Source organism: Nicotiana sylvestris, chromosome 5, assembly GCF_000393655.2.
Source record: "Nicotiana sylvestris chromosome 5, ASM39365v2, whole genome shotgun sequence".
In the NCBI taxonomy this organism is placed as follows: Eukaryota; Viridiplantae; Streptophyta; class Magnoliopsida; order Solanales; family Solanaceae; genus Nicotiana; species Nicotiana sylvestris.
Window position 1 is genome coordinate 138,889,611 of NC_091061.1, and position 72,089 is coordinate 138,961,699.

The following is a 72,089-nucleotide window of genomic DNA, read 5'->3' on the forward strand; positions in this document are numbered from 1 at the left end:
GTTTTCTACCGGTATTCGGTTGTTGTGTGCAGCTGTTGTGATTAGAAGTTATCGTTACAAGTGTTTGAGTTGTGTGGTATATCATGTAGTTGCACCTGAGGTTGTAGGTATGGGTTATTACAGCTGGTTCGGGCTTATTTAGAGTATAGATGTGAGATTCTGATCTTATAGATAGGTTCAGAAGTAGAAAATTGGTTCTAAGGTTATGGGCTAGGGTGAATTGTGAAATTTCAGTTATGTTGTGTTATCGGACCTATATGGGATAGGGTGACGTGGGATCACCACCGGGTATGTGCATGGTAAGGTTACTCAACGATTGATGGTTTTCGAAACAACTCTGGGCACGTTCGAGGACGAACGTATGTTTAAATGGGGGAGGATGTAACGACTCGACCGGTCATTTTGTGCTTTTGCACTTCGCTCGCCAGTTCTCAGGCATGACTAGCCTCGTATGATGTGTTATGACTTATGTAAATAATCGGTTTTGGTTTTTAGGGTAATCGGAATGAATTTGGAAGAATAATTCTCAGTTTGAAGCTTAAAATTTGAAAGGTTTGACCAAGTTTTGACTTGTTAGGTGATTTGGAATTTTTATGATTTGGTTAGATCCATTAGGTGATTTGGGACTTAGGAGCGTGATCGAAATGCATTTTGGAAGTCCGTGGAAGGTTTAGGCTTGAATTGGCGAAATTGAGATTTTGGCATTTTTCGGTTGATAGGTAAAATTTTGATATAGGGGTCAGAATGGAATTACGAAAGTTGCAGTAGCTCCGTTGTATCATTTGTGATGTGTGTGCAAAATTTTAGGTCATTCGAACGTGGTTTGGTTGGGTTTTTGATCAAAAGCGTAATTTGGAAGTTCTTGAAATTCTTAAGCTTGAATCCGATGTGATCTTGGTGTTTTGATGTTGTTTTGAGTGTTCCAAAGGTTGGAACAAGTTTTAATGAGGTTATGGGATATGTTGGCATGTTTGGTTGAGGTCCCGAAGGCATCGAGTGAGTTTTGGATGGTTAAACGGATCAATTTTGGACTTTTGACTTGACGGTTTTTGCTGGTTTTGTGTTGCAGACAATTTGTTCTTCGCGTTCGCGGTCAGGGACCCGTGTTCGCGAAAGGGTATTTTTCTGAGGCGAAATTTTTTGTCTTCGCATTCGCGTTTTGTGTGTCGCGTTCGCGATGTTGGGAAGTTTGATTCTCCGCATTCGTATGGCATGTGTCGCGTTCGTATAGAGTAAGTGGGAGCAGATGGGGTCCCAGTCTTTTTATGCTATGCGTTCACGTAAGGAGGCCGCGTTCATAATGGTTTGGAAAGCGGACGTTTCGCGTTCGCAAGCTGGAGGTCGCGTTCGCGTAAGGGGAAATTTTGGTCAATGGATTTTTTGTGCTTCGCGAACGCGAGGCTTTGACCGCGTTCGCGAAGAAGGTTTTTGATGCCTGGACAGAATAATTAAATAGCCATTGTCTGCGATTTTGGGGCTAACTTTTACCATTTTTAGGCGATTTTGGAGCTTTTTGAGAGGATTTGAAGAGGGATTCAAGATATAACACCTAGAGGTAAGATTTTTGAACTCAATACTCGATCCTATGTTGATTTTTACTTGTTTAATCATGAAATATGTGGAAATTAAAGTCTAAAATTGGAAAATTAGGGCTTGACTTTGGAGAGTGTAAATTAGGAATTTGAAGGGGCAATTGAGGTCCGATTTTGATGTTCTTGGTATGAATAGACTCGTGAGAGGATGAGGATTCTATTGATGTGACTTTTATCGGATTCCGAGACGTGGTCCTGGGGGCCGGGTTTGAGCAATTTCGGGGTTTTTAATGTAAATTGGATATTTTCGAGTGGGCTTTGTTCCCTTAGCATATTTTAATGATTATGTACTGATTGCGGCTAGATTTGGAGCATCCGGAGGTCGATTCGTGAGGGCAAAGGCATCGTGGGCTAGAGTTTGGACTGGACCGAGGTGAGTAATGATTGTAAATGATGTTCTGAGGGTATGAAACCCCGGATTGGATATCGTTGTGCTATATTGAGGTGACGCACATGCTAGATGACGAGTGTGGAGTCGTGCACTGTTGGGGATTGTGACGTAATATATCCCGAATGACTGTTTTACTGCGTATTTGATTGAAAACTATTTGCTATCATCATATTTTGGGCTAAATGCTATATTTGGGCCTCGTGCCAACTATTTGAACCTTTCGGGGATTTTTATTGATATTTCCTCACTGTTTTGACTTTAAACTTGTACTTAATTAGGCTATATTCTATTGTTTTCAAAACTCAGCCATGTTTACTCTATTTTGACATCTTAAATAATATTTAGGGCTGAGCATCATGTTTTACTGTTGCCCGAGTGTCTTATGTGATTTTGACTGAGTAAGGCCGAGAGCCTGTGTTGTGAGGATACTTTTGGGTCGGGTTGCACGCCACAGCGGTGATACACTGATTATGATTATGAGGCCGATGGCCTGAGTATTGTACGCCACGAGGTGGATTGTTGATATGAGGCCGAGAACCTAGTGATGATGCCACGAGATGGCTTGATATTGCGCTTGGGCCGTAAGGGGCCCCTCTAGGAGTCTACACACCTCCAGTGAACGCGGGTACCCATTGTGATGTGAGATATAGCCCGTGGGGCTGGTATTGTTCTAAGATATTGCCCGAGGGGCGGATTTATTGACATTGTGCCCGAGGGGCGAACCCTTATATGTTTATCTTTCTTATTTTCCTATCATCTACTTGTTTAATTGTGTAGTTGTGCCCGAGGGGCAGATTTTCTGTACTTATATGTTCGAATTGCTTTGCATTCAATTGCTTAACTGTTAAAAAGTCATTTTTAAAGAAGTTTAAACTGAGTTAAGGTCCTTTAAGAGATTTCACAGCTTCATTGCTTTCTTACTAGTTTTGTACTACTCTATACAGCATATTGATATATTTTTTATGATTTCCTATCACTCAGTCTTTAGTTATGATTGTTACTCACTGAGTCGGAGTACTCACTTTACTCCCTGCACCTTGTATGTAGATTCATGTATTTCTGAACCCGGTAGCCTGTACTGGTTGATCGGAAGCAGAGTCATCAGAGTTTAGCAAGGTAGCTGCAGGCATTCGCAGGACTGCTTTTCTCCTTCTTGATTTCATTAGACTGTATTTAATATAGTCTATACTATTCCGTTGTATTTAGACCCTAGTAGATGCTCGTGACTTGTGACACCCCGATGTCGGGCTGTATTTATTTCTGCACTTGTTTTATTTCAGTAAATATATACTTGTTGGGGATTTATCCTTATAAATGACTTAAATTGAATTATTAAATTATTAAAATTGAATTTGGGAATTTTGTCGGCTGGCCTTGTCTTCATGAGAAGCGCCATCATGGCCGGGTCCGGGTTGGGGTCGTGACAATAAGAAGAGAAGTAATGAAGCATTATGAGCAAGATGTGATACACGGATGAAAATGGTAGGTCAAAAAAATGATGATAGTATTACAGAGTTTATAGTCAAGTGAAGGAAAAGACAAATGATGACAGGCCTTGAGACAATAAAAGAATATAGGCCATAAAGTCATACCCTCATTTCGAGAAATAAGTTCGCAGCACTAACGTGATTAACAGAAGGAAAAATTAGACACCAGATTAATAGAAATTAATATGGACTGGTGAACAAGATAAACTAAATATGAATTAGGGGCTGAGTGATTTGATAATAGTCAGCGTCATTAGAATTTCAGATCGCGTTCCGACAATAATAGGACGGACAACAGAAGAAGATTCATGAGAAATTCAGAGAATGGTAATTCAGGAAGATGCTTCCCTAAAGCAAGCAAGGTGAGCAAAGTTTAGCTTAAGGAACTGTATATCCCAGTTATACTAAGTTTCACCCTCGTGAGTAAGGAATTTTGTTATCCTTGGTACGGAAGGATTACCGCAAGGTGAGTAAGGGTCATCGATGATGTGAAAGGATACCATAGATGAAGAGTTAAAATATCTATAGGTAGATCGTCATAGCTCCAAGGCTTAGTACACCCCTAAAGGGGGGAATATGCAGTGATATGGCATTAAATCAGAATTAAGTGGTTCTAGTGACTATGGAATGGTAAAGGAAGAATGCGATAAATGAAAGAGGAATGAGATGGCACTTATCCAAATCTTACAGATATGCTACGATTCAAGAATATTGTGCAGGCACGACGTCAAGGAGAGAAAGTAAAGGTTCCTGCCCGAGCTGTTACTAATAAATAAGGAGCCAGTGCGAGATGTAAGTTAAGACAAAGGAAATAACCCAAGAAAGATTACGAGGAATATTGACATGAGAATGGGCCAACGAGTAGTTAGCAATTGGTCAGGAAGATCCCAGTTATGGCTAAATAGGAGGTTACAGACGAGTCATCAGATCGCGTAAGATAAATATAGTAGAACCCAACATGGATAATTCAACCTCGAAGAATATCATTATAATACTTGAGATATATTCAAATAAGAGTCGGGGTGGGTAAAGGTACTGTATGGGTATTACGGGGATAAAAGAAAGTGCCACTAGGAAAGCAGTCAAAATATCAGTTCAGAAACCACCATACAAGCACAAGGCATGGAAGTAAGCAACTACGGATGGTTATAGGCAAGTAAGGAGATCAAAAAGATCTGTAATAAGCTCACAGCTTTACGAGAGTCAAGGATTCTCCCTAAGTACTACAACGAAAGACTAGCTGAGGAGATAAGAAAGAAGGCTTCAACCTAAGCACAATGACCTAAAGAGGAAATGGTCGTGTAACAACAATTTCACAACAAAAATTGTATGCCCTCGAAAAGAAAGTGGCACCTACTGTGGCTAATGAACAGGGAGAAAGATCGAAGGTAATATTCGAGACTATATGAGTTGCACAAAAATTCTAGTATGTGTGGGAACTAGGATGACTTAAGTATGCACGCAACAAGGGGCAGAAAGACCAGGAAAAGTAATTGCACATGTTTAAAGAAAGCTGAGATGGAACGAAAGGAATTATTCGATCAACGATCCAGAGTTAGTACGTTATGGATACACTCAAGATTTTGGAGCATTATCCGTGCAACATATTTGTTGACAATCATACAGCCATAGAAGACTCCGGTATAAGTTAAAAGAAAGAATTGAGCCCAGGGCATAGACAAGGATTGAATTGTTAGAAGATTGTATCATGGATATTCCATAATGCCCATGGAACGCTAACGTAATAACTAATACCATGAACCGCATATCTCTAGGTAGCTTGAGCCTATATAAAGGCTGATAAGAAGAAGGAGGAAACTAAAGATATATATCAACGAAGTAAATCACGAATCTGATTATTGGACCCTAAAAATTATAGAAATCGTGATTAAAAACATTATAGAATCACTCTTACTATCAAAGGTACAAGAGAGATAATGCAGTAGCCATATTCTATGACGGCTCTACGATAAAGCCAGTTAGAAGTGTCCCAACCTCATAAGAAGTTAGTATAAAGCTCTCGCGAGATTGTGTAAAGAGGTGCATGTATTATAATAGAAGTTCAAGACGTGGATGTGAATTATATCTATGTGGAGGGAAGGTCATGAAAGAGATAGAAGATGTGATGTAAAGCTTTAAGGAAAGTAAGGTAAAGGTGAACAATGAACGAGATACTCAAAAGCAGAAGGATGAGAATATTCCATACTTGGGATAAAAGGCTAGAAGCACGAGGATTCAATATCCAGAAATGATAGTAGTAACATCAGTAGCATATCTTCTAGCCTATGGTCTAGGTATCAAAAAGCCTGATTATGAGAGTAAAGAATAGTTAGAGACAATGTGATGTCTCGCTTGATGTTCCAAAATAACATAAGGAAATCTATGGTGCAAGCAAGTTGAAGGAAGGACACGAATAATATAAATAGATATGTATGGGTCCCAAGCTAAAGTATAGTAAAGCGACAAAGTTTTATGACAGGAGTAAGAACGAGAAAGGGCGAGTGAGATGGTGACGAGAACGGATAAGTCATCGGGATTAAGACCCATGAAAACAAGAAATCTAATGGTTTCTCTAAGTTATAGAAAGTTCAGTATAACCTGAATGAACTCAACGGAGTCTAAGACTAATAACATTCAGAAGAGATGGAATGCTGCCCTGTTAATAGAATGAGGGTGTAATTATTATAAACAAAAAAATGACGTTTGGGCCTTAGATTGAGTAAGGAACTGACGAATAAAAGAATGGGATCTCATAAATTGGACAAGATTAAGATACTCACGCAAGGTGAATCACATTGGGATGCCGTGAGATACGGTTATGAAAACAAGGTATCGCCCCAGGTGGATCAATCTAATCATTTTAGATGTTCCCCGATAAAACGTGAATCCTAGTTGCAACATTACATAAAAGGTTAAGTTATCATGGGTGGATTATGGATCGAAATTAAAGTGAATCAATAATGGATGGATAAAAGTTATAAAGTATGATAGGAGATTAAGCTGTCATTCTTAAAGATGAATAGTAATGTGGAGGACATAGATTTATACGTATGAGATAAGCAACAAAAGTAATATGAGATTTGGTAGCAGACCTCAGTAATGAGAAATCAAGGTAAGAGTTATGGTATAGTATGACCTATGTAGATGCAGTAAAGTCATACGAATGGATAACCAGGTCTATAAAATAAGATATAGCAATATTCGTAAGTTCGACAAATACCAAGCGAAGAACTTCAGGATTGGCTAAAAGCTAGAGGAAAAAGGAGAGAAGAGTCGCATAGGCACACTTACAAGGTCAGTATCGTAGAAGCTGCATAATGGAAGGTAGCAACAGTTACGAGATTGGAAGGAATTAGATCACAAGTCATGGCGTGGGAAAAAGGCCTAAAGGGGGGGATGCCTTGGCCTTTGGACTTAATCACAGAACAATTTCCTAGATGGCAAAAGGACTACTAAAGTATTCGCAAGAGCTATGGAATATGAGAATGATAAGTGCATCAGTCAACATTCAAGGACGAATGTTCCAAAGGGGAGAATGATGTTACACCCTATATTTTCGTACATGAAATTACGCCATAAATAAATTAATGAGAGCCCGGAAGTGAGATGTCACGTCCCGCAGTACTACGTTACGACGATGTTGCACCCTGTAGTATTGTATGTTGAATTTGTCATAAGGTAACTGACATCAGTCCAAGGAAAAGATTATTTGGAGATTATAAGAATTATGCTATTTCAAACAAGTAATAAGTAAATTCGTAAAGATGAAAGGGGAAGCAAGTCAAAGAAAACGAATTTTCGTCCAAGTTTGGCATGTTGGGATAAAATACGGCTCAAGCTAAAATACTCGATATTTATGGACTAGTACCATACAAGGTACTATATGACTACAATAGTAAGGTGTATAAGGTATGTGAAAAGTGAGTAATATTTTAAGTAAGTAAGAATAATTCTCAATTTTACGCGTAATTGATTAATTACCGGGTAACGGGACATTACCTAATTAATGGGAAATATATTGGATAAGTATCAAATAACATGAGGTGGCAGACCCATATATAAGGTAAATGACTCATAGTCTTGATTGAATTACGTGTAAGGCATTTAGAAAGTTGGGCTTCATTTGATCAAAAAAGAAACAATATAACATTCTTACTACTTAAAGACTTAGGAACAACAGAAACGTGAGTAATAGGAGATTTTGTTCCAAGTCTTTCCAATTCATTCCATTACAAGACTTTCCAATTCATTCCATTACGAATAAAAGTCTTTCCAATTCATTCCATTACAAAGACAAACAGTAGCAAGATTAAGATTTTGTTCAATTTGTTCCAAGAAAACGTGAAGGATCGGTAGATTAGCTTTCTTGATTTGGACAAAAGAGACTAACGTCCCAAAATCTAGACAAGCAGAAAGAATTTCGTTCCAATTTTATAGAGTCCAAGCTTCAATTTCGTTCAAGTTCAAAGGAGCAGAAGCTTCATTTCGTGCAAATAATTCAAGGAACAGGTATGTTAAGGCTATCCCTTCTTTCTTTTGGCATGATCCATATGATACGAGCGAAACGTGCAAATGCACAAATTTCATAAATGACTCTATTCATAGAAGTATTAGAGATATCTATGTTCTTGAATTTCCATGTTTTATAATATTTTATCATCTGTTCATGGGTCGCAGAAAAATACGAAAGTTGAAACGAGCTTACTTTATGGTATTACTCAAAGGCAAAATGGGCTTATGACATTTCGAAAGATTTTATTAACGTACTTTTCATGCATTGCATTCATGTACATTGACCCGTGACCAGATGGCATTATATACGCGTATATATGTATGTATATATATGTATATAGGATATTGGAAAGGTTATGGCGTTATATACGCACCACCACCTGATCAGCTGGTATACGTTGATGATTTGCCTACAGTGGCTGAGATGATATGATGGGATGCCCTCAGAGGCTTGATGATGTTATGAACATATGTACCTATGCACGACATGACATTCATACGCATATGCATGATACTGTAATTATTTCATGATTTACAAAGTTATTCAGACTTACAGGTTGAGTCATGTACTCCATATTTCTTCCATGTCTGTTATGTACTTATTTATGTGCCCTGCATACTCGGTACATTTTTCGTACAGACGTCCCTTTTGCCTGTGGACGCTGCGTTTCATGCCCGCAGATCCCATAGACAGGTCGAGAGCCCTCCAAGTAGGCTATCAGCTCAGCGGAAGATGTTGGTGCGCTCCATTTGCTTCGGAGTTGCTTGTTTGGTTAATATGATTTAGACGTGTATTGTTTGGTATGGCGGGACTCTGTCCCGACCTTTATGACATTTATGTACTCTTAGAGGCTTGTAGACGTATGTCGTGTACGTGAAAGATTGTACGGCCTTGTCGGCTTATGTTTTGAGTTTATAAATGATTATGTTGGCCTATTAGGCTCGTATGTCACGTGTATATGATGATGTAATAAGAAAGATACGTTACATTAGTACTCGATTGAGTAAGGTACCGGGTACCCATCGCGGTCCATCGGTTTTGATCGTGACAAATATTATGCACATTTTAGTTATATACTCACGTAAAGAAAGTTTGAACTTATTATAGTAGGTTAATACTCTAGTTTTCAAGTCACTATATCAGAAAAGTTAGATCAATTTAACTTGACAATATAAAAAACTTATACACTAAACCTAAATTATAGTATTACTCTAATATAAAAAACTTATACACTAAACCGAAAAAATAATTCTTTTATTGAGAGTTAAACTCAAGACCTCCACTAATTAAATGGGCACTCTAACCAACTAAGCTACAAGAGCTTGTTGCTCTCCTGGTTCAGTTCAAAATAATTAATCTCTTGTTTCATGGATTTACTATAAAATTTAAATATAGCTACACAATGATAAATTTGCTGAAAGTATATTTACAAATGATAAATATAGTGAATATGTTTCACGTGTCGTGTAATTTTCTCTTTATATTTAAAAGTGTAAGATTAAAAAGTTTCGCCTTCAAGGATTTTTATTAATTTCTAAGTAATGAAATAATCCATATTAAAATTTTACTTTTAAAACGCATCAAGTGAGACATGAGGAGTAGTAAGGTTTTCAACTTTTGTTGTTTTCCTAAGCTAGAGCAAGCTTATAGACCTTGTTGAAATGTTTCAACTCTTGTGATCAGAAAGACATTTTTAATGAGTATCTTCAACTGTTGGCAAAGCTCATTATTATGAATAAATATCTCTTAGATATTAGTGTGAGGGAATCGAATACCTAAAGAATTTGTTGGACAGAAAATGTTAATTCCATACAAATCAAACCCACTATTGTATTTAAAGTTCACAATTCATGTACACTACTCAGTCATATCATAGTATTAAAAATGTTTATTTTCACCGAACCCCCCCCAAACCCCCCGAAAGAGATGTAAATCTCCAGTATTTGATGTTATGTCTTTGTTAAATAAATATTATTTCTGTCTTAATTTATTTAACATACTTCGTTTTTGAAACATTCCAATTTAGACGTCATTCTATCATTAGCATCATTTCAAACAACATTCAGGAATTCAAATTCATTTAATTATATAAACTTCAAAATTTCATATAGTGTTTTCTGTATTAAACTAACTCTTCAACCACTTTTTTAATATTTTCTCTTACTACTATTAATATGATACATTACAACTTGTTTGGATGATTGTTAGTTATTGTATTCTATCGTATTATTGCTTTAAATACAATATTTATTTATTGTATCATATTATTAAATTCGTTATTCTGTAACGACGAAAAATGTCAATTTATATAACAGCCGATTTGGTATGGTCACCTCACTACCTTATTTTTCTCTCATTTTACCCTTATTACCTTTTCATATAATAATTTTACCCTATATCCTATTTTTTCTTAATAATATTGTAAATTTATTTTTCATATTGTTAGTACATGACATCATGAAACGAAAGCAAACAATACAATCTATCCAAATATTATATTGATCAAAATACAATAAAATATAATACAAATACGATACATTATGAAACGATATATATAACCATCCAAACAAGTAGTTAGTCAAATTAGTACCTTAAACTTTATATCCAATCAAATACCGTCATATAATATGAAACACCTTACTAAAAGAATAGCAATTAAGTTCTTATCATGACAAGGCAAAAAGAAGTAGACACAGCTCAATATAAAGCTGTTATATACAGGGTAAGATACATTTTACAAGACAACTAATGCAGGGCTAATCTTGCTTAGGTGAAAGAGCTACTACATGTTAACAAACAATCATTTTGTGGGTTAAACTACCCTCCGACCTTAATTGCAACTAGAAAAGAGGCTTCAAGGGAAATGTGATTTAGAAAATCTCAAGGCATGCAAATACACTTTTAAAATGGCCAGTAGCTGCTCTTTCCAAAACCTTGATCTTTGTACAAAAGGCAGACACTTCTGTCTCAAGGAACTAAAATATAGCATTTTCCCTGCAAAACAACAGATTACATTGAAACAGGCTAGAATCTCAAGATTTAAACAATAAAAAAGGTATAGAACATGGGAAGCAATTAATATGAAGTGAGTCATTGGCATTCGTTTTTTCATTTTGGGGTGAAGAAGATCATACATTAATCCTCTTTAGCATGTCTTCTGGTGTTACAATTATCACGATCCGAATCAAAGCCCAAGCACTTCAGAAACGCTTGTTTCGCTAGTCCAAAGTAATTGCAAGGGTGCTGCGGACGTACAAAAAGCTTGAAAATGGTCGCGTCCTTTTCTGCAGATCCATCTCTTTCCTGGGATTCATCTGCCCTTGTGATTTCATGGTTTGTGCTGGCTTCAGTTTCCCTTTTAATATTTTGGTTTTGGTTCCGATTCTGGAATGTTAATACAAGAGAATTATTACTATGAGAAAACGATCTACTTAATTACTCTTTCGAATTCAACAAAAGGACATAATCGCAATTGCTTGTTAGCAAATTTACAAAGATAAATGTCATCAGAAACACTAGGATACAAATAAGCTTAGGTAATTAAAAAGCGGACATGCTGACAACAACCCAACAAAATATGTCCCTATACTTTTGGTAGCTATTGTTGAACAATAATTTTTATGTAAAGAAATGCCAGCTAATGCAAGCCAAACTCTGTCTAGGTGATAAGAAAATTTATCTTAATATCATATCCAAAATGTTTCTCTCCCTCTCAAACTCTCTCCGTTTCTTTTTTGATGACCTGGGTTTGTATGTGAGTTAAGACCATAACAAAGAATTACACCAAGGCAGCAGCGACGGAGTCAGGATTTTCACGAAAAATTTACTTAGCTATACAGTATAATTTTTTTGTGAAGGATGTCAATTGACACCGTTTGGAAATCCGCCACTGCATGGCAGCATTCAATGATAAAATGGGGAAACCTTTAACCATACAGTTTCCACTAGTATTCTTCTAAGTTCTAACTACATTATGACAGTAAAATTTTGGCACAATGAGGATTCAGTTTTATACTAGTTACCTCAATTGCTTTCTAATTCATAATTAGAAAAAAAAAATCTATCAGAAAAACAGATTTTCAGTGAATGTAAGTTTTAATTCTGAAGACAAAACACCAATCTAAAAAATAAAGAAGATTGAATGTTTATACTTGGAAAGTACTACCTACCATCAATTTTAAATGTGGTTTTAGCAAACAAGTTTAGTAAAAGATAAGCTTGCTTTAGGAAATCAGGAAGACATTAATTTTATTATTTTCAGATCTACTCTTGCTCCATAAATAATCTATACTGCAATTTTCTAAAAATTCTTTCAACAGTTATTACTCATTTTGAGGAGAAATAAAAAGTAATTTAGTCAAACAAGTAATTTAGTCAAACTAGCTCTTATTATTAATGTTATTAAATGATCTTCTCAAGTGACATTTAAAATGGACAAGAGGCATTTGTCTAAGCCTTTGATGGACAGAGTTATCCGATACTCATTGAATTTAGTCGAGGTGCGCTCAAATTGACCAGGACGCCACCATTATTTTATGCCATACCTAGGGAAAACCAACTTTTTCACAAAAAGACAACTATCTACTCATTTTATTTCCCTAAAGCTAAGGTGATTACATCTAATGGTCCAGAGTAAGAGTTGGTCATCATTTATCATCCTTTGCTTTTTGTGGAAAATATTACCATCATCTTAGCAAAATGAAGTTGGAAGTTCAGAATTTCATGCTTTTGCTGGTGGCATAAGCAAACCCTGAATAATCTACTTCTCTAACTTAGACAAGAATAGTTCTTTTCTTTGACAACACCGCAACCCCACCACCCAAGCACACCCCCCCCCCCTCAAAAAAAATAAAAATCCACCCAAAAAAACCTGAAAGAGATCAATGGACCGGGTATTTCTTTTCATTTTCTAATACTAAGGAAATAGGTTCCAAACACAATTATTCAAAAATACATTAAACTATTACTCCATCAGAATATATGAAGTAGTATACTATTACCTATCTATCATTTGACCTTACCCTTGTACATTATTGTCCACTTATTAGCACACATTAAATGTTCAGAGGCAGTCATTTTCCAAAGCAACATTAAAGTAATTTTCTAAAATTTTCAATTAATTTGGTCATCAGATAGAAATGAAGAAGAACAAAAACAACACACCAGATACTCATAATGGGAGAAATAAACAAGAAAAGTGAATTTTTCAGGCCTAGAAACAAATAGATCAAAACCAACTTCAGAAAAAGAAAAAAAAAATCCCATTTTAACCCCCTAAAAAGAAAGTCGAGAATCAAAGAAATTATCGACTCAATTAGAAAGTTAAAAAATTTCAAAATCAAAAAACAAAAAAAGGGGGAGGGGGGTATTACTCAAGAAAAAAGTTCCCATTTTCCAATTTGTACATAAATAAAAGAGAAACTACAGAAATACCAATACCCAATTGAGAAAGAAGTGATTTATTTTTCAAACCTGAAGGGTGGCAGTTGAGTTGCAATTTGGGGAAGAACCAGTAGGACCTTGAGATACAGCAGTAGCAGTAGAAGAAGAAGCACCAGCGTTTGAGTTGTTAGGAAGATCCAATATACTGAACCCAAAGAATAAAAGCAAAACAAGAAGAATCATCACCACTAACTGAATCCAAATTAGCCATGGCACTTTGTAGTTCTCAATTATTAGCTCTTCCCCAAATTCATACATGGTTTCTTTTTACCCTTTTCACAGAAACTGTTAATTCTTATTTTCTAATAATAATGGAGTTTTTGGGTGTTGAAAAGGTGGGTTGTGTGGATTTTTAGGCGGGTGAAAGAAAAGAGGTGACTGTAGGACGACTGTTTTGGAAATTGGGATGAAGAAAATAAAAGGTACTATTATTTGAGAATCTTCACTGACGCGTCGGGAGGAAAACAAAAGGACTTTGTTTTGCTGTTGCCAGAAATCCACTAAGGGTACTTTTGTCATTGTATCCAAAACGCTTTTGATGTTTTTTTTTGGACAAAAACTACTTTTATACTACTTAATGAAAAAGTTACATAAATAAGTAAAACGCAATACTACACTGCGAACTACGTTAACGAAAATTAGTCCGTTAAAGTAAAACGCAGCATGGTACTACATTTTACTTTTAATTTTTTTTTTGTAATTCGCAGTATGATACTGCGTTTTACTTTAAAAATTTTTTTTTTGTAATTCGCAGTATAATACTGCGTTTTAAAAAGTTGTTCGCAGTATTATACTGTGTTTTACTCTGGTTTTTGGCCCACCAATAATGAACTGACATAACAATAATTCAATACATAAAACGTAGTATTGTACTGCGTTTTACATTCGGACTTGCCTTATTTAAAGGCGTTTCAATTTTATGAAAATTCATTCAATCTTCAAACTTACGTTCATACTTCTCTCTTCTTCTTATCAATCATTTTTTTACAATGTCTGAAGTGGCAAAAATAAGGGTTTCACTATATTGGGGGGGTGAGGTTGTGTTGGAAGAATAACTCTGTGAGGTATAGCTCACCTCCACAATGTCATGTTAAATTGCCGCTTACTATGGAGTACGATAAATTGGTATCGTTGTTACATAAAAAAATGAATGAGAGGTGGCGTTTGATTAACCTTAAAATAATCGGTAGATTTTCGTATTCAGTGACTCCGCAGGGGTTTGCTTATTATTCTGAGTTTAACATCGAGGATGATGAAACTCTTAGAGATTTTTTGCGGATTCCGGATGAATACAGGGAATTTATTGTAATAAAATTATTGGAAATGTACGTCAAGGTGGAAGACGTTCCCAATAATGAGGGCGTGCATAGTAGGGATAACCCCCAGTCATCGGGTGGTTATTCTGGAGCAGTTTTTGCCGGACAGATTGCTGAAGAGCTTGCCTTGATTTAAACTTGTCACCACAAGCGAATGAGCAACCGCAAAATAATTTTTCGACTTTATATAATCAACAAGACGACTGGTAAACTTCAATTCCGTGGGTGCTTTAGCGATGTTTATTTTATGTTTTAATTGGATTTGTATTAACACTCATATTTTTCATAGGGGGTACCGTCCAGATACGAATTTTACAAGTTATGACCCCGCCCCTAGTTGGAATATGTGTAGTTCTGGAGTATTGGACCACGGTGGTCCATCCGGGAGTCATCACCAACAAGCAAATATCCATCATGAAACGTCAAGACATTACGACTTGTAAGTAAAGTGATATAGTTATATCTAAAGTATTTATCTAGTTGGGTATATTATCATTTTGTTATTTTTGTGCAGTGAAAACGAGATTCTTGAAGCTGCTAACCTCACACAGTTGCCCATAGACGACGTATTTACTCGTGATTTGGCAGATTCGCAGAGTCAGGAAGATGATAGTGATTATGACAACAATGAGGATGAGTCTGGGGATGACACACCCTTCCATGATGAGGGTGATGATGAGGAGGAAGTGAATGTTGAACCTGAGCTGACGAGGGAGCATGTTCCTCCACCTCCCGCTAGACCAAGAGTGTACGAGTCCCACGTGCCATTTCATGAGCGAAATATTCCCTACCTTGATAATTTGTCAAGCATGTCGAACGTGGATGCCTTCACAAGGGATGATGATGAATTTCGGTCAGCGATGTGGGATGAGTCTTGACCAACTGTTCTGACAAAGGGCATGTATTTCCCTGATAAAGCTCGCCTAATTAGGGCTGTAACAATCTACAGTATAAGAGAGTGCCGTGAGATGACGGTAAGTGAGTCAACTACGGATAAATACAAGGCTGTATGCCGTAGAGACTTTATGGGTTGTCACTGGATGTTGCGTGCCACCAAGAAGAAATCAGGTTTGTCGAAAGTGGGTAAATTTATTAGCGAGCACAGATGTGAAATGAACACATACAATGAGAATCACTTCAACTTGGATGTGGACTTGATTTCTCTTGTCTTGATTCCATATTTGGAAGTGTCCATTAGGTTCAAGACTAAAGAGTGTATTACAGCCGTCCACCAGGAGTATGGTTGTACTATAACCAAAAGAAAGGCATATCTCGGTCGCAAACATGCCTTTGAACTTATTTATGACGACTAGGATAAGTCTTTTTCAAATCTGCCCAGGTACATGGCCGCACTTCAACACTTTAACCTGGGACTGTTGTTGAATGGAGGCGTGAGCGGAGTCTAGACAGACCCGAATATATTTTCAACTATGTGTTCTGGTCATTTAAACCAGCAATTGATGGTTTTGTGCATTGTCGTCCTGTTATTTCCATAGACGGTACTCATGTCTATGGAAAGTATGATATTAAGCTTTTGATTGTAGTTGCAGTAGATGCCAACGGGCAAATATTTCCACTAGCTTTTGCCATATGTGCCAATGAAAGTGAAGAGACATGGACGATTTTTTTGAACCACTTGAAGCAGCACGTTGTCAAACAGCGTTCAGGTATTTGTCTAATATCTGATCGGCATGGTTGTATTTTAAGTTCTGTACGTCACTTGCCTGAATGGCAGGAATCATATGCATACCACTGTTACTATGTGCGTCATCTGAAGGCCAATTTCCAGAAGAAATATCCTGACAAGGCATTGCATGACTTAATGTGGCTGGTTGCAACTTAGCACCAGCAATGCAAATTCACGAGGCGCATAGAAGCGATCCGGCAGTTAGAACCATGAGCCTATACTTGGTTGATGGGGCATGAGCTTCACATGTGGACATTGCATGCTGATGGCGGCAGACGATGGGGAGCCCTCACTACAAACGTGTCGGAGTCATTCAACGGCTTGTTGAAGTCTGCCTGTGGACTGCCTGTCACTGCCATGGTCCGCATGACATTCAAACAGAGTGCGGAGAGGTTTGTTGAAAGGCATGCAGCTGCATCAGCATTGATGGACAGGGGTGTTCAATTTATTCCAATACCCATGAGAAGATTTGAAAGGTCCAGGAGGCGAGCACAGTGGCATTCATTTCTTCAGTACGATCATGAACGGTGTATTTTTGAAGTTAAGACCACTATCCGCGGACACCGTGGGAATAATCTACAGACGGTGAATGAAAATAGAAGGTTATGTTCATGTGGGAAATGGACCATCTACCACATGTCGTGCGCACATGCGTTGAAGTGCTTTCAACAAGTTGGATATAGGGCAACAAACCATATTGATAGGCAATACAGTGTTGCTGCATACATAGACACGTATAGTGGGAAGTCACAGCCATTAGGTGCTGAGCATTATTGGCCGCCGGAACCTTTTAAGATGGTATGTAACAAGGACTATTTGCGCAAGCTGCAAGTGCAAAAGAGAACGTGTATACGGAACCAAATGGATGTTGGTGACACCGTTTATGCGCGTAAATGTGGCATATGCTCGCAAACAGGACACGACCGTCGTAAATGTCCTTCAGGTGGTGTGCGTGGCGGTGGTAATCCGGCTCCTGGTGCAAGTTCGTCGAATGTACCCAACTATCAAGGATACCCCTAGTCTTTTATTTTGGTATTGTTTTTTGTAATACATGTTTTTACTTGTGTATGTTGCAATATATATCAAATAAAATTATGTTCCACAATTTGAAATGAGTGAAGAAAAAGCTGTTTAATTGTAGGAAAATGTAAATAAAACATTACTACAGCACAAACACAAACATAACAGGACAACATAATAAAAATACATGAAATATGAAAAATACACTAAACACATACATGCCAATGTTTAGTCCCGATTGCCATTTATTCTCCGCTCCAACCACTTAAATCGTTCTTTCATTCGTTCTTTTTCTTCTTCTACCTCTTTCAGTTTCGCCTTCACCTCCGCAAGTTCCCGTTTATATTTTTCTTTTCGTTCCTTTTGTGTTTCACAATTCCATTGTGCTTTCCATTTTTCTTCTCCCACCTCCTTCAGTTTCGCCCTCATTTCTACAATAATTCTATCGCTTTCTCTTTGTGTTTCCCGTTGGCATAAACACATATTATGAAGAAACTGCAGTTGTTCTCTGTAGCATTCCTGTTAACATGGTTCATCAACCCATTCCTCAAAATCACAAATAGGTTCGCTGGGAACCTTGTATAACTCGTTCATAAAGCACCAGTAGCGGCGTCCAACTTCACCACCGTCCCAACAATTTTGCATCGAGCATTCTTTTCCACAGTTGCACTTTGGTGGACGAAGAGGTTGAGCCATTTAATGAAATATTTGCTTTTAGTAAAAAAAACCTTACTTTTAATGAAATATTTGCTTTTACTAATTTTTGAGCACACAAAATAACTACAATGATGCCGTTATTTATAGGCGAGACAAAATACATAAAGCGCAGTATAGTACTGTGTTTTATGGAGTTGTCTTGTCATTCTGAAAAAGATGAAAACCATGTGAAAAGGCTGGTTTATTGCAGAAAAATTTAATACATAAAGCGTGGTATAGTACTGCGTTTTATGGAGTTGTCTTGTCATTCTGAAAAAGATGAAAACCATGTGAAAAAGCTGGTTTATTGCAGAAGAATTTAATACATAAAGCGTGGTATAGTACTGCGTTTTATGGATTTGTCCTGTCGTTCTGAAAAAGATGAAAACCATGTCAAAAAAGCTGGTTTATTGCAGAAAAATTTAATACATAAAGCGTGGTATAGTACTGCGTTTTATGGAGTTGTCTTGTCGTTCTGAAAAAGATGAAAACCATGTGAAAAAACTGGTTTTAGTTATCCTTTGTGCAGTAATGGTTTTAGTTCTACTGTTTGTTTTTGTGTTACATTTGCAATGTTTGTGTTTCTTGTGTACTGTTTAAGTAAAACTGATGTTCAAACGCAATTAAAATAAAAATGTTGTTAAAAGATAATTGTTATCATTATTTAGATAATGCACTATTTACACAAACTAAAAATCTAAGTAAATCAGTGAGTCTCGCAGCCTGTGTGCTTCAGTGCTGCTGCTGGCCTGAGTCGCATCCCCTATCGCCCGGGTACACTATCTGGATCATCATCATCAAGCCGCCTCTTTATGTGAGGATGTGCAGCAGCATCGACACCACAGCTGGCAGGATCAGAAGAATAGGCCGTCGGGCTGTCAGCAACCTACAAAACAAGTACTAAACTTAGCATGTGACAAAGTATATTTGCATTGTACGTGTTAAGTCAAAAAATATATTCCCACCGTGGTCTCTTCGACCTCCTGAATATATGCATCCGTGGTGTCCTCATCAAAACATGTAGTGGCCTCAAAGATGGGCTGGGACGAAGCCTTCATAAAAACCTTAAAAATTAATTAATGGCAGCTCATTAAGGAAAAGAAAACAAATTGAAATTTTAAAGTAATACAAACATACCTGCGCCTGTGGTAGATCTGCATCAACCGCCGGGGATGAGGCATAACTCAACCTGCACCCGCCATCCACGTCCCGGGTGGGCCGATCCTCAGCTGCAGTAGATGGGCATGCAAAGTACTGGTATACATCCCCGTCGAATGTACCCGTGATCGACAATGCTCCTGACGGGGTGACCTGCGATGCTGGCAGAGATAACTGAAGGCTGTACGAAGGCATGCTGCTGGAAGGCTCATCTTCCCGAGGTATATAACCCGGCTGATCATCTCCAAGAGCCAAAACTCCAAAGTCCTCATCATGTCCCTCAACAAGTGGGTCGACAGGTGCCTCAACGCCCCATTGCTGGGGACCACCTCCTCGCTGTCCCCCACGACCCCGTGGGGCACCATTACCTCGTGGGGCACCCCTCCCTCGTGCCCTACCCCTGCCTCGTGGGACACCCCTACGCCGATGGTAGTCCTCTGGCGCCGCATACTGAGCCTCGTGGTCCAACCTCGCGGCATCTCTCGCCTGAAACAGGGTCCGACGAGCCAACTGCGCCACCCGCCGACCATAGTCAACGACTGCAGGGATGTCGGTATGCTGCTGCATCTCCTGTCCCAACTGGTAGAGGTGATGATGGCCAATAGCCTGTGAAATATTTAAAATATTAATTAAATAACGCTATATCACAATTATACGATATTAATAAGCCAAAAAACATACCAGTGCCTCGTGTCTCCCGGCGTATGGTCTGTAACGCTCGCCAAGTATATGAATGGGGTTCCCGATAATCAGTCGGGTGTGACGGCGGTACCATGATACATACATATGAATAGTGGCCTCCTGGGTAAATGCAGGTGCTGGCGGAATACGGTCAGCTCGGTGCTCCTCCCAAATAAGGACCTGCTGCTCTAGACATCCCATATATATATCGTCCAGCCTGGCACGGTCATACCGCTAATAGTGTATAGCCACCCATCCAGGATCCCTCGGTATAGGCTGGGGACGGTGAAACTGGCGAAGCACACGCTCTGTGGCATGATACTCAACCATATCGAAGAAGATCATCGGGACGGAGGTGCTCCAAAGCAGTTCGATCGACTGAGCAATAAAAGGGCAGCTGAGCTACCAACTCGTCGTTGTATGGCGTCCAGATGAACTGCCAAATAATAACATAAAAGTGAGTATGTGCAACACAACTCAATTTAAACAAGTAAGTGTAGGTACATATCTACCTGTCCGTCCACCAGCATATCTAGCACATCCCTGATAAAGGGGAGATTATGATGAGCATCGGTCCCTCGGTAGTTCCCACGCCGGAGAATCCACCTAGAAGCTAGAGGGAGAAACGGATAAGCCTCACTAGGCGCAAGTGCTGGTAGAGGTGGCTGCAACGTCATGATCCGCTGCCAGGCCCAAACCTAAGATAAAAGGTTGATGTAAAACTTGTGAGTCATTTCGACCATATAGAATTCGGAGAAATGAACAGAGTATTCGAAAATGTTGTCACCTGTAGGAGGGGAAGAAAACCACATATCTCCACCGCTAGGCCCATGCTCGCCCGACACATGCTCCTATACAGGTATGCGAGAATAGAAGCACCCCAACTGTACTAGAGTAAACCATCCAACTCCTGAAGATGATGGAGAAAGCGCATACTCACTTTACTCCCCGAAGTGTTCGGGAACAAGACACACCCGAAAAGCAGGAGCAGCGCCAACCGCGTGTACCTCTCAATATGGAGATCCTCCGTCTCGCCGGTAATGTCTGGGTGCAAAAACGCCATATGATCTCTGATGGCTGACAAAGCAACGCGACTGCCCCCAGCGTCACCCTGAGGTCTATAACCAGTAAAATGCATCATCATATCCAAAAATTGTGCACGCGCCATGGATCTAATGTATTGGGGCAGTGCTACGGCCAGTCCATCTACGCGCAGCCCGTACAAAACCTGAACATCCTCCAGCGTGTTGGTGGCCTCTCCAGTGGGCAAGTGAAAAGCGTGCGTCTCCGGTCGCCACCGTTCTACCAAGGCCGTGATGAGAGACCAATCAAGCTGCATCCGTCCAAGCTCAAAAATCGTATAGAAGCCCGTAGCTTGTAGGCGCGCGACTACGCGGGCATGGAAAGGATGCTCCCCGATGAACTCCCACAAATCGTCAGGTCTCCTGGGGCGGAGAGGCTGCATCGATAGCTGTCCCTCCCATACAAATGAGGACCTATGGTCGCCCTGCAACACTAGTAGCTGATCCTCGGCAGGTCCGGGATGCGCAGGCGGAGGAAAGTCCATGTCGTCTACTATAATTTAAACAAAATTAATTGTGTGTGTTAGCTTAATAAATTAAATAATTAATTATGTTTAAAATTGGACTGAATAATTATGTATGGGTTCCAGGCTCGATATTTGAGGCCCGGTAGCACCGAGTTATCCTTAATTATTATGCGTGTTAATTTCAACATTTTTAGAATTGTGTGTGTTAGCTTAATAAATTAAATAATTAATTATGTTTAAAATTGGACTGAATAATTATGTATGGGTTCCAGGCTCGATATTTGAGGCCCGGTAGCACCGCTACATTTTAGTACGCTAAAAGGCTCTATATTTTATTATACTAAAAGGCTCTATATTTTACTACACTAAAAGGCTCTATATTTTACTACACTAAAAGGTCAATATTACATATAAAAACAACTAACATAAAATACAAATATGAACAACAAACAAAATAAATAATATTATTTTTTTTACAATACAAATAATTTATCAAATTTTAATAATTTTTTGTACCAAAGCTAATAAATCAATCTGGGTATAAATAAGATACAAATTTAAACACAAACATAACACAAATTAACATAGAAACACATTAAACAATACAAATATGCATGTACTATACGAGTTTCGACATAAACAAAATCGAAATACCTTTATTTAAGTTTTTTGAATTTGATTGAAATCGATTTTTTGCACCCGAAAGAAAGAATCCAAAGCTTGTCTTGTATGTGGGACCTACACTCCTTGCTCTTTAAGTGTCGGGTGGGGCCGAATTTTTTTTTTTTTAAGTTTGTCGCGGGGTGGGGGAGGGGGGAACCAGCAGAAACGAAATTTTTAAAGGAGGGGGGCGTCGGTTCAGTGGTCCAAGGAAGAAGAAAAGGGGGTTTATTTTATAAAGTTGTTCGCAGTATTATACTGCGTTTTAAGTAAAATGTAGTATAATACTGCGAATAGCTTTATAAAATGCAGTATTATACTGTGAATTACAAAAAAAAATTAAATTAAAACGCAGTATGGTACTGCGAATTAAAAAAAAAAATTAAAAGTAAAACGCAGTACCATACTGCATTTTACTTTAACGGACTAATTTCCGTTAACGTAGTTCGCAGTATAGTACTGCATTTTACTCATTTATGTAACTTTTTTTAAGCAGTATAAAAGTAATTTTTGTCCAAAAAAACATCAAAAGTGTTTTAGACTCGTTAGGGGGGGGGGGGGGTTGGGCGGGGGGGGGGGGGGCATTATTTGACCCACGTTGTAATTTAATTTGTTGTTAGGAATATATTATATTATGGATGTTCATTTATTACTCCGTTGTAAATAAGTTTCCTGAAGAAGCTTATCCATACGAGACTCCGCCGTAAATATATTTATCTATTTAGTACTCTATTGGAAATAAGCCTCTTGAAAAAGCTTATCACTTTGGTACTCGGATATGGATAAACATTATCCCGGTAGAAGATTATCCATACCGGGTATAATAAGTTTATCCTTTCGATACTGCATTATGGATAAACATTACCCCCGATAGGTATAATGAGCTTATTCTTTCAGTCCTTCGTTATGGATAAACATTACCCCTAGTAAAAGATTATCTATACCAGTTACAATGAGCTTATCCTTTCAGTACTCCGTTATGGATAAACATTACTCTAAGTAGAAGATTATCCATATCTGGTATAGTAGCAGCTTACACAGTAGTTTCCTTTCCTCTATAAATAGAAGAGATTTCAGTTCATTATGTACATCAGTTTGAATTCGAATAATATATCAGTTTCTCTCTATACTTGTCTTTACTTTACATTCTTTATTTTATAACACGTTATTAGCATGAGACTCCGCCATCTCGAGCAAATACTTTGAAAGTATCTGATGTACGAACTTTCTTTTTCTATATAATGTCAAATCTTTCTAAACTTGAATTTGTAGCCCTGGATATATCAGGTAAAAGCTACATGTCTTGGGTGTTTGATGCTGAAATTCATCTTGATGCGATGGGTCTGACAAACATCATCAAGGATAAAAATCAGGCATCAAATCAAGACCGTGCCAAATCAATGATATTCCTACGCCATCACCTTGATGTGGGACTGAAAATAGAATATCTCACTGTTAAAGATCCGGTCATATTGTGGAATAATTAGAAAGATAGATATGATCACCTGAAGATGGTCGTTCTTCCACAGACACGTTATGATTGGACTCATCTAAGGCTACAAGATTTTAAATCTATAAGTGAATATAATTCTGCTATGTTCAGAATTATTTCACAATTGAAATTATGTGGTGATAATATTACTGATCATGATATGTTGGAGAAAACTTTCACCACTTTTCATGCCTCGAATATGCTCCTGCAGCAATATCGAGAGATGAAATTTAAAAAGTATTCTGAACTTATCTCACATCTTCTTATAGCCGAGCAACAAAATCGGCTATTAATGAAAAACCATGAAAGCCGACCTACTGGTTCTTGTCCATTCCCTGAAGTGAATGAGACGAACTTCCACCAAGCTAGACGTGGAAGAGGTCATAGCTCCAGTCGTGGTCATGGCCGTGGTCGAGGAAGAAATTTTAATCATGGTAATAATAATGCACCAAAGAACCCTCCTCACCACCAGCAGTGGAAAAGGGAGGAACTAAAGCATGAAGCGGTGCAAGCACCAAATGCAAAAAATGCATGCTATAGATATGGAAGACAAGGGCACTAGTCACGTATCTCCCGTACGCCAAAGCACTTGGTTGAGTTTTATCAAGCCTCCCTAAAGAAGACAGAGAAAAATGCTGAAGCAAATTTTATTTCTGAAGATAACTTAGACTTCATGCATATGGATGTAGCTGATTACCTTGCACTCTCAGAAGGAGAAACAAGTCATGTAATCAGTGGTGAATTTGTAGAAATGTAAATATTTTAATTTTTGTTGTTTGTAATAGATAGTATGGTTATGTAATTGTTGTACATAAAGAAAAATTGTGATTTGATAATAATGTTTACTATAATATATCTTATTTATGTCATTTTGAAGAATATGGATAACATTATTAGATCAACTTAAACTCTAGCAGAGTTTGCAAGAAATATACAACCATCAGAAGTGGTTATATTTTGTATATCTCATTGTAACTATATTTTGTTAACCACCAGAAATGCTATATTCCTATGATCACCAGAAGTGATAATTTAGGCTTTCTATGGTTATAATTGAAGATAAGCTGCATAAATATTCTCTATATTAAATGCAGACCTTGATTTGCTCCTGAAGTAGTAAATATTTTAAAAAGAGGTTGAAGCATCACAATTTGATGTAATTAATGCGCATCCAGATAATTATGTTCGATTTCCTGAAGGATGAGAACTTTTGATAGTATTAATCCATTCCCAGAAGTGAATGTGACAATATTAATAAGTCGGGTAAATATAAATGCGCTCTTGATGTGAATATATTATAATTCACCTCCAGAAGAGGTAATATAATTGAGAGAATATATACTCAATATTTCGTATTTTAAATTTCCTCCTGAAGAAGTAACACAATTGAAATTGCCTCCTGAAGTATGAAAATATTATGAAGAGGAGTTTTCGTGTGCTTAAACAATTGTTTTACATTGTTTATTTGATTGTGATTTTCTCTCATGATACCAGAAGTATTTGAGCAATATTTGATAGTATAAAATGTATCAACAACTCCTGAAGAGCTAACTGTTTGCCTAGAGGATATATGACACCAGTAGTACCCGATAAATATTAGATTGTGGATAATAAATGAAGGCTCTCGAAGTGCTTATATACAAATATGTCATTCATATTATATGATTATGGTCAACACATATGTTGTAGTAAACATAAAGTTTACTAATACAAATGGCTATCATATTGAGACTACAAATGATTGAAAGATTGATAATCTTCATGTTTTCATAATCATAGGGGGTAAAATAATATGTATGTGAGAAGTTACCCGTCTTATTCTTTAATTTGTACTACATCATGTATCACAGTAAACTAGAAGTTTACTAAAGCAAAAGTTTATGCCATAGTAAACTAGAAGTTTACTAAGAGATAGCACATGCCATGATAAACTTGAAGTTTTCATTTGCTATTTTAAAATGAGCTATTTGAGAATTCAGATAAGCATATACTAAAGAACTAGAAGATTTTTCAGGAATTATCATGTGTTGCTTGTTCTCATAATAAATTGATTGTACTAGCTAAAGTTGGGACTAAGACCCCTGACACTGAAATATATAAAAGGTGAATATGGGCCGGTTCACCTATCATGTGAACCACTTATATGAGATGGTTACATGTGTAGTTATTGTCAACCTGCAGTTTGGCTTTTGGAATTGCTTTTCTCGATTAAGAGCATAATTTTCAGATTATGAAATCAAGACAGTTCATCTTGATAATGCTGATTTATATCCAAGCTGGTTTAGCATTGAATACCTCTTATTAATGGCTAAACCATTGCTTATGAGAACAAAGCTTCATGTGTTGGTCTAAGATTTTCTAAATTGCATATGGCAACACTTGTATGCATCAGACCAACAATATATGATAAGTCCGCCCTTCACAATTGGTTTAGGATCATAAACCAAATGTTTTTACTATCTTTTGTTGCGTGGTATATGATTAATTTCTCTACCATAATACACAAAGATATGTTTCCCAAAGATGATTGAGGATATATGTTAGTTTTTCTAATATTTGGGGGATGGAATAAACAGTTGAAAAATATGTTATATGAATCGAATTATCATTAATATGATCCTCACTTTGAAGATAATTCAAGTCGAATGCCAGAACCATTTGCTGATCCAAAATTAAATATCATATTTCAGCTGCAAATGCTCCTATTAAAATTAAAGTCCTTGAAGGATAAAGTTTACTACATGCATGAAGCGTAGTAAATCGATCTGTTCCAAAGGTAACAATCTTTGAAAATGATAGGAGCAAATAATCAAAATGATCATAATGAGGAGGAAATGAGCTCTAGAAGAGCCCACGACATAACATTTCATGAAACTCCAGAAGAAGTTCAGGTACCTGAAAATAAAGAAAGTTATGAGATCTCAACAAGTTATACTGCTTAGGAACCGATAAAAAATGATCGTCGACGATATATTTGATACAATATATTGCACAATATTGTAAAAGATTGTGAGGATCAGACCTTTAGTCTAGGCACTTGGAGATGTCATGCCATTTAGATGCAAGGAATAACCTATATGACTCATTTGAGTAAGTCTATATGAAGATCCCTGAAGGATTTAAAATGCCTGAAACATATAATTCAAAGTCTCGAAAAATGTACTCGATCAAATTATAAATATCTTTATACGTTTTAAATCAATCTGGGCGCATGTGATATAATCGCCTCAGTGAATATTTGCTGAAAGAAAGTTACATAAATTATGTTATTTGTCCATGTATTTTTATAAAGAAAATGTCATCAGAATTTGTTACACTTGCTGTTTATGTTGGTGACATAAATCTTATTGGAATTCCAGAAGAGCTCCGAAAGGGTCTTAAAAATGCTTTTACATGGACAAAGTGTACCCATTAAGTACACCAATGGATATTCAATCACTTGAAGTGAATAAGGATCTGTTCCAACCTCTAGAAGAGGATGAGGAACTCCTTGGTCCTAAAATACTCAATCTTGGTATAGATGGTGCATTTATTTATCTTGCTAATGCTAACAAAAGTGGTGCAGATCGTATTGGTAATGCATATGCAGGTTATTTATCCGATCCCCATAAAGCTCGATCTCAAACCGGCAAGCAGGAAGTGCATATGATTGAGATCAGTGATTCATTCGAGAAATATGTGGGTTGAAATGTGATAAAAGACCCACAATATTATACAGAGACAATGTTTTATGCATAGCCCAATTAAAGGGGGGATTTATAAAAGGAGATAGAACGAAGAACATTTCACCAGAATTATTCTACACATATGATCTTCAGGAAAATTGTGACATTGATGTGCATCAAATTAGTTCAAGTGACAATCCAACAAATTGTCTTTACCAACTTCAACTTTTGAGAATATGGTATAAAAAGATTGGAATGCGGAGACTCAAATATTTGAAATAAGGTTTTCTTCAGGGGGAGTAAAATGCACATTGTACTTTTTTTTCCCTTACTAAGGTTTTCCCCACAAGGTTTAACTTATAAGGTTTTTAATGAGGCAGCCAGCAATGCGTATGACTAAATATGTGTACTCTTTTTCCTTCACTGGATTTTTTCCCATGGGATTTTTTCTAATAAGGTTTTAATGAGGCACATTATCTTTTAATAAACATCCAAGGGAGAGTGTTATGAATATATTATATTATGGATGTTCATTTAGTACTCCGTTGTAAATAAGCTTCCTGAAGAAGCTTATCCATATGGGACTCCGCCGTAAATATGTTTATCTATTTAATACTCTATTGGAAATAAGCCTCCTGAAGAAGCTTATCACTTCGGTACCCGGTTATGGATAAACAATACTTCCGGTAGAAGATTATCCATACCGGGTATAATAAGTTTATCCTTTCGATACTTCATTATGGATAAACATTACTCCCGGTAGAAGATTATCCATACCGGGTATAATGAGCTTAATCTTTCAGTACTCCATTATGGATAAACATTACCCCTAGTAGAAGATTATCTATACCTGGTACAATAAGCTTATCCTTTCAGTATTCCGTTATGGATAAACATTACTCTCAGTAGAAGATTATTCATATCTGGTATAGTAGCAGCTTACACAACAGCTTGCAGTAACAGATTACACAACAACTTCCTTTCTTCTATAAATAGAAGAGATTTCAGTTCATTATGTACATCAGTTTGAATTCGAATAATAAATCAGTTTCTCTATATACTTGTCTTTAGTTTACAGTCTTTATTTTATAACATTTGTGACTTTGTCGGGACATTTTCATATATAACTACTAGGGCTGCTTAAGGGAAGGGTATTGAGTTCTTATGGGTATGGTTAAGGGGAGGGGTAAGGATACATTTATTGGTACCCTACCATTATTGCTACCAGTCCTAAGGGTGCGGTAGTGATACTTAGGGGTAGTTTTAAATTAAAACTTAGAAAAATTATATTTAAATACAAACAAACTTTAATGGATAAAAAAGCTACGAAGTGCCTTTATTTTGCAAGCGTTTGGCCATAGATTCCCAATTTATTTTTGAAAAAATGATCTGGGTGAAGTTTGGTTTGAAGATGAAAATGTGTTTGGACATCTGTTTTCAAAACATATTTCCCAAATTTATTTTAGAAAAACATGAAACATGACTTATATCCACAAGTTCTAAAAACTATCACAAATACCCAACAGTACCATTATCAATAACATTCATTATATTATCGCAAACCATAATCCTTAACATAAATAAATTTGGTATAAAATTATTATTTTTATAATGAACTACATGATACACTATCAGATGACCGAGAAGACGAAGCAACATTGTTATAAAATAATAAATGATGGGCTCTTTTATAAAATACAAAACTTTGGGGTAATTTTTTAAAAACGTAATAGTAATATTTTGGCCCATTTGGGATTTGGGATTTGGAATTTTGCCAAAATGTAGGCAAAATCTATGGCCAAACATGTGTTTGCCAAATAAAACCTAAATTTATTTTGGCAAAATCTATGGCCAAACGGGTTCTTTATTTTATTTTATGTAAATATTAAATTTCTAATACAAGTTATAAGTATTTGTATTTTAACATTTGTAAATAAAATTACATATTTCTTTTGAATGATTTACATAATTGTTCAATAATTTTTCATGATTTTACGGTTGGAATTGGTAGCATTTGTTTGTCTGCATCCCCGCCATCTCCGGTAGATAGTATTTCATTATATTCATCATCGTCTTCTTGAATTATTTCTGGAAGACCAAAGTTTTTTCTCTCCGTTTTATCCAATCTCTGAATAAAACAGTAGTCTCCAAGGTGTCTTTGTCACGACCCGAAATTACCACCGTCGGGGCCGTGATGGCGCCTAACATTTCACTTGCTAGGCAAGCCAACATTAGAGATTATTAAGCCAAATTCTTAAACCTTTCAGTGATTAACAACAATTAAGCCATAACATGTTAAAAGAGTGAGGAAATCCATAATCAACCGTAATATTTATACACAACTACTCAGAATCTGGAGTCAAAATCACGAACTTCTAAGATTTAACTACAAGTAATTTGTCTGAACAAAAAAAATACAACTATTTTCGATACACATGAAACAACAAAGAGAATGTGTAGAAGGGGACGCCAGGGCCTGCGAATGCCAACATGACTACCTTGGGTCTCCGATCAGATGAAGCCAGCAGCTAGACTCAGGATCAACCCGAACCGGTACCAAAATCTACACAAAAAGTGCAGAGTGCAGTATCAGTACAACCAACCCCATATACTGGTAAGTGTCGAGCCTAACCTCGACAAAGTAGAGACGAGGCTAAGACAAGACACCCACAAAACCAACCTGTGCAGTATAGCAATATATATATACACCAATAACAACAATAAAAGAAATCGGACAAGTGATATTGGGAGGGGGACATGTTGAGGGGATCACAAGATAAAGAACCAAAGCAGTGATAAGAACTTGATCAACCAATACGCCTTAAACAGATAGAAGCAAGTAAACACAGTAAAGGAAACTGCACGGCACCACCCTTCGTGCTTTTACTCTCAACCTCACCATACGAAACAATAGAAACGACACGACATCACCCTTCGTGCATTAACTCGCTCATAATATGGCACAGAATCACCCTTCATGCATTAACACTCACAATATGGCACAACATTACCCTTTGTGCATTATCACTTACAAAGCATGGCACAACATCACCCTTCGTGCATTAACACTCTCCCTTACCAAAAAAAGGAACAATAATAACAGGGAGATAGAAATGACAACAACAAGTCTTACTTCAACATTTGATTCTACAATATCAACCTCAACTTTGAGTCAATGCTCAATCAATATCAAGGTCCGTAAACATAATAAGATTGCTCAACATAACAAGTAGCTAGTCTAAACATGGATAATATGATCAAAAAAGAAATAATTACAAGAATAGGACCCACTCGCATGCTATAACTCAACAACAACGCATATGTACTCGTCACTTCACCTATACGTTGTACTCAACATTCAAACACGTAGCAAATAGGCAAATAAGATCTAATCCCTCAAGCCAAGGTTAACCACGACACTTACCTCGCTCCAACGGCCAAACTCAAAGCTCAACCACAACTTTTCCCTTCACACAATCCTTTGGACCAATAGAATCTAGCAAATTACTAACAAAACGATTCAATTTAAGCCTTAGGATCTACCCACATTAGCAAAGGATTCAATTTAGGCCATTTTTGAAAAAGTCAACACCCGGATCCGCTTGGTCCAAACCCGAAATTTAGACAAAAATACAATTACCCATTCACCCCCAAGCCCGGATATATAACTGATTTTGGAATCCAACCTCAATTTGAGGTCTAAATCCTCAATTTTTGAAATCCCTAGTTTCTACCCATAAATCCTCAATTCCACCATGAAAGCCTTTGATTCTAGGTTGAAATCTTGAAAAATGTAGTGAAAGATTGAAAGAAACTAGTTTAGAATCACTTACCTATGATTTGGGAAAGAAAAGATCTTTGGAAAATCGCCTCATGTGTTTAAGGTTTTGAAAATTTGAAGAATGGGAGAAAAATCCCGTCTAGATCACTTTTACACAGCTGCAGATGTTGCAAATGCGACTTGGGCTTTGCAAATGCGAAGCCCGCAAATGAGAAGGGACCATCGCAAATGTGAAATCCTTCACACCTCTACTGCCTTCGCAAATGCAAACATGGACCTCCGCAATTGCGACTCTAGGATCGCATTTGCGATCACTGCCCTTCCCAGGTTTACTTCGCAAATGCGAAAATTGTTTCGCAATTGCAAAGACTGTATGGCCTAGCTACTCCTCTCAAATGCAAGAAATATCTCGCAAATGTGGAACCTGCAGAGGTCGCAAATGCGATACCTGATCTCGCATTTGCGAGATCAGACTACACCAGCAACTTAAACACCAACAATGTTCTAAGTCCTATTTTTCACTCTGTAGCCTATCCGAAACTCACCTGAGCCATCATGGCTCCAAATCAAACATGCACATAAGTCTTAAAATATCATACAAAGTTGCTCGCGCGATCCAATCGCCAAAATAACACCTAGAACTATGAATTTAGCACCAAATGAAATGAAATTTTCAAGAAAATTTTGAAACTTCTAATTTCTCAACTGAATGTCCGAATCACCTCAAACCAATTCTGTTTCTCACCAAATTTCACAGACAAGTCATAAATATTATATTGGACGTGTACAGGGCTCCGGAACCAAAATATAGACCCGATATCAACAAGGCCAAACATCAATCAATTCTTAAAACCATTGAATTTTCAGACTTTTAATTTTCAATAAAAATTCATAACTCGAGCTAGGGACCTTCGATTTTGATTTCGGGAATACGCCCAGGTCCCATATTTCAATACGGATCTACCGAGACCGTCAAAATATGGCTCCGGATCTATTTAGACAAAACGTTGACCAAAGTCAACTAAAATTAACTTTATGGCAATTTTTTTTTATTTTTATCAATCTTTCAACATAAAAGCTTTCCGGAAACATGTTCGGACTGCCACCACTAAAACAATCGTTCGTCCTCGAACGGACATAGAAAAGTACATGAGTTGGTGAAAAGGTGGGGATATCTACTTCGCATATCAGACTCGGACTCCCAAGTAGCTGACTCAACAGGATGACCTCTCCACTGCACTCGAACTGAAGGATAACTCTTCGATCTCAACTGACAAACCTGCCGGTCTAGAATAGCTACCAGCTCCTCCTCGTAGGTCAAATCCTTGTCCAACTGGACAATGCTGAAGTCTAACACGTGGGATGGATCGCCGTGATACTTCCGGAGCATAGACACATGGATCACTGGATGGACTGCTGATAAACCAGGTGGCAACGCAAGTCTATAGGTCACCTCTCCCGCTCGCTCAAGGATCTCAAAAGGTCCGATATACCTAAGGCTCAACTTGGCCTTCTTTCCAAACCTCATCACACCCTTCATGGGTGATAACCGAAGCAACACTCTCTCTCTCAGACCATGAATACAACATCACGAACCCTACGGTCGGCATAACTCTTTTGCCTGGACTGAGCTGTATGAAGTCGATCCTGAATAATCTTGGCCTTATCCAAGGCATCCTGTACTAACTTGTATCCAACAACCAAGCCTCCCCCGGTTCAAACCATCTGACTGGTGATCGGCACCGCCTACCATATAATGTCTCATACGGTCTATTTGAATGCTCGATTGATAATTATTGTTGTAGGTAAACTCCGCTAGCGGCAAGAACTGATCCCACAAACCTCCGAAGTCTATAGTACAAGCGCAGAGCATATCCTCTAATATCTGAATTGTGCGCTCGGATTACCCGTCCGTATGAGGAGGAAATGCTATGCTCAGCTCTACTCGCGTGCCCAACTCACACTACAGTGCCCTCCATAAATGCGAGATAAACTGCGTACCTCAATCGGAAATGATAGACACGAACACATCTTGAAGATGAATGATCTCACAGATATAAATCTCTGCCAACAACTCTAAAGAATAGGTAACTACCACATGAATGAAATGCATGACTTGGTCAGCCTGTCCACAATGACCCAAAATACATCGAACTTCTTCTGAGTCTGTGGGAGTCCAACGACGAAATCCATAGTGATCCACTCCCACTTCCACTCAAGAATCTCTAACTTCTAAAGCAAACCACCAGGCATCTGATGCTCACACTTTACCTGCTAACAATTTAGACACCGAGACACATATGCATCTATATCTTTCTTCATTCTCCTCCACCAATAATACTGCCGCAAGTTCTGATACATCTTGGCGGTGCTTGGATGAATAGAATACCGGGAACTATGGGCCTCCCCAAGAATCAATTCACGAAGTCCATCCACATTAGGCACACAAACACGACCCTGCATCCTCAAAACTCCATCATCTCCAACAGTAACCTTCTTGGCACCACCGTGCCACACTGTGTCCCTAAGGACGAGAAAATGAGGGTCATCATACTACCAATCTCTGCTACATTCAAACAAAGAAGACCGAGCGACTGTACAAGCTAAAACACGGCTGGGCTCAGAAATATCCAACCTCACAAACTGATTGGCCAAAGCCTAAACATCTAATGTAAGCGATCTCTCAGCGACTGGAATGTATGTAAAGCTGCCCATACTAGCTGGCTTCCTACTCAAAGCATCGGCCACTATATTGGCCTTCCCGGGATGATACAAGATGGTGATATCATAGTCTTTCAATAGCTCCAACCACCTTATCTGCCTCAAATTGAGCTTCTTCTGCTTGAACAAATATTACAAGCTCCGATGATCCGTGAATACCTCACATGGCAAGCCGTAAAGATAATGCCTGCAAATCATCAACGCATGAACGATGGCTGCCAACTCTAGATCATGAACGAGGTAATTCATCTCGTGAACCTTCAGCTATCGCGAAGCATATGCAATAACCTTGACCACTACATCAATACCACAACCAGACCAATACGAGATGCATCACAATATACCGTATAACATCCTGAATCTGTGGGCAACACCAACACCAGTGCCGTAGTCAAATCCGTCCTGAGCTTCTGAAAGTTCGCCTCACACTCGTCTGACCATCCGAACAGGGCACCCTTCTGGGTCAACCTGGTCAACGAGGCTGCGATAGATAAAAATCCCTCCACAAACCGATGGTAATAACCTGCCAATCCCAAGAAACTACGGATCTCTGTGGCTGAAGTAGGTCTAGGCCAGTTCTGACCGACCTCAATCTTCTTAGGATCCACCCGAATATCCTCTACTGATACAAATGTCCCCAAGAAGGCGACTGAGTCAACTAGAACTAACATTTTGAAAACTTAGCATATAATTGCTATCTTTTAGAGTCTGAAGTACGATCCGAAGATGCTGCTTGTGCTCCTCTCGGCTACGGGAGTAGATCAAGATATCGTCAATAAACACAATCACAAAGGAACCTAGGTAAGGCTTGAACACCTAGTTCATCAAATCCATAAATGTTGCTGGGGCATTTGTCAAACCAAATGACATCACCAAGAACTTATAGTGCCCATATCGAGTCCGAAAAGCTGTCTTAGGGACATTGAATGCCCTCATCCTCAACTGATGGTCGCCAGACCTCAAATCGATCTTTGAAAACACCTTGGCACCCTGAAGTTGATCAAATAAGTCATCTATCCTTGGCAATGGATATTTGTTCTTGATAGTGACTTTGTTCAACTGCCGATAGTCTTTACACATCCTTATCGACCCATTTTCTTCTTCACAAATAATACGGGCGCACCCTAGGTCAAGACACTAGGCCTAATGAAGCCCTTATCAAGTAAGTCCTGCAACTGTTCTTTCAATTCTTTCAACTCTGGCGGGGCCATACGGTATGACGGAATAGAAATGGGGTAAGTGCCTGGAACCAAGTAAATACAAAAGTCAATATCCATGTGGGGTGGCATCCCCGACAGGTCTGTAGGAAATACCTCTGGAAACTCTCGGACAACTGGTACAGAATCCATGGAGGGAGCCTCCACACTAGAATTGCGGACATAAGCCAAATAAGCTAGACAACCCTTCTCGGCCATACGTTGAGCCTTAATATAAGAGATAACCTGCTGGTAGAATGACCTAGAGTCCCTCTCCACTCCAATGGCAACCCCGACAAGGCTAAGGCCACCGTCTTGGCATGACAATCCAATATAGCATGATAAGGTGACAACCAATCCATACCTAATATAACATCAAAGTCTACCATGTCAAGAAGAAAAAGGTCCACACTAGTCTCAAGACTCCCAATGGTAACCACACACGAACGATAAATGCGGTCTACTACAATAGCATCTCCCACAGGTGTGAACAAATACATGGGGGCACTCAAAGAATCACAGGGCATACCCAAATATGAAGCAAAATAGGAGGACACATACGAATAAATAGAACCCGGATCAAATAGAACTGAAACATCTCTATTGCAAATTGAAACCGTACCTATGATGACAGCGTCAGAAGACTTAGCCTCAGGCCTGGCTAGAAAAGCATAACATCGGGGCTGGGCCCCGTCACTCTGCACTGCATCTCTAGTACGAGCCCTAGTTGGATGGCCTCCACCTCTAGGAGCCTGACCTCCACCTCTAATGGCCTGACCACAATCTCTGGTTGCCTGACCCTTACCTCTAGCTGGCTGAGTGGGTGGTGAAGTACCCAGTGCGATGATTATGGCACGAGAACCCTAATGCTGAGAACTGCACGAGGCATGAGGGCAAAATCTAGCAATGTGCCTCGGATCACCACAAGTATTACAGAACCTCGCTGTTGTGACTGATGACCCTGGAACTGACCTTGTCGGCCCGAGTAGCCACCCTGAAAACTCTGGAGTGGAGGTGAACTAATAGGAGTTGGTAGTGCACTATAGGCTAGCTGATCGGAATAATGCATATCAGGGTCACAACCACTTGAAGCACCGTGGGATGCCTGGAGTGCTGAATGAAACAACCTGGGAGGATGGCCTCTGCCAAAAGTACCTCGGCCTCTAGATAAGGCCCCACTAAACCCACCAGAGTGACGCGACCTCTTGTCAGACCCCTGACCACTTCCCTAAGTTAACACCATCTCAACTCGCCTGGCAACATTGGCAGCTGTCTGAAAACAAATCTCACTCCCAGTCTCCTTAGCTATCGACAATCTGATAGGCTGGGCAAGTCCGTCAATAAACCTCCTCACCCTTTCTCTCTCTCTCGGTGGGAAGCAAAAGAATAACATGACAGGCCAAATCCACAAAATGGGTCTCATACTGATTGACGGTCATACTGGCCCGCTGGAGACGCTCGAAATGCCTGTGATAGTCCTCTCTCAAGGTGACATGAAAGAACTTCTCAAGAAATATCTAAGAGAACAGGTCCCAAGTAAAATCAGGCAACCCAGCTGGTCTGGTCAATACAAAGTCATTCCACCATCTTTTGGCAGAACCAGTCATATGAAACATAGCAAAATTGACCCAATTGGTTTCCACTATCCCCATGTTCTGCACCACCTCATGGCAACGGTCAAGATAATCTTGGGGATCCTCAGAAGGTGCACCATTGTTGTGAATTGGAAAGATCTTGGTGAACTTGTCCAATCTCAACAAACCCTCGGGAGTCATAGCATGACTATCACAGGCCTATGTCGTAACAACTGGCTGAACTACTCCAACTAGCTAAGCTGCTAGAGTTTGATACTGGGGAATCACCTACTCCAGGATGTGAGTAGCAGGAGTCTGTGCTCCTCCTCCAGCCTGAGAGACAGTTGGTGCCATGGGAAAAGTGCCAGTCTGGCCACACTCTCCATCAGGCCCACCAAACGGGCCAAAGCAACATGTAGCATAGGATGCGATGAACCCCTCTGGGACCTGAGTTGGTCCTGTTGGAACGGTCTTGGCTGGAGCCTCTTCATCAAACTCTACTTGAGGCTCCGCCGCTGGAGCTGTTTCTCGAGCTCTAGGCTGAACCCTGCCCCTACCTTATCCTCTTGCACGACCTTAGCCTCATCCTCTGCCTCTCGTAGGATCTACCATTAGGGGCTCTGACTGCTGCTCGGCTGAAGATGCAGAACGTGTTCTCGCCATCTGCCAAAGAACAAAAGTATAAGAGTTTGATTAGCACCGAGAGGACAAAATCACACGACAGAGAAGAATAGAAGTAACATTGTTCCTAAACTCTATAGCCTCTGAGAGATAAGTACAGACGTCTCCGTATCCCCGAGACTCTACCAAGTCTGGTCATGAATTGTGAGACCTAGGCAACCTAGTGCTCTGATACCAAATTGTCACGACCTAGAATTCTCACTGTTGGGACCGTGATGTCGCCTAACATTTCACTTGCTAGGCAAGCCAACATTAGAGATTATTAAGCCAAATTCTTAAAACTTTCAGTGATTAACAACAATTAAGCCATAACAAGTTAAAAGAGTGCAGAAATATATAACCAACCTTAATATTTATACACAACTACCCAGAATCTGGAGTCACAATTCACGAACTTCTAAGATTTAACTATAAGTAATTTGTCTAAAGGAAAAAAATACAACTATTTTCGATACAAATGAAACACCAAAGAGAATGTACAGAAGGGTACGCCAGGGCATGCGGACGCGAACATGACTACCTTTGTAATGACCCACTGGTCATTTTGCTTTTTAGAACCCCGTCCCCCTAAATAAAACTTCTCGCGTTTGCTTTAACTAATTTACGACCCGCGGGGATGATTAGTTCGGGAATTGGAAGAAATTGGGTTGAAACATGCTCATTTGAATCCTTAAGATTTTCTTAAAAGGCTAATTTTGACTTTGGTCAACATTTTTAGCAAATACGGGGGCTACGTACACACTAGGTGACGAGAGTCCGTGCGTAGCTACTATCATGTTAATTGTCCGGGTAGTTTAGGACCCGTGTCATGCTATATCTGCAAATGTTATATGTCTTCTTGCTAATGTTATCATTTAGGATATGCTAGAGAATTGAAAATGAACATAAGTGAACATATGCTGTATTGAACACTTGTATGAGTTTATTTGAATATAAAATGTGCCTTCTTGTATTTTTCTGTTGATAATTGATATTTGTGGATCGGGCCGATCGCCTCGGTAGAAATAGATACATCTATTGTTCGCGCCATTCGGCCATCTGGCAGTGCACAATTTCTTTTATGTTGGATTGGGCAGTTGACCTCGGCATAGCGTGCACATGATATTTATGTGAATTTATTATTGATAAACTGCCAATTACATAATTTAAATTGTAAAGGATTAACTGGGGTATTAAAATGACATGACTTAAAAATCTTTATTTCAACTATTATATATTGTAACCATCATGCCTGGCATAACATCATATTATATTATTTGGACCTAGTAGGTATCAAGTCGACCTCTCATCTCTACTTCTTCGAGATTAGACGGGATACTTACTGGGTACATATTGTTTATGTACTCATGCTACGCTTCTGTACTTAATTGTACAGGCTCTGAGGTAGGTTCATCTGGCTATCAAACCGGTGCGTGTCCCTGATCATAGTCCGAGACTTCTACGGTGAGCTGCTTTCCCTTCCTGTGCCGACCCGCAACTGGATGGAGTCTTCCTTACTTTCGACTGTCTATTCTGTTTCAAACAGTAGGACAGATGTATTTTTTTGTATATACTAGTTGCCCATAGCTTGTGACACCAGATCTTGGCATACACATTAGTAGACGTTTCTTTTGGGTTGTATAATTATTATTGAATGTTGCATATTATCACCTATTTTTAATTGCAAATTAAGAAAAATGTTGTAACTGTTTTGGGTAAGTAAAATAAGAATTTACTAATACTTCCACGTTGGCTTGCTTGACAACGGTGTTGGACGCCATCATGACCTATTATGGAAATAGGTCGTGACAACATGGTATCAGAGCACTAGATTCACGTAGGTCTCTCAAGTCATGGGCAAACCTAATAGAGTCTTGCGGATCGGTACAGAGACGTCTGTATTTATCTTTGCGAGGTTATATGGTGTTAGGAAACTACTCTTTATTCATTTCCTATCGTGCAGTGGATGGTACACTAAATTTCTCTCTTCTATTCTCTCATAGATGGTGAGGACACGCATGACGGATGTTCCAGACCCGGGAGGGGCTTCTCCCCTATTGCTAGGGGCAGAGGCCGGGGGAGGGCACTGGCCCGAGGAAGGGGACGAGGGTGCCTCAGAGCTATTCCAGTAGCACCACTAGCAGATCCTGCAGGAGATCCTATTATTGAGGATCAGGGCGAGGTGCCCGCAGCTGAGCCTACCCTAGCGGACTTTATGACAGCATCGAGATTCCAGGAGGTCATGGGTCGTATGCTACGATTTATGGATTTATTTCCAGTAGATCCAGCTACATCACAGGCAGGAGGGGGAGCACAGACCCCTACTGCTCAGGCTCATGGTCATGCAGCTGTAGTGTATCAGACTCTGGGTGCACTACCCGCGGATGGGGCTCAACCAGTTGCTTCAGTGATACCCGATCCCAGACCAGCTGCGGATGGTGACCCGCAGAAGCTGTTGGATAAATGAACTAGACTTCACCCTCCTGTCTTTGGGGGTGAGCATCATGAGGATGCTTAGGACTTCATTGATAGGTGCAGGGACAGACTGCATAACAAGAGGATATTGGAGTCGCATGGGTTGACTTCACCACTTTTCAGCTAGAGGGCAGGGCCTGTAGATGGTGGCAGTCCTATGTTCTTGGCAGGCTAGCAGGTTTCTCCTCCCATCACTTGGAGTCAGTTCACACAATTATTCCTGGACAGGTATATTCCACCCTCTAAGAGGGAAGAGCTACGGTATCAGTTCGAGTAGCTAGAGTAGGGTCAGATGTTGGTGACCGACTGTGAGGCGAGGTTTCTAAGTTATCCCGCCATGCATTAATGATACTTTCTACTGATGCAGGGAGGGAGCGGAGGTTCGTTGCAGGGTTGCATTCTGGCATTATGGCCAACATGGCCCGGGAGGTGGAGATAAGGACTCCTTATAAGTTAGTGGTGGAGATTGCTCGGAGGATTGAGTGCTACCGTCTGAGGGGTAGGGAGCAGATGTAGCAGGATAAGAGGGCTAGATTCTCCAGGGAGTTTAGAGGTGCCTCGGTTAGAGGCAGAGGTCAGTTTGGGAGGGGACAGCCCAGCAGGCCCCCACATTCAACATCACCACCTGCTCGGGGTGCTCCGGTGCATCCATATTTCAGTGTTATAGCAGAGAGTTCTTACCGCCCACCAGCTATTCAGGGTTTCTCCGGTGGGTATTCAGGTCCTCAGGGTTCTCCTGATTCTTATTTTAGTGTTATGCCGGAGAGTTCATACCGTCCATCGGCTATTCAAGCTTCTTCCAGTGGGTCTACATGCCATCAGGGTTAGCCGTTAGGGCAGCAGGTCTCCGCACCGCGGGGTTGTTTTGAGTGCGGAGACCTTGGTCATATGAGGAAATACTGCCCTAGGCTTCAAGGTAAGGTAGTACAGCAGGGTCAGCAACTTATGATTTCAGCACCGGCTTCCCCGCCACCTAGAGGTGGAGGGCAGACTGGTAGGGGTCGTCCTAGAGGTGGAGGCTAGGCAGGGAAGATCAGCCAGCTACTACTCAGTCAGGTGGAGGTTAGCCAACCGGTGCTCCAACTAGATTTTATGCCCTTCCGGCTAGGCCAGATTCATTGGCCTCAGATGCCGTCATCACAGGTATTATTTCTATCTGTGGTAGAGATGCTTCGGTATTATTTGATCCAGAGTCTACCTATTCGTATGTGTCATCTCTGTTTGCTCATGTTTTGGTTATTGCTCCTGAGCCCTTGGGCACTCCTGTTCATGTGTCCACTCCTGTGGGAGATTCTATGGTTGTGGATCGGATCTACCGATTCTGTGTGGTCACACTCTGTGGTTTAGAGACTAGAGCAGACCTCCTGTTGCTAGATATGATCGATTTTGAGATCATCCTGGGCATGGATTGGTCATATCCATATCACGCCGTCCTAGATTGCCATGCCAAGACCGTTACTTTAGCGATGCCAGGGTTGGAGTGTAAGGGTTCCATAGTTGATACGTCTAGCCGGGTTATCTCTTTCCTAAAGGCTCGACAAATGGTCGGGAAGGGGTGTTTGGCTTATTTGTCTTATGTTTGGGACATCATTGTAGCGTCTTCGATGATTGATTCAGTTTCGGTAGTCGGGAGTTCGTCGATGTGTTTCCTTCTGATCTTTCTGGCATGCCACCAGATCGTGATATTGATTTCTGTATTGACTTGTCTCCAGGCGCCCAACCTGTATCTATCCCACCATACCGAATGGCTCCGAAGGAGTTGGAGTTAAAGGAGCAGCTTGAGGAGTTGTTAGCAAAGGGATTTGTTAGACCAAGTGTATCACCTTAGGGTGCACCAGTGCTAATTGTGAATAAGAGGGATGGGACTATGCGGATGTGAATTGATTACCGCTAGTTGAACAAAGTCACCATCAAGAACAAGTATCCATTGCCTCGTATCGATGAATTATTTGACTAGTTGCAGGGTGCTAGGGTGTTCTCTAAGATCGACTTGAGGTCAGGGTATCACCAGTTGAAGATTCGGGACACAAATGTTCTGAAGACTACATTCCGGACCAGATATGGCCATTATGAGGTTCTGGTGATGTCCTTTGGCTTGACTAATGCCCTAGCAACATTTATGGACTTGATGAACAGAGTGTTCAGGCCTTATATTGATTACATTGTCATCGTTTTCATTGACGACATCTTGATATACTCCCGTAGCCTAGGGCAGCACGAGCAGCATTTGAGGGTAGTGCTTCAGACCTTGCGAGAGCAGAAGCTATATGCTAAGTTCTCCAAGTGTGAGTTTTGACTAGAGTTAGTGGCATTCTTGGGGCATATTGTGTTAGGGGAGGGTATTAAGGTGGACCCCAAGAAAATTGAGGCAGTTCAGAGTTGGCCACATCCTACTTTAGTAAGATCAGGAGTTTCCTGGGGTTAGCAGGTTATTACAGATGATTCGTGCAGGGTTTTCCATCTATTGCATCACCTCTGACTAGATTGACCCAGAAGGGTGCTCCTTTCCATTGGTCCGATGATTGTGAGGCGAGCTTTCAGAAGCTCAAAATAGCCTTGACTACAACACCAGTTCTTGTGTTGCCTTCCGGTTCAGGGATGTATACGATATATTGTGACACTTCGCGTGTTGGATTGCGATGTGTATTGATGCAGGAAGGGCGAGTTATTGCATATGCTTCACGTCAGCTGAAGATCCATGAGAAGAATTATCCTGTGCACGATTTGGAGTTGGACGTGATTGTTCATGCTCTTAAGATATGGAGGCATTATCTGTACGAGATATCATGTGAGGTTTATACTGATCATCGTAGCTTGCAGCACTTGTTTAAGCAGAGGGATCTCAATTTGAGGCAGCGTAGATGGCTTGAGTTGCTGAAGGATTATGACATCACCATTCTTTATCACCTGGGAAGGCAATTGTGGTCGTACATGCCTTAAGCAGGAAAGTAGAGAGTGTGGGTAGCTTGGCATTCATTCCAACAGAGGAGAGGCCACTAGCTTTGGACATCCAGTCCTTGGCTAACAGACTTGTGAGGTTGAATATTTCAGAGCCCAGCCGAGTTCTTGCGTGCGTTGTTGCTCAATCTTCATTATTGGGGCAGATCAAGGCCCGACAGTTCGATGATCCACATTTGGTTGTTCTTAGAGAGACAACGCTTCAGGGTAGTGCCAAGGAGGTTTCTATTGGTGATGATGGTGTTTTGCGACTCCAGGGTCACCTATGTGTTCCTAATGTTGGTGTCCTGAGGGAGAGGATACTAGATGAGGCACACAGTTCGCGGTATTCCATTCATCCGGGTGCTACGAAGATGTATCGTGACTTGAGGCAGCATTATTGGTGGCGGAGGATGAAGAAAGACATAGTGGAGTATGTGGTTAGGTGTTTGAATTGCCAGTAGGTCAAGTACGAGCACTAGAGGCCGGGTGGCCTACTTCAGCAGATGCCTATACTAGAGTGGAAGTGGGAGCGCATTACTATGGATTTTGTAGTTGGCTTGCCCAGGACCTTGCGGAAGTTTGATGCAATGTGGGTCATCGTGGATAGGTTGACCAAGTCGGCACACTTTACACCGGTTGTGACTACTTACACTTCGGAGAGACTGTCTTAGATTTACATTCGGGAGACAGTCTGGTTGCACGGTGTGCCTGTTTCCATCATATCAGATAGAGGCCCTCAGTTCACTTCTCATTTCTGGAGAGCTGTTCAGGGTGAGTTGGGGACCCGTGTGGAGCTTAGCATAACATTTCATCTATAGACCGACGGGCAGTCAGAGCAAACAATCCAGATCTTGGAAGACATGCTTAAAGCATGTGTGATTGACTTTGGAGGATAGTGGGATCAGTTCTTGCCTTTGGCAGAGTTTGCTTACAACAACAGCTATCAGTCCAGCATTGAGATGGCTCCATTTGAGGCTTTATACGGTCGGCGGTGTCGCTCTCCTATCGGGTGGTTTGATCCTGGTGAGGCTAAGTTATACGGTAAAGATTTGGTGCAAGATGCCTTGGACAAGGTAAAGTTGATTCAGGAGAGGCTTCGTACAACTCAGTCCAGACAGAAGAGTTATGCGGATCAGAAGGCGCGTGATGTATCATTCATGGTTGGCGAGAAAGTCCTCTTGAAAGTCTCGCCAATGAAGTGTATTATTATCCCATTTGAAGTGTTGAGACGAGTTGGGGAGGTTTCTTACGAGCTTTCTTTACCCCCCAGTTTATTGAGGGTTCACCCAGTCTTTCACGTGTCTATGCTTCAGAGGTATCATGCCGACTTGTCCCATGTGTTGGACTTTAGTACTATTCAGTTGGATGAGAGCCTAGGTTACAAGGAGGAGCCAGTTGCCATTATTGATAGACATGATCGCTAGTTAAGATCCAAGAGGATTTCGGCGGTAAAGGTCCACCAACCAGTCGAGGAGGCGACCTGGGTGTCGGAGGAGGACATGTGGGTAGATACCCACATTTATTTAGAACCTCAGGTACTTTACTATGTCCGTTTGAGGACGAATGCTTGTTTAAGAGGTTGAGAATGTAATGACCCGACTGGTCGTTTTGCTTTTTAGAACCTCGTCCCCCTAAATAAAACTTCTCGCACTTACTTTAACTATTTACGACCCGCGGGGATGGTTGGTTCAGGAATTGGAAGAAATTGGGTTGAAACATGCACATTTGAATCCATAAGATTTTCTTAAAAGGCTAAGTTTAGCTTTGGTCAACATTTTTAGCAAACAGACCCAAATTCGTATTTTGACGGTCCCGGAGGGTCCGTAGGAAATATGGGACCTGGGCATATGCCCGAAATCGAATTTCGAGGTCCATAGACTGAGTAATGAATTTTTATTAGAAATTGTTACACTGAAATTCTAAGGATCTAAAGAAACTAAATAATGATTGATCACATGGGTATCGAGCGCGTATGTTGGTTTTGGAGCCCGGTACAGGTCCAATATAACATTTAAGACTTGCCCACAAAATTTGGCGTCAATCCGAGTAGTTTAAGTGCGTTTTGGATCGTTAGAGGAGAATTAAGAACTTGAAGTTCATAAGTTTGATTCAATTGGTTTTAGGAAGTGATTCTTAGAATTAGCATTGTTTTGGGCATTCCGAAGTTTTGAGCAGGTCCGTTTCATGATTTCAGACTTGTCGGTATGTTCGGGTGGGCCCCAGGAGCCCAAGCGTTAATCAAACGAGGCTCGAGTGAAGTTGAAAAGGTTGAGAAGAGCTGAAGCATCTGTTTCTATCATAACCACACCTGCGGTTGGTCAGCCGCAGGTGCGAGACCGCAGAAGCAATCGTCCTCTCGTAGATGCGGCCAAGGCAGGCGAGGCACAAAACCGCAGAAGCGTCTCCCAAGCCGCAGAAGCACTTCAAGACCACAGAAGAGGTCCCAACCCGCTTGGCCAATTCCGCAGATGCGGTCTCTTCCTCGCAGAAGCGGGACCGCAGATGGGGTCCCCTGGTCGCAGATGCGGAAATCTCTGAAGCAGTAAGCTTCATTTAATACAGGTTCTAACTCATTTTTGCCACTTTTCACTCCTCCATTGGGTGATTTTGGAGCTTTTGAGAGAATACTTCCACCTAGCATCTTGAGGTAAGTTTATCCCACCTATTCCTAGTTTAATACTTGTGTCTTAGGTAGATTAAATACTAGGATCAAGGTAAAATCATGGGGTTAGAGCAAAACCTAGGATTTTGATAAAACTTATATTTTTCCAAGAAATTGGTTATGAAGCAAAGTAGAAATCATATATTATTGATCCTTAGGTACCAAAGACCAACTTCCTTCGAAAAATTTCGGAGTCGGGGCAGGTGGGCCCAGGGTCGAATTTTAGGGAACTTGTGTTTAAGGCTGGGGAATTGCTTTAATAGTTAGGATGTGATCTTATGAGCTTGTATTGACTAGTTCTTACCCTATTTAACTAGTTTTGGATCGTTTGGCTCCAAATTGAGAGTTCGGGCTCGTTCTTGGTATTGGAAGTGCACTTTGGAGCGAGGTGAGTCTCCTTTCTAACCTTGTAAGAGGGAATTGTCCCCATAGGAGTAGTAATTGCATAAATTGCTACTAAATGCGGAGGCTACGTACGCACTAGCTGACGAGAGTCCATGCGTAGCTACTATCATGTTAATTGTCCGGGTAGTTTAGAACCTGTGTCATGCTATATCTGGAAATGTTATATGTCTTCTTGCTAATGTGATCATTTAGGATATGCTAGAGAATTGGAAATGAAGATAAGTGAACATATGCTGTGTTGAACACTTGTATGAGTTTATTTGAATATAAAATGCGTTTTCTTGTATTTTTCTATTGATAATTGATATTTGTGGATCGGGCCAATCACCTCAGTAGAAATAGATGCATCTATGGTTTGCGTCATTCAACCCTCTGGCAGTGCACAACTTCTTTTATGTTGGATCGGGCCGTCGACCTCAGCATAACGTGCGCATGATATTTATGTGAATTTATTATTGATGGACTGCCTATTACATGGTTTAAATTGTAAAGGATTAACTGGGGTATTAAAATGACATGACTTAAAAATACTTATTTCAACTGTTATATATTGTGGCCATCATGCCTAGCATACCATCATATTATATTATTTGGCCCTAGTAGGTATCAAGTCGACTTCTCGTCTCTACTTTTTCCAGATTAGACGAGATACTTACTGGGTAAATATTATTTATGTACTCATGCTACGCTTCTGTACTTAATTGTACAGGCTCTGAGGTAGGTTCATCTGGCTATCAGACAGGTGCGCGTCCCTGTTCATAGTCCGAGACTTCTACGGTGAGCTATTTTCCCTTCCTGTGACGCCCCGCAGCTGGATGGAGTCTTCCTTACTTTTGACTGTCTATTTTGTTTCAGATAGTAGGATAGATGTATTATTTTGTATATTCTACTAGTTTCCCACAGCTTGTGACACCAGGTCTTGGCACACACATTAGTAGACGTTTCTTTTGGGTTGTATAATTATTATTGAATGTTGTATATTATCACATGTTTTTAATTGCAAATTAAGAAAAATGTTGTAACTATTTTGGGTAAGTGAAATAAGAATTTACTAATCCTTCCGCGTTGGCTTGACTGATAACGGTGTTGGGCGCCATCATGACCTATTATGGAAATGGGCTGTGACAACCTTGGGTCTCCGATCAGATGAAGCCAGTAGCTAGACTTAGGATTAGCCCGAACCGGTACCAAAATCTGCACAAGAAGTGCAGAGTGCATTAGCAGTACAACCGACCCCATGTACTGGTAAGTGTTGAAGCCTAACCTTGGCGAAGTAGTGACAAGGCTAAGACAAGACACCCACAAAACCAGCCTGTGCAGTATAGCAATATATATACACCAATATCAACAATAAAAGAAATCAGATAAGTGATATAGGGAGGGGGACATGCTGAGGAGATCACAAGATAAAGAACCAAAGCAGTGATAAGAACTTGATCAACCAATACTCCTTAAACAGATAGAAGCAAGTAAACACACTAAGGGAAACTGCAGGGTACCACCCTTCATGCTTTTACTCTCAACCTCACCTTATGAAGCAATAGAAACAGCACGACATCACCCTTAGTGGATTAATTCTCTCATAAAATGGCACAACATCACCCTTCATGCATTAACATTCAGAATATGGAATGACATCACCCTTCATGCATTATCACTCACAAACTATGGCATGGTATCACCTTTCGTGCGCTAATACTCTCCCTCACCAAAACAAGGAACAGTAATAACATGGAGATAGAAATGACAACAACAAGTCTTACTGCAACATTTGATTCTACAATATCAACCTCAACTTTGAGTCAATGCTCAATCAATATCAAGGTCCGTAAACATAATAAGATTGCTCAACATAACAAGTAGCTAGTCTAAACATGGATAATTTTATCAAAGAAGCAACAATTACAAGAACAGGACCCACTTGCATGCTATAACTCAACAACAATGCATAGTTACTCGTCACCTCACCTGTATGTTGTATTCAACATTCAAACATGTAGCAAATAGGCAAATAAGACCTAATCCCTCAAGCCAAGGTTAACCACGATACTTACATCGCTCCAACGACCAAACTCAAAGTTCAACCACAGCTTTTCCCTTTACACAAGCCTTCAGACTAATAGAATCTAGCAAATTACCAACCAAACGATTATATTTAAGCCTTAGGATCTATCCACAATAGCAAAGGATTCAAATTAGGCCATTTTTGGAAAATTCAACAAAATTCAACAACCGGGCCCCCTTGGTCCAAACCCAAAATTCGGACCAAAACCTGATTACCCATTCACCCCCGAGCCCAGATATATAATTGGTTTTGGAATCCGACCTCAATTTGAGGTCTAAATCCCTAATTTCCGAAATTCCTCGTTTCTACCCATAAATCCCTAATTCCACCATGAAAGCCTTATATTCTAAGTTGAAATCTTGAAAAATGTAGTGAAAGATTGACAGAAACTAGTTTAGAATCACTTACCTATGATTTGGGGAAGAAAAGCTCTTTGAAAAATCGCCTCTTGTATTTTAGGTTTTGAAAATAAAAAGAATGGGAGAAAAATCCGTCTAGTTCACTTTTACACAGATGCAGCGCAAATGCGAAGGGATCATCACAAATGCGAAGTCCTTCACACCTCTGCTGCATTCGCAAATGTGAAGGTTTGTTCGCAAATGCGAACATGGACCTCCGTAATTGAGACTCTAGGATCGCATTTGCGATCACTGCCCTTCCCAGGTTTACTTTGCAAATGCGAAGATTGCTTCACAATTGCGATGACTATATGGCCCATCTATCCCTCGTAAATATGAGAAATATCTCGCAAATGCGAAATCTGTAGAGGTCGGAAATGTGATACTTGATCTCGCATTTGCGAGTTAAGAGGCCTACACTAGCAACTGAAACACCAGCAATGTTCTAAGTCCTCTTTTCACTCCGTAGCCTATCCGAAACTCATCCGAGCCCTTGGGGATCCAAACCAAACATGCACACAAGTCTTAAAATATTATACAAACTTGCTCGCATGATCAAATCGCCAAAATAACACTTAGAACTACGAATTTAGCACCAAATCAAATAAAATTTTCAAGAAAACTTTGAAACTTCTAATTTCTCAACTGAACGTCCGAATCACGTCAAACCAATTCCGTTTCTCACCAAAATTTATATACAAGTCATAAATATTATATTGCACCTTTACCCGGCTCCGGAACCAAAATATGGACCCGATATCAACAAGGCCAAACATCAATAAACTCTTAAAACTATTGAATTTTCAGACTTTTAATTTTCAACAAAAATTCATAACACGAGCTAGGGACCTCCAATTTGATTCTGAGCATACGCCCAGGTCCCATATTTCAATACGGACCCATCGGGACCATCAAAATACGGGTCCGGATTTGTTTACTCAAAGCGTTGACCGAAACCAACTGAAATTAACTTTTAAGGCACAAATTCTTATTTTAATAAATCTTTCAGCATAAAAGCTTTCCAGAAACACGCCCTGATTGTGCACACAAATTGAGGAGGGATAAAATGGGGTGTTTATAGCCTTGAAATATAGAATTTGATTTTAAATTATAAGATGACCTATCGGGTCATCACAGTCTTCTGCCAATGAGTGTCCATGGTCTCCACGTTGAAATCGTGTTGCACTGAAAGTGCTTTCAGAAGCTATTGATGAAGCTCGAATAGTTAGCACATCTTTGAACATTCTTGAAAGGATCGAAAATGTTTTTTCGTTCATTCTCCAATATTTTAGCAAGTCTTCATTCGCTTCATCATTGCAAATATCAATAATTGTTGCAAGTAAATAAACATCAAGCTCATTAATTTGTGAAGATTGTGATAGACTAATCATTTAGTGAATAGCACCAAGAGGTCTACTTGTAGCAGTCTTTTTAAGAGGTTGAGATGATGAAGAAGAAGAGGCACCATTAGTCGGTGCGACAGAGTTCATTTGTCTTTGGTAATAGTCATACACAACTTTAGCATTTTGTTGAATACTAGACAAACAAGTAGAAAGAGATGGTCTTTGAGTTGGTTCTATTTCTAAATTAAATTAAATTATTTCAATAAGTGTCTATTCACTCTCTCATTTGCGCCGCCTCTGAATCCTCTCCTCCTCTCTTCTCTCTTAGACACCCTCAAACCCTAGAGCGTCATCACTCAAAAATTCCCCCAAACCCCTTCGATTCTTGACCAGATATGGGGTCATCTAGTGATTCATTGCCTTATCTAGCCTCCTACCTCTACTAGTTGTTTGATTTCTTCGTATTTTGAAAGGATATGAAGATCCAACTTAGAGTCGACCTAGACTCTTCACTTTCTCGATGAACCTGCTTCGTGTTCATCGCTATGGTTGTGAGTATTGTTATCTTTGTGCTTATGGTTCGAAACTCTGATTCTGGACTAGATTTTTCATCACCTTATTCCATTTTTCAAGAACCCTAATCTCCTTTTACTTGAGTCTGTTCACATCCTTGTAGATCGGAAACGATTTTGAGTTTATCTCGTATTTTCTTAAAAAATCTTCTATTTCTCTTATTATTAATCGATTTTCAATATTTTCTAAAACTAGGATTTCACTTCGTTTTATTTTTGCAAAACTTTTCTAAAGTTTCATGTGTTTGAATCCGGTTATCTTTACTAGTTCTACTGATTCTTTCATGCCTATGTTCTAGTCCTTTGTTTGTTTAATTGTTCACTTCAATATTTGCCCGTTATTCCTTGTTCGCCAATTAGCAGAGATTAATTGATGATTATTTGACTATTTATGGTTCGAAATTATTGTGTTCTGCTGAGATGGCTACTCCTTGTAATTTTTACCTACTTTCCTTATTTGTGACTCCTAATTGATACTACTTGCCTTAATTAGTCTATTGGCCTGATTTCTAGGTGTTGATTTACTCTAATTGACTCATAAAAGAGCCTATGACTTGTTTCTTACCTTATTTAAACCCTAATTTGGCTGATAATTGATTTCTCCCTAATTTGAAGTGTCACAACCCGAAATCCACTAAGGGTCATGATGGCGCTAGACACCGCTGTCAGGCAAGCCAATCATAAATACTTAATTAAATTCTCATTTTAATAATTTGAAAACTATGATTTTTGTTCAATTTTACTAGTAAAAGTTAGTCATTTCAAATTAAATATAATGTTAAGAAGTAAGTACAAGATACCCCATAATCATCCCAGAACCCGGTGTCACGAGTGCATGAACATTTACTAGGGAATAAAAAAAAACATAATAACTGTCCGGAATACAAAGTGGACAGAAATGAAAATACAGTACAATACTCTGAAGGAGACCCTGCTGGCTGCGGGTCGTCTCGTATAATACATCTCACTTAAGTCTTCGTATCAATCATGCCGCTATGCCACTAAGCCACTAGCCACACGTAAACCTGTGCAACAAAATGCACAACAAGTGTAGTATGAGTACAAAAACAATGTGTACCCAGTGAGTATCCCGTCTAATCTCGAAGAAGTAGAGACGAGAGGTCGACTTCGACACTTACTAGTGGTCCAATGATAATATAGTAAAAATGTGAGAAAATCATGGATTTCATAAAGCAAGAATAAACTCATAAAGCCGGAAAGCAGGTAAACAACTTCTCAAATAATAAAGGATTTCCAAAGATTTACTTTTCATTATCTTTATCTTTTTGTCTCTGGCCAGGAAAGGCAAGTATCAACATTTATAATTCTCAGGCAAGCAATATAAGCATGCGCATATCATGCCTAGGTCGTACGGCCCGATCCAACATAAATGTAAAATGTGCACTGCCGAGGGTCGAATGGCGCGAACCATAGATGCATCTATTACCCCGCTCGCGAATCATACATGCGACGTGGTCAAATATAAATAAACAATCACCCTGCTCGCGAATCATACATGCGACACAGGTACACATAGAAGCACACATTCAAATAGTCAATCAAAACTTCATCAGGGAGACAATTATTCAAGGAAGTTTCAATTTCTCTTTTACAAGCCGAGAAAATGAAGTTGAACTCTTTTAGAAAATCATTTACCACTTTGATGCAATTTAAACTGTCAATAAGGTTACTATTGTTACAAGTAAATCATGCTTTTTGGGCCCTAAACTACCCGGACATAATCATAATAGTAGATATGCACGGACTCTCGTCACCTCGTGCGTACGTAGCCCGCATAATTAGGAGCACATATTCAATTAATTCACCTATGGGGACAATTCCCTCTTACAAGGTTAGAAAGGAGACTCACCTCGCTCCGAAGATCCATAACCGGCATTCCACGCCCTTCCGAAGACTCGAATCGATGCACAATGCTCCAAAACTAGCCAATTATTATGCAAATCCATCAATATATGCTCTAACACTCACAACAATTCAATTTAAATAAATTCCTAACTCCGTTCGAAAAGTTGAAAAAATCGCCCTCGGGCCCACGTGCCTAGATTTCGAAGAAACTCACAAAATCCGATAACCCATTCCGATACGAGTTCAACCATACTAATTTTATCAAATTCTGATAACAACTTGACCTCCAAATCATGAATTTTCGTTCTTGAAAAGTTTTACAAAATCTTGATTTCTTCCATTTAAATTCGAAATAAATGATGAATATAACCATAGAATTATGAAGTATAATTACTTTTGGATATACAATACTTACCCCAATCCATATGGTAAAATTTGCCTCAAAAATCGCTTTGATCCGAGCTCCATAGCTCCAAATATGATAAAAATGGCCGAAACCTCGAAATATAGCTTCTGCCCAGGTCTTTACTCTTTGCGATCACAAAAAATGCTTTGCAACTGCAAAGCACAACATTTCTCAGCCCAAACTTTGCCTTTCGCGATCGCGGAAAATGCTTCGCGATCGCGAAGAACAAATGCCCAGCTTTTCCAAATAGTCTCTAGTATAATGGCCATAACTTTTTTACAAAATTCCAAATTGCAAATGGTTTAACTTTTTGAAAACTAGACTCCAAGTACTACAACTTTCATGCTTTGCTCATCTACCATTTCCTTATAGATTACAAGATATAAGCTTCCAAAGTCAGCCCTATGCAACACAAATTTCTTCTTTCGATTTCTAAACTCTTCCCGGATAGGCTATAGTGTACCACTCATATATTTTTGTACACAACTCCAAATGCCAAATGGTTTGATTTTCGGAATACTAGACACAAAGATCTACAACTTTTGTTTTTGTATCATCTCCAAATTCCTTATTGATTGCGAGATACAAGCTTCCCAAGTCGGGTTAGTGTAGTAGAAACTTTCCTCTATGCGATCGCGAATCACTGGCCATTTTCTCCCATTTTACTCATCGCGATCGCGACCAGTTCCCCGCGATCGCGTAACACACTGCTGTAGCCAAAAACCAGCAGCTAAAAATGGTCTAGAAATAGTTCGAAACCACCTCGAAACTCACCCGAACCCCTCGAGACCCCGTCCGAACATACCAACAAGTCTCAAAACGTATCACGGACTTAGTCGAGGCCTCAAATCACATCAAAAAATGCTAAAACCATGAATCACACTCCAATCCATGCTTAATGAACTTTAGAATTTCAAACTTCTATATTCGATACCAAGACCTACCAAATCACGTCCGATTAACCTCAAATTTTGCACACAAGTCATATTCGACATTACGGACCTACTCCAACTTCCGGAATCAGAATCCGATCCCGATATCAAAAAGTCCACTTCCGGTCAAACTTCTCAAAAACCTTCAAATTTCTATCTTTTTCCAAATGACTCCAAAATGACCCACGGACCTCCGAATTCACTTCCGATCACGCTTCCAATACCAGAATCACCATACAGAGCTATTCCTAGACTCAGAATCCCAAACGGACACCAATAACACTGAAATTCACTTCAACCCAAACTTATGAAATTCTTTTAAAAATGCCAACTTCCACAATAGATGCTGAAACGTTCCCAGGTCTTCCAAAACCCGATCCGGACATACGCCCAAGTCCGAAATAATCATACAAACCTGTTGGAATCTTAAAATCCTGATTCTGAGGTTGTTTACTCAAAAATTCAATCTTAGTCCATCCTTTCACCTTAAAGCTTCCGAATTGAGAATTTTCTTTCCAAATCAACTCCGAACTTCCCGAAATTCAATTTCGACCATGTGTACAAGTAATAATGCCTAAAGTGAAGCTGCTCATGGCCTCAAACCGCCGAAGTATGCGCTAAAGCTCAATATGACCGATCGGGTCGTTACATGAAGGGTCTTTCCCGGAATCCTGCCTATTAATTGATCCTGTTAAGCCCTAATTGATTGATTGATTGGTCTATTTGCCTTATTTATGAACTTTTGATTTCCTTTACCTTATTTGTTTGACTCTACTCGATGCTATATAAACCCCATTCTGATTTTCTTTTAGCACACGAACACACTCAGAAAGAAACACACATACACAAAAAAAAACTCTTGCTCTCATTCAAACCTTTCTGTTACTTGCATTTGCTACATTGTCTAGCCGGTTGAAAGCCAAGTCTTGACTATTGGATTTTGCATACTTTCAACTTCCTATTTGCTATTTCCTAACTGGTATGTCTCCAATTCTGCTATCATTCAATATGCTATGTAATTAGACCTATGTGCTTCATGCTTGTTGATCTTAATCAGCATGTCTACTTCTATGTAATGTGACCTATGTGCTTCTTGTTTACTCCCTTTAAACAACATGTCTATCTTTGTTATCATGTCCTAGTCAATATGCTATGTAGTCAATCTGCTGTAGGTATCAACATGCCTCTGCTTGCCCTTATGTTTCTGTTAACTAGCATGCTTAAACTCCTATGAATCTATCCTGATCAATAAGTTAGTATGGTTACTCCACTTTAGCATGTTCCTGATGATCCAAGACACTTGTCTACTTGTTTCTCAACTAGCATACTTTCTGTCCTGTTTTAAGTATCTCACCTTAACAAACTCCTGATTAATTCATGATTTCTATGCTCTCAACTTTTGTTACCTTTTTATATAATTGTCTGATCAGTAATTTGACCCCAACATGTTGTTCTCTGATTAATATATGCCTGTATGTTCACCTAGTAATAGCTAATGGATTAAGGCCATGTGAAACCTTGTTCAAATTAATTGCTACTCAGTCCTGTCTATTGTTTGATTGCTGGAGTTCAGGGCTGAACTCCTTTTGCTAAATGTGTGCTGCATGTGGTTCTTGTAATCTGGTAATCTGTTCCTATAAACTTCTCAAATACAAAAAATTTTTCCAAAACAAATCTATCTCTTATTTTCATATATTATTTTCAACTCCTACTCTTAGTTAACTAGGGTCCTGCCACCCTAATGTGAGCACTGCTTAGGGTCTATAAGACTCTTCTGAACTCTGACACATTGGGGATGGTTTCTAATCCTTTATGAACTACTTCTGAATATTTGTTCTCTAGTATGAGCATTGCCCTAGGTTCTCTAAGCCCCTGGGAACTCTAGCACACTAGAGATTTGGGTTCTTTGCGCTTTGCCAATGGTTACTGTGTATCTCTAAGCTTTGGAGCTGTTATGGTTTGAGGGCCTAGGTTATCCGGATGCATTGGGCCTGATGAAGGCCTCCTATAGTTATATACTTTGTAATTTATTCATTTGCTTATGGCCTGTAATAATTATTTGTAATAACGATGGGGAAATAGTGAATTGGGGAAAACTGGGCCTAGTTTAATGTTTGCATGAGAATGGGGTAGAAAACCTGCTTTATGTGCCTATTTCTTTCAAATATTTTCACTACTATATGTTAGATATCCTGCATATAGGTTATTTATTTATTCCGTTATATTCTGTTACTGCATGCAGTAGATAACATGCATATAGGTATTTGTTTCAATACATTCTGTTACTATTTGCAGTAGATAACATGCCTATAGTATCAAAATAGTTATGAATATCCCATCAAGATTCACTACTGCATTTAAATCATGCCCACAAAGTTTCAAAATCAGTTCTGTATTTTTAAAAATCACGCCTATAAAGTTTTAAATCACTTCTGTGTTCAGATACCATATCTGTAGGAAATTTCAGAAGATAGATACCATGTCTATAGGAAATTTTTGAATTATTTTTGCATTTAGATACCATGTCAATAGGAAACTTCAGAATCATTTTTGTATTTAGATAGCATGCCCATAAAGTCTTAAGATCAGTTCTTTTACACTTAGATATCTTGCCTGTAGGGTCTAAAAGATAAAATCAGCCTGCTAAAACCAGTAACTGTTTACAACTCAGATACCGATTTATAAAATTCTATCCGGCTATCACTTAGGCTATCTTGTAGGTTAATTGGATTCTGGGTTTAAAATTGCTATTTTTCTGCTACTTGAAACCTGCTTTGATTCAGGAAGTAATAAAATCTGTAGGCAAACTGATTAGGTATTTACTGCCCCAACTTAATGAAACTGCTGCATATTTTGTGCTCATCTAGATATCCTGCTATAAGACTTTAAATTGTTTAAGACTTTTTGTCTGTGGTGTGCAATTGTTTGCTCATTTGTGGAGGTAAATGTGAGTCACGTAAACTGCTCCTTATGTGATAGTCCTACCTATTTTGTATGACGCCTAGTTTTCTCCTTTTAAACACCATAGGTGAGTCTAGAACCGCCGTAAATAGAGGTCCTAAACACCTCCAGGGCCACATGTAAGGGGCTGGTAATGCATGCATAAGGCACATACTGGATGCTATTAGAACGCTTAGGTAACAGTAACTAAGGGGAGGGTAATCGGGTAGCAAAGGATATGATGACCTGTGCGCTAATGCTATGTGTAGCACCTCTATTTGAGGAAAGTTTACCGAGTATTGCACAGAAGTGATCTTATAGGCCAATAAACCTGGGACCCGCTTTATTCCCGCTTAAATAATCTCTATTTGTTTAAATTGCTTATGACTAATTCACTAAAACTGAGTTTGACTAGGACCCACCGTTGTGGACCTCGAGGGGTGCCTAACACCTTCCCCTCAAGGTTGAGCCCTTACCCAATCTCTGGTAATGCAAACCGGTTTATGAGTTATTTGCTTTAGGTGCGTTAGGTGGCGACTCTTCAAATTCTATACCCCTTCCCAAAAGAAAATGAGTTGTCCTAAAAAAATGTCGAAGCTCGGACTCCGCAAGGAAAAAAGGGGCGCGACAGCGGAATAATTTGTGCTTCCCTTATGAATTTCTCCTACATTGTGTTTATTCATCGCAAGGTTTTCCTTAAAATTCATAAATCACACGTTTATTCGTGAGTGGGGTCAAGGATCCATTAAAGCTTCTTATTCTAATGGGATCGGGTCGTTCGCCTCGGCATGATTATGTACCACACTCTTATGGGAGCGGGACGTACGCCTCGGTAGTATAATAGGTGCTTCTATGGTTCGTTTCGTTTGACTCTTGGCAGTGCACACATTATGAAGGGATCGAGTCGTTCGCCACATCATTTCTATAAAATACTCTTATGGACCGGGTTGTCTCCTCGGCAACGTCGTGCGTAATATTATTAAGAAAGCAGCGTATCCGTGTGTTTTTTCTTAATTTGAGTTGTGATGACCTATCTGGTGAGGTCCATTTTATACATACTCCAGTTGAGAAGATAACTGTTAATTGAGAGCTTGAGTTTACTATTCAGAGGAGGATTGTACCTGATAAGTTGGTATTTTACCAACTTATCTCTTCTTGATACTTAGACTTTTGCATGATTTTGTTGAGAAACTAAGGTATTTATTGAGGTTTATTAGCATATTTCAGGTATCAAGTGATTTAGAGGAGATACAAAAGAAACCAAGTCAAATTGAAGAAAAATGACTGCTGCCAGATAATGCTCTTCGCGATCGCGAACTTTGGCATGCGATCGCAGAAGGCTAGGAAACAACACATCGCGAGCGCATGGCTATTTCTGCGAACGCGAAGAAGAGTCTGGTCAACTTCTCCCAAGTGCTCTACGTGAACGTGTGGATCTGGTCCGCGATCGCAGTGCTTTACAGCATTACTCTTCACGATTGTAGGCCTCTTTTCGCAATCGTGATTCACAATTATCATTTTTGAGCCCAAAACTGTTTAATACACCACCTAGATCATTTGTAAAATATCTTTGGCTTATTTTCAGTCTTTAGACTAGAGAAGAACAAGTTTTGGAAGCTTGGGTTCATGCACACACACTTGGGTCCTGAAGATTTGAAGCCTTTAGTTGAAAATTTCTTACCCATTTATGTTTATTTCTTCATTTCCTTGCTTTGTATTGTATATCTAAGTATGTAGTATTTTATTCAACACTTGAATCTTGTTTACGAAAATATTCATATTTAAAGTGTGGATTAAATATCTTGTTGTGCTTATGTATTGAACGATTTTTATCTTTTATGAAGTGAGTTATTCTTTCTTTAATTATTTTTGTTCTTTAATATTTCCAAAGGGATTAGCTAACCCTAGGACTCACCCATTTACTTTGAATTATTTTTGGGAAATATTAATTAACAATAACTTGAGGATTTAACCCTCATTTTATAGATTCTATCTAGGGATAGGATTGAACTACTTGTAGCCATATTCGGGTGTGCTTAATCTCTTAATTGTTTTAAGGATAATTCAATTAGAAAGTCTTGTTAGTCTTTGAAAGAAGCTAATATAGAATTATTACTCGAGGCTAATTAATATAAACTCGCTCATATTTGTAAAATCGTGAAATACATTAGATCATTACTTGAGTGTAATTCCCCGCGTATCCATACTTGTAGCCATTGATCATTTTACTTGCTTTCTATGTTAGTTTATATTTTCGTATTTAGTTATAAATATTTTCTCAAAAATCATTCTAAGTGTTTGGCATTGCATAATAAGTGATAATTCTCTTACACTCCTAATCGCCAAATATTGTTCTCTTTGGGATTCAATCCCGACTCATAGTTGGGTAAATTATATTGCATGCGACCGTGTCCATTTACTTTATAGTAGTGGATTTGTACTTCATCAAAATTGGCGCCATTGCCGGAGAATAATTTGGCGTGTTTAGGTTGTTTGAGAAATAAGCAGATGCACTTTGGTCCAAACTTGTGAATATTTGTGTAATTATCTTTCTTGCCTTGGTCTGTTTTTCTTGTTTGTACCTTGTTTATTTTCTTAGTTTTTGAAAAATGGCATCATATAATAATAATTGGTCAGATGGTAGTTGTTCATACTTTGATGACCTTTGTCCTTATTGTGGAGGACCACACTCGTGGCGAAATTGTTTAAATTCTCCTGGGGGCGAATTCTGCACACAATCTCAAACCCATTAGTGGAGTATTTGTGATAAGTGTGGTCGTCAAAATGGTCACTGGGATAATTGTGCTCATGTGTCCTTCCCTTCCCCAATCCCCGCTATGATGGTTCTACTTTTTGTGATGAGAATTATAGGGATAGGAAGGTGGAAGAAATGGAGCATGGTCAAAATGGAGAGTTCAAGCTCATGTTTTTTTTTGGCAATCTGCTAGGCAAGAGCCTAGGGCTAATTTTTTATATAACAATATTAAAAAGCAAAATACAAAGTCATGATATCCTACAAAATGAAAGGAATAAAATTTGAACTTAACAAATAGCCTATTATCAAAATTGTGCATTCCACTCAAAATTGATATCACATTAATTCTAGGCCAAAGATGTCTTTTGCTTCCTTGTATTTCCAGTCCATTGAAGCCCAATTCAAATGTGTAGTATGCTGAAAAGTAGCCATAATCTGCGTCAAATTGGTTGCAGAAAAGGCCTATTTCCTTGTGTTTCACTATAAGATGTTTTTGGACTTGTCATTCCTTCCACATACCCATGTTACTCATGCCATTATTATATTGAATAAACAATCAAAGTTGGCAGACATCTGTCTTCCATGTTGTCTTTGTTTATTACAATATTATATTATTTCTCACTCTTCTCATGTGCTTTGGTAGGTTATCACCCATGTTCCTTGTTATTTTCACCCACGCATGCTTCGATCCTGGCATTCTTTAAAAGTAATTTGGGGCAGCCTTTTTCCTTTGTTTATGTATCATTTCCAATGTTGCTTTTCCAGCATGCAAAACAAACATTCTTGTCTTCTCTTGTTCATGTTTTCAGTAATGTGTGCATCTCCAGCAACGTGAGAATTCATGCACGACCAAAATTGTAATTGCAATTCATTGTCCAGCCTGCCTTAAAGGCACCAGGCGTGAGTTGACTCTTCTGTCTCCATTGCTTAGTGCTTGAAGCACTGATGGAAAAGCATCCATCGAAAATTGCAGTAATCCCATTCCCAAGTCAGTCGCGAACGAGGCAGTCGTGCATCCAGTTATAGAATACTGCATTTCATCTGTTCCTAAAAAAAGCACGCCGCATGTGCTTTTGTTTTCAAATCTGCCAGCGTCCATGCGTGCATCAATATTCCTCAAGATTATCTCCCACATGTTGGTCGCATAAAGTTGCTGGATTCTCTCACGTCTGAATGACTGTGAAGCGTGCATCTCCAGCAAAAGATGTGTGCAGCGTGCATCTGTTGCCATGCGTGTTCCGCAGGAAACATGCATTGTCGACCTACTTTTGTATCCTAGTAAACTGAAAGCATGCGATGACTCTTCTGTTGCAAAGCATCTGTTGAAAATTTCCAGCCTCATGCTTTTCTTTATCCAAGATAAATTTCATTTTTCCATGTGATACTTTTGTTGACATCATGTGTTTTCTTCCTTGCGTTCCACGGTAAACCATGTGTGCACATGAACAGATTTGTAGGAATCTGTGAAGGCCAAAATGCACAGTGCTTTGTATTAAAAGAATACCCTTTCATTTGCATCATCCAAAACGTGAAATTCCTGCATTTCCTAGAAATTCCCTAGCGTGCTGGTGCACTCTCCAAGCGTTTTGGCATCTGTTATTGTCCATAACTTCACGTGCCCCTCTTGTTTTCCCATGCGATGCCAGTACTTCCCTTTGATGTGAATGACTGCCATGAAATAAACATTGTAAAAGTCGCCAAAGCCCACCTTTAATGTTCTCCCAGTGGATTGAATGCAATGCATTAATACCACCACTTGAGATTCTACTGTAAGATTAGTCTTTAGCTTCGATGAAATACCTGCAAAAAAGTGAACCAAGTTAGCCGAAAAATTGCTATCTAAACTCACCTCAAGAATGATTCGAGTGTGGTAACAAAATGAATCCTCTTTTCCTCCTAATTCCTTGCAACCTTAACTCTTATGTAAGGACATTGTATCTTATCTTCGTTAATAATCCTCCTTCCTATTGAGTTCATATCCCAGAAACCATGGCATTCAGTATTTCCTTCATCTAGAGCATAATTGGCAAGGTGGTCTGTTAATGTATTCCCTTCTCTGAATATGTGTGTGACCTTGATGATACTTTGTTCTTTCAATCTTAAAATATCCTCTACATGTTTAGTAACATACCAAGGAGGCTTCCATGATTCCTCTATGATGTTCTTTAACAACATTGAATCTGTCTGCAGCCATATCTGGAAATAATTAAGATTTTTGCACATCTTCAATGCCTCCACAATAGCTACCGCTTCTGATTCATTGTTGGTTCCTTCAGGAATCTCCCTTCCTTCTGCATATATCAAATCACCTACCTCATCCCATATGCAGAAACCAATTGAACTCCTCTCTGGGCTCCCTCTACATGCTCCATCCGTATTAACTTTGATCCATCCTCTTGAAGGAAATTCCCATAACACTTTATCATATTTCAGTCGAGGTTTGTATTGCTCCATCATTGTCAGTAAGTCCAGCCACTTCTGAGGCACACATAGTCCAGGCTTTTTCAGTTGGACAAGTGCTTGCACAGTAGACGACACCTGGTAAATAACTCTGCTCACTAACACTGCTTCTCCATATTTCAAACTGTTTCTTCTCTTCCAAAGTTCCCATACAATGCATGCAGGTAAAGATTGTAATATTGGCTTCAATCTAGGTACAACTGGTGTTGTCCAACACTTTGTAATTGCGTGATGTAATGACAACCTATCTAATGCAATTCCTGCTCTTCTTAGGAAATAAGTCCAAACACTTCTAGCTGCATTGGATGTGAAGAACAGATGTAGTAATGACTTCTCCTTAGGATCAACACAGCACCAACATTTAGATGGCATTGAGTATCCTAGTTTACGCAATAAATCATCAAGTGGCAGTTTTGCTTTCCACATCTTCCACATGAAGAAGGATATCTTGAAAGGTAAACATTTTACCCATATCATCTTGTAAGTTAATCTTGGGTTGGATCTTCTTCGCACGTAATCCCATGCAGACTTTATTGTAAAATGTCCCCTTGTTTCATGCATCCAGAAAGGAGTATCTAACTGTGAACTTTCAGTTGGTGGTCTAATATTTTGCACAATGTGGTGTGCCAAACCTTCAAGTAGGCTCTCAAATATTTTATCCACATTCCATATACCATTTTCAACCATATCATTGACATTATGAATATCCTCATCGATACCAAAATCTGCCGATACTTGAAAATATAAGGCTCCCATCTCAGTCCAATTGTCGAACCAGAATAGAGCTGATCCCATTCTCAGTTTCCAGTAGATTTGATGCTCAATCAAGTCCCTACATTCTAGCATTTTTCTCCACGCGTGGGATCCACCCTTCCAAGGTACAATTACTGCATTTAGTTTCTTGTAGTACTTTTGACTAATAAATGCACTCCACAAATTGGGCTTTGCCCTGAAATTTCACCACAATTTGCAGAACAGTGCCTTGGATACATCATGTAGGGACCTGAAACCTATGTCTCCCTCCTCATAAGGCATACAAAGGTTAGTCCAAGATGCCCAATGTCTAGTGCTGCCTCCCACATTGCTGCTCCAGAAAAACTTGGCAAAAATTCTATGTAATTTGTTGATCACATAACTTGGTGGATTCACTGTTGACAACATATGAATTGGGATACTCTGCAGGACATTTGCGATCAAAACCACTCTGCCTCCTACAGATAGGAGTTTGCCTTTCCATGACTGCAATTTGTCCATAACCTTGGTGATTAATCCCTGGTAATAGTCTCTCCCCTTCTTCTTGCATAAAAAATAGGACAACCAAGATAGGTCATAGGGAAACATTGTCTTGGTATACCTGTAATCCTTTCCACTTTGTTAATCACCTCATTATCAGTTAAATGATGCATGTATATGGCTGATTTGGATTTGTTCACCAGTTAACCAGATGATGATTCATAAGCTTTCAAAACCTCCATGACAAGTCTCAATGAAGTTTCATCAGATGAGCAGAAAATGATCGTATCATCAGTGTATGATAGATGATTTATTTTTGGGCTCCATTTTGGCATTCCAAAACCACAGAAATACAGGTTAGTGTGTAGTGAATTCAATCCCCGAGAAAGTTCTTCTGCTGCCAGAATGAATAGAGTTGGTGACAAAGGGTCACCCTGGTTAACTCCCCTCGATGATGTGAAGAAACCATTAGGCTGACCATTTATAAGAACGTAGTACTAATTATTCCCGATTAAATCAAAGATCAAGCCAATAAAAGCTTTGGGAAATCCCATTTTCCTTAGTATTTTTGTCAGGAATAGCCATGATAGCCTATCGTAAGCTTTTGTTATATCAAGCTTAATCACAACGTTTGGACCTGCTTTTGTTCTCAACCTCATATCCGTAATAATTTCTTGAGTTAACAGCACGTTCTCAACTATGCTTCTGCCCTTCACAAAACCTGCCTGTTCCTCCGAGATTATGTTTGGTAATAATTCAACCAACCTCCTAGAGAAAATCTTGTTAACAAAGTTGCTAAGACTGATTGGTCTCATGTCCGCAAAGGTCGTAACTTCTTTTTTGTTTGGTAATAAAACCAGGTTTGTATGCGTCACACTCTTTGGCAAATGCTGACCGCAAAAGAATGCCTTGACCATGCGGACTACATCTTCTTCAATAATTTCCCAGCATGTTTGTTAAAAGGCTCCAGTGAATCCATCCGGTCCACCAACTGAGTCCCCATTCAACCCCATAACTGCTTTCTTCACTTCTTCATTGGAAGGCAAGGCCATCAATCTTTCATGTTGATCACTATCTAGCATTGAAGGTACATGATTTAGAATGTCAAAATCATTTGGAACTGCAGTCTCAGTAAATTGATCCTTGTAGAACTTTATTGCTTCTTCTGCTATTAAGTGATCTTCTTCGATCCAGTTACCAAGGCTATTTTGGATCCTTGATAATTTCAGTCTCTTCCTTCTCCCATTAACTTGAGTGTGGAAGAATTTAGTGTTTCTATCGCCATCTTTGAACCATGACATGCTAGCTTTTTGTCTCCAGAATTCTTCTTCTAATGCAAGATATTTAATCATTTCAGCTTGGACCTGTTTTAATCTTTGTCTATTCATCTGTGTAGGATTGACTTCAAATTGTCTTTCATGAACCAAGACCACCTCCTCAAGGCTTGCAATCTTCTGGAATATATCCCCACATGTAGCTCTGCTCCAGGTAGATAGTGCTTGTTTAAACTTCTTTAACTTGTAGTTAAAAATGCAGAAAGAGTTAGCACTAAAATCAGCATTCCAATTCTCCTTTACTACATCTTTGAATGTTTCATGCTTTGTCCAGAAGTTAAGAAATCTGAATGACTTCTTAATTGGAGGAGTTTCTATATCACATTTCAGCAGCATTGGGCAATGATCAGACCCAATTTTGGATAGGTGAGTTATCTCCAATCCAAGAAATGCCTGTTGCAATTCATTATTGCCAAAACATCTGTCCAATCTTTTAAAAATATAGTCCTCCTCTGATCTTCCATTCCACCATGTAAAAATGCTTCCTTTAAAACCCAAGTCTGTCAAATTGCAGGTATTGATTCAGTGTCTGAAGTCATCTACTTCAATGAGAGAAACTGGCAAGCCCCCGTATTTCTCTTCCTCATCCCATATCATATTAAAGTCGCCTCCAACTAGCCAAGGTACCGTTATATTTGATGCCATTGCATACAACGTATCCCATAGTTCTATTCTTTCAGTGCGATCACATTTGGCATAGACTAGTGTAAGGATGAGCTCAACATGTGTTTCAGAGTGCATTAATCTCAAAGTCAGCTGTTGAGTCATGATATATAAAATAGTAACCTCAAAAATATCATCAATAAAAGCCCAAATCTTGTTTGATACATTCACCACAGCCTGTGCCAAACCAATTCTTGCTCTATACCTCTCCATTTTGTGAGACTATTGCATAGGCTCAAGGATTCCTATGAACTCAAAATGATGTTTTCTGTGCATTGTAATCAGCCTTTCAAATGCTTGCATTGTGTTTACTGACCTGACATTCCATATAATGGCATCAATTAAATGTTTTGGGATTTGGACAGTGTTCTCCTTGTTTGTACTCCACTAATTGGGACAGTAGAAGTCTCTTTTGACTGTTTCTTTTTTCCCTTTGCTGCAGATTTTACTTGTTCAATTAGCCTTGGAGACAAATCTCCCTACTTGGCAACATTAAGGAAATTTTGTGTAGTTGATTCCTCTTCCATGTATCCACCTTTAATTTCTGCGTTGTTAACTTGATCATGTGCTTCTACTTCTTCTTTTGATGTAACAATATCCTCTGCCTGGTTGATAAGTTCAGCATCTTTTGCAGCATGTTCATTGGTCAACAACATTGTATTGTTCAGTGGAACGTTACTTCCTGCTACATCCTGCACGGTGCTTAATGGAACAGTACTTCTTGCATAAAACTGCACTGTCATAGTTCGGTTCTTGTCTGCATTCTTGTCTTGTTTCTTGTCTGCATTTTCAGCTTCTTTCAAGACTTTACTAACAACATTATGTGAAGTCCCTCCTGGATCTATAATATTAATGTTCCCCTCTTTTGTCTTTTCTGTTGCTGCATTTGTGCATTCGCTGATGCTTTGAATATTGATTGCATTGGCATTACAATTAAAACTTTGATCCTCATCTTCCACTTCATTTCCTCCAAATTCTTCATCACTATGCATTGTATCTGGAATCTGGCCATCTGCTAGGTCTTCCTCTGTTTGGTTTAGCCATAGTCTCCCTCCTGCCCATTTTTCTTTTTCATTGGTCATGAATTTCTCAAAATCTGTATCATCAACAAATTCATTTTCTTTGTTGTTTGCTAATTGTTGTTCAACTTTGGTGTCCTTTGAAGGAATGTCTTGACATGAAGTATTGACTTGAACAACATTATTTTTGAATGCTTTTTGGAACCAAAGGGCAATTGACTCATTGTGAAAATGCTGCTCATTCCCCAAATCTTTTTGTACACAATGAGTTGTTGCTTCCCTATTTGCTGCATGATTTTTTATTGCTATAAGATTGAAAGTAGGTGCTGCAGGGTTCAGTTTCTTGGTTGTGTCTTGGATGATTGTTTCCTAGATGAGCTAGGAGAAGTTACCTTTTGTACTATTTGTCTAGTTGAAAAATCAAATTCTTGCTCCTCTGACTCATTCTCTACACCTGCCATGGAATTATTTTGCTGAATGTTGTTGCTTGTGGTTTTTTGAACTGGAGTTTCCTCCACAGCTGCCAATTGGTAACCTTCATTGATCTCACCATTTTCAATTTCTAGCACTACAAATTGGTTGGTTGTTTGTATTTGTTTTGTCACAGCTGTATTGTTAACAAGAACTATTTCTTTCCCTTCTGCATTAGTACCTTCAAATTGTTTGCCTTTGTTTAGTCCCTTATTGTCTCGAACTTCCTTCCATCGAGGGCCTGCATTACCAACTACCTTACCACTAGTAAGGATCATCAAAGGAGCATCATTTTTTGCCGGTTTCTTAGTGCCTTGTTTCACATTTTCGACATTTTCCTGCTGCTGGACATTTTTGCTTTCCCTTAAATCAGGATTAATTCTCCAACATTCAAGCATGTCATGGCCTTGTAACTTGCACTCTTTACAGTACTTTGGCAAATAATCATAGTTAATGGTTACCCATTCAGTTCTAACATCCCCATTTACTTCATTGACAATGTCCATCCGAACTTTCTTGGGGAGGTCAGCTAGCAGATCCACCAACACTTTAACACGAGCACAACTAGGTCTAGTTTTCTTGTCAGTAGCCAATTCCAAGGGAAGGGGTTTACCTACAGCAGAAGCTAGAGAGAACAAGCATTCTCTGACAAAATAGGTAGGCAACAAATTAGGGAATGAAATCCAAGCCATTACCTTAGGTGTCTCCTCTCCAACTTTAAATTTTGCATCATAGATCAAAGTTCTTAGTTGATATTCATCCCCATGCTTATCCTTAATATAGTACACACCTTTTGATGAGAAATCTACGTAATCTTGCCATACTGAAAATCGAATCAAAATGTGCCTATCACGAAGATATCCAATGTTGCAATCAGCTTTGATACCACACTGCATAGGAACAATTCGATGTATTTCATTGATGTCTGGCCATCCGTATGAAAATTTGCACACAACTGCCTGTAAAGCATATTGTTGGTTGTCCTTGAAAGAGTTGGGCTTGTCTAGGGGGGATTGGATCAACTACTGCTGCTCGATCTTGCATTGTCGAAGTACTGGTCGTGGGTTTTACAGCATTTGCATAATCCATAGTTTTTGGAACTTTTATTGTTGTCGTGCATGGTTGGGTGATGTTAAGGGGAGGCTGGGGAGGTGTCCCAGTGTTTGCGGGTAGCTGGCCACTGGCCATAGTGGCCATGGCAGCACTCCGTGAAGGATCTTCCAACTGTAAATTGTTTTTTTAAAAAACTTGAGACAACATAGATCAAAACTCTTTCGCGTCAACACTCTCTTGCACCTATGAAAACTCTTTTCCACGTTAATACTTATGACAAGAAAAGCACAGTTTTTGCTAATTAGATGCTACAGTAACTCTTCAAAGCAAAATAAGATCTGTTTTTAATCTGTTGTTGATTTAGCTTCAAAACTGAGAATCACGCTTAAAAACAAACCATCCAAGTTGTTCTTCAACCATCCAGCTTTACGTTACAAAAGTAGTAGCTATCACTGGCAGAAACGTTGAAATTGGCTAATGGGAGGTCGTTGCTACAGTAACTCTTAAAAGTAAAATTAAGATCTGTTTTGAATGGTGATAGATTTTAGGAAAAAATCAAAAGGAGGTTGTTCACAATGAGAAGGGTGTTCTTTTGGTACCAATATTGTGATCTTACTTTGCCGGATTCCGGAATTATGGCCGATGAATAGTGACGGGATCACTATTCATGGGATTACAAAATCCTTCCTTTTGGCAACCCTGATATGTTTAGGCTCACTATGCCCACCAACTTGAGAGTGTGGAAAGAAGTCAAGAAGATTCCGATTTCGAGGAAGAAAGTGAGCTTTATTTTGAGGAATCAAGAATTGAACATCCGCCAACCGACTCCATGCTTGTTAGTGATGCCGAGAAAAATATGAAATTAGAGTCAACCGGTGTAATTGAAAATATGGTTAAGATTGACTCTAGTCCGGGGGAAAAAGAGGATGTCAAATTCCGGGAAGAGTTGCAATTTGGAGGTTTGATGTAACATTCCAAGCATTTTTCAACATTGAAATTGTGTGGTGATATGGGAATTGAACTACATAAGTTAATGAGGATTGCGAGGAGGAAAGACAAAGGCCATACATCTTACACTTTGAGGGAACAAGAAGGCAAAATGACATTCCTCATATGAAAGCCAAGGAATGCAAAATGAAGAAATTAAAGTTTGGCTTGATCATCAACTTACCCCCCCCCCCCACACCGCTCGTGGTCACAAGCTTGATTCCAAGTTAGGTGTCCAAATTCATGTCATCCAAGTGGCAAGAAAAGTGGTAAAGTTAATCTGCATCGTGCCACGACGTTAAATGCGGCGCTTGGTGGGAGGAAACCCATCATTTTCAAAAAATGTAGTCGTTTTTGAAATTTTCTTTTTTTAGAATAGCTTAGTATATTATTTTTAACTAATCTGCCAAGTTTCACATTTTTGAAGTTGTGTTGAGCAAGTTGCATGGTCGGGTAGTCCAAACCAGTAGCTGCAGAAAAATCGCAGATAATCGCGATCGCATAAAAAGCTACGTGTTCGTGGAGAATAAAGTTTTTCTATACTTACACAATCGCAGAAATATAGACGTGATCACGTCCTTTCGGTAAATTTGTTTTACGCAAACGCAAGAGTTTTCACGCGATCGCGATTAACAGGTATGTTCAAAACCTTTAAACACTGGAAATAACTAAGTTGCCCACTTTGACCCAAACAAAGAAATGACACTCTCCTTCACCCCCAACCCCTGAAACCATCTCCAATCTCATTTTTTCTAATTCTTATTATGAAATTGTAGAAGGACAACCCTATGTTCAAGGTTTTAGGGCTTGAGTTTTATCTTCTTTGTCATATGAAAATGTTTTGTGCTTGCTTGCTGTGAAAGATTTATTGAGAGTTTGAGTGATATTTGATGAAATTTCAGGGTAAAAGTCCATGGGTTGATGGTGTAAACTTGCTAAGAAAATTGGGGTATATAACCTATTTGATGGAATGCCCAAACGAACTATCACTGGGCGAGGAAGAAGACCCTCGCGATAGCGATGCTTCATTCTGCGATCGCGTAGGTCTAATTCTACTGAGAGCAAAAATTATACATCACGATCGTGTATATCCTTTTGTGATTGCGTAGCTTTATTGCAGGTGGGAACCAAACTGTTCTTCGCGATTGCGTGACCAGTTCTGCGATTGCGATTCATTGAAGCCCATGCAGCAAAAATAGTAGCTTCGCCATTTTTTATCCTAAAGCCTTTTGATCTCTTTCTTTGGCCTAAGCACCTTCTAATACAATAGTTTAAGTGCCCATTCTGGTATTTAACATGTTTACTCCTTTTTTAGGTACTTTGAGCTCTAAAATGGATCCGGCAACAAATGAAAATGTTCAAGAATATGTCAAACAAGTTTCCGAAGAGGAGTACTTTGATCGGGACATATTCTCATCATTAAGATGTTCCCGCCGCTACGACAAACAACTGTGTAGAAGTATGATTAAAGAAAGAGGCATTCTCTTAACCAACCTTGAAGGTCGATGGCCCGAGTTCCGTGGAAGATTAATATCGAGTGGATGGATTTGCTTTGCGGAAGAGCCAAGAACATCCAATCATGAAGTGATAAGAGAATTTTATGCAAATATTGTATAGACTGACTTCAAGAATGATTTGGTTGTTACTATCAGGGGCAAACAAGTCCGCTTTGATCCAGCACTAATAAATGCATTTTACATTCTTCCCAATGCTGACAACTAGGTGTACAGGGATAGAGCTAAGGATTTGGGCACACAGTGGTTTGTAGACCATTTGCATGGTGGAAAGATGCCAAACTAGATAAGAAATCACTCAAGGATAGAGTCTTCTAAATTCACTGTCGAGGCCAAAACTTGGCTATCCATTATATATGCTCCAGTCATGCCTTCACGTAATGAGATCGAGGTGACACTTGAGAAGGCAAGGGTGATTTGCACAATCATAGAGGGCACAACAGTGAATGTGGGATAGCTGATTGTTGATGAGATGGCAGAGGTTGTTGTAGAGAGGACTAAGAGTTTATTCTTCCCATCCCTGATCACTCATTTATGCTATGAGGCTGGGGTGGAGAAGAGACCTACAGAGAAGGAAAAGAACCCAGAGAAGCTCATTCATCCATTGCTGAGAAAGGGAGCAGGGAATGTATAGAAGAAAAGAAAGATTGATGTAGCATCTCCCTCTTTTGGCCAGCTTCCTAACACCATCATTGAGATACACGATTCTCCCACAGATGCCACAGGGCCTTGTACTTCTATTGTACTACTTGATTAGGGACCTCTGATACTCAGGTATATCTTTCGCCAGGTTTATTGCGTGGAGACATAGGTCCGCCAGCTTTGTAGCTGGTCTCCCTTCTAGACCATCTGGGGAGAGCACTTCTACTGGGACTGGTAAGAAGCCATCTCTGGATGATGTAGTTCAGGAACAAAAAGTAATGAAAAACAAGTTGGAAGACATGAGCCGAAGACAAGGAAAAATTGAGAGGCGGCAGCTGATCAGAGAGAATATGAAAAGAAGAAAAGCAAGTTCTTGACAAAGATGATGAACACCTTGAGGAAGTTTTGTGGATCAGATAACGGCGATGAGGATTACTTGGAGCTCTCAGTTCCCAGTACCTCCAGCTCGTAGTGATGCCATTCAGGGAGCACCTCTTTCATTTTAGCTTGTTTTGTTAGTTGCATTGGGGACAATGCAACACTTTAGGTTAGGGTGGCTCATATATGATGAATATATGTTGAGCATGATCATTTTATTATGAACTTGTGTAGATTGGTTGACATTTGTAGTTTATTAGTAATATTTTGTAGTTTAATTCTAGCATGTTAACATTAGCATTTTCTTGTGAGTTTTTATTTTCATAGTAGCATTAATGAAACTCCTTGGTTTTTCTTCATGCCGCGGCTCTTTTCCAAAGAAATAATTTGTGTGGAACCGGGTGACTTTTCCCTATAATGGATGGCGTGACAACTTTCTTAAGGGATTTGTCTTGATTAGTTTTTTTTTTTAGGTAAATATTTTTTTAGTTAGTTTAGTAGTTAGTAGTGAATAAATTGGTTATTGGGTGTGATCTTCTGTCCATAAACAACATGTGGCTTGTTTGGTCCAACATAATTTAAAATTTGGCATATGAAGTTTGATCTTTAAAATGAAAAATGATTCAAGTAATAATCCTTGTTGTGACTTTTAGGTTCTATTTTTGGCTCTTTGATTCATTAAATAGCCTTTTAGACTATATGTGATTTTCTTCTGGTTTATTGGTTTTAATTGGATTTTAGATTTATATGTCACTTGAGTTTGCATGTGCCATGTGTGGTGAGATTTGTTATGAGTTCGTTTGCATTATTTGTAGTCTAGAACTTGCCCGGAATGTGATTTAAGGCGAAATCCTAGACTAATTTGGTTTTAAAAAAAATGATGTTAGGCCTTCCTAGGACCGTTATTGTGCCTTGAATTTCCTATCCTTGTATATTTTCCCTAGTCAACCCCTTTTGAGACTTTAAACTTTTTCTTTGGCAACCATGTTACAAGTTTTAACTTTTTGTTCTTAATTGATCTAGATTTTGGCACCATACCTCCCTAAGTAATTTGAAAGTGTAAACATAAGCTAAAAATCTAAGTTTGGGGGTGAAGGTTAGAAAAGTTATAATGTGAAAGTTGATTAAAAGGTGAAAGGTAATAAAAAAAAGGTTCCGTGAAGAAAATAAATAAAATGATGAGTAAGAAAGAAAAAAAAAAGGAAAAATAAGGAGTTGTGAATAAAGGGAAGATTATGTGTGGAATAAAAAGTGAAGAAATGATGGAAAATGTTTTTGAAGGAAGTGTGCTTTAA

At 39.2% G+C, this 72,089-nt stretch overlaps 4 protein-coding genes across 4 annotated transcripts; 1 reads left to right on the plus strand and 3 right to left on the minus strand.

Annotated features, from left to right (window-relative positions):
- Positions 1-10,557: 10,557 nt before the first annotated feature.
- LOC104246252 (uncharacterized) lies at positions 10,558-13,877 on the minus strand. Its single transcript, XM_009802022.2, has 3 exons — positions 13,456-13,877; positions 11,118-11,367; positions 10,558-10,977 (listed from the first exon to the last, which is right to left on the minus strand). The coding sequence occupies exons 1-2, from the start codon at positions 13,681-13,683 to the stop codon at positions 11,119-11,121; spliced, it is 477 nt and encodes a 158-aa protein (XP_009800324.1). The 5' UTR covers positions 13,684-13,877; the 3' UTR covers positions 10,558-10,977; position 11,118.
- A 6,995-nt stretch (positions 13,878-20,872) lies between these two features.
- On the minus strand, positions 20,873-21,550 carry LOC138869381 (serine/threonine-protein phosphatase 7 long form homolog). Its single transcript, XM_070146993.1, has one exon. The coding sequence runs from the start codon at positions 21,548-21,550 to the stop codon at positions 20,873-20,875; it is 678 nt and encodes a 225-aa protein (XP_070003094.1).
- An 18,349-nt stretch (positions 21,551-39,899) lies between these two features.
- LOC138869382 (uncharacterized) lies at positions 39,900-44,120 on the plus strand. The gene is made up of 6 exons (XM_070146994.1): positions 39,900-39,984; positions 40,124-40,268; positions 41,374-41,572; positions 42,861-43,133; positions 43,423-43,467; positions 43,593-44,120. The coding sequence occupies exons 1-6, from the start codon at positions 39,900-39,902 to the stop codon at positions 44,118-44,120; spliced, it is 1,275 nt and encodes a 424-aa protein (XP_070003095.1).
- A 19,569-nt stretch (positions 44,121-63,689) lies between these two features.
- LOC138869383 (uncharacterized) lies at positions 63,690-64,943 on the minus strand. The gene is made up of 2 exons (XM_070146996.1): positions 64,611-64,943; positions 63,690-64,460 (listed from the first exon to the last, which is right to left on the minus strand). Exons 1-2 carry the CDS (start codon positions 64,941-64,943, stop codon positions 63,690-63,692), a joined length of 1,104 nt encoding a protein of 367 aa, XP_070003097.1.
- Between the last annotated feature and the right edge of the window lie 7,146 nt (positions 64,944-72,089).

Bases quoted from the DNA above. Each gene is read 5' to 3' on its own strand.
- LOC138869383 (XM_070146996.1), bottom strand. From the start codon at position 64,943: ATGGAGAGGTATAGAGCAAGAATTGGTTTGGCACAGGCTGTGGTGAAT. The intron at 64,461-64,610 runs GTAGATGACTTC...GAATTGCAACAG, and splicing joins TGCCAGTTTCTCTCATTGAA to GCATTTCTTGGATTGGAGAT.
- LOC138869382 (XM_070146994.1), top strand. From the start codon at position 39,900: ATGGTGGCAGTCCTATGTTCTTGGCAGGCTAGCAGGTTTCTCCTCCCA. The intron at 39,985-40,123 runs GTATATTCCACC...CTACTGATGCAG, and splicing joins ACACAATTATTCCTGGACAG to GGAGGGAGCGGAGGTTCGTT. The intron at 41,573-42,860 runs GTATCACCTTAG...TTATTGGGGCAG, and splicing joins AGGGATTTGTTAGACCAAGT to ATCAAGGCCCGACAGTTCGA.
- LOC104246252 (XM_009802022.2), bottom strand. From the start codon at position 13,683: ATGTATGAATTTGGGGAAGAGCTAATAATTGAGAACTACAAAGTGCCA. The intron at 11,368-13,455 runs GTTTGAAAAATA...TTAACATTCCAG, and splicing joins ACTCAACTGCCACCCTTCAG to AATCGGAACCAAAACCAAAA.
- LOC138869381 (XM_070146993.1), bottom strand. From the start codon at position 21,550: ATGGACTTTCCTCCGCCTGCGCATCCCGGACCTGCCGAGGATCAGCTA.